Below are 72,089 nucleotides of genomic sequence, written 5' to 3'. Positions count from 1 at the left end.
ACAAAGTTTCAAATGTAACAGTGTTTCCTTTTTAAAGCAATTTATACTGGTAATTGACCTGAACATACCGAAAATGTGTCTGACGGAGAGCTGTGAATCTAACTTGATGGTTAGTTGAACTGAATAGAAATTAAGAGCGGGCTGGCATGGTTGAGAGCTTTACTTTATGCACAGATTGCACAGATTGGTTTCATACAACCGCTCTCAACCACCAGCTCCAAAAGTATTGGGACACTAACCACGCTTCCATACACAGTTTTTATGTGAGTAAAGTCATACAGTTTAAAAAACAACCATGACAGCTGTTTTTTAACCTTTATTTAACTAGGCAAATCAGATAAGAACAAATTCTTATTTTCAATGACGGCCTACCGGGGAACAGTGGGTTAACTGCCTTGTTCAGGGGCAGAACGACAGATGCTTTACCTTGTCAGCTCAGGATTCAATTTTGTAACCTTTCGGTTACACTCTAACCACTAGGCTACCTACCGCCCCTGTGATGGAAACAGGAAGTTTCAATACAATTGTATAAATGCAGACAGATCACTTTAACATGGTGGAATCTTGTTGTGTGGGTAAAATTAAGTGAGAAATGGCGGTGGAAACGCCTTTATGCGCAAATATTGATATAACAACCATCATATCAAAGTAAACTTGGAGTCACTCGAAGACATGATGTGTGATCCTCCCACTACAGACTCGGGGAACCATGCCGTTCATTAGGCTACAGATTAAATAAATGATGATGAACTTCACAGGGTGGTGAAAGTGCAAGGTGATATTGATGCTCCTATTCAAGGGTCTTATTCTGGTGACATGATGATCGATGCTTGAATGCAGTTTGACAAATACAAATACACATATTCTTATCTATAATAATCTCATCGTGTAGACTAGCCTATCTGCACCGTCTCTGCGATCTGTTGGCTAGAGTGTACATGCCAAGACCAGAGTAGGCACATTTGCTATTTAGCACAACAGTTTTATGACAAAACTATAGGTAGAGTTGAAAATGCGATGGAATTTTAGATTTTTATTCAGTACATGAAAACTTAAGGGAAAAGGTACATTTTCAGGACTACGTCGTCACGTGCTGATTTTTATCTGCGACAAGACAGTTAGGTGGAAACACACCACTGGTGGGAAAAGGCACATGTTTTCTTTACATGTATTTTAGAATATTCATATGAAAATCTCCCGCCAATTGGATGGAAACCTAGCTACAGAAATTTGGGGATTTTGGATTTGGACTTTGGATTTGAAATGATACAACGACTGAGTTTAAATTGCAGACTGTCAGCTTTAATTTGAGGGTATTTTCATCCATGATGGATGAACCATTTAGAAAGCTCATATTTATTTATTTTTACCTTTATTTAACTAGGCAAGTCAGTTAAGAACAAATTCTTATTTTCAATGACGGTTCTAAGGGGGAACAGTGGGTTAACTGCCTTGTTCAGGGGCAGAACTACAGATTTGTACCTTGTCAGCTCGGGATTCGAAACTTGTGAACAGGGTGCTCCATGGTGGCGGTGGTGTTAAGCTACAGACAACGACCGTAAGCTACGGACAACGAACACAATTGCATTTTATTGATGGCAATTTGTTTGCACAGAGATACTGTGACAAGATCTTGAAGCTCATTGTCGTGCCATTCATCCGCCGCCATCAACTCGTGTTTCAGCAATATAATGCATGGCCCCATGTTGCAAGGATCTGTACACAATTCCTGGAAGCTGAAAATGTCCCAGTTCTTCTATGGCCTGTATACTCACCAGACATGTCACCCATTGAGCATGTTTGGGTATGCTCTGGATCGACATGTAAGACAGAGTGTTCCAGTTCCCACCAATATCCAGCAACTTCGCACAGCCATTGAAGAGGAGTAGGACACCATTCCACAGGCCACAATCAACAGCTTGATCAACTTTATGCGAAGGAGATGTGTCGCGCTGCATGAGGCAAATGGTGGTCACAACAGATACCGACTGGTTTTCTGATCCACTCCCCTACATTTTTTAAAGGTATCTGTGACCAACAGATGCATATCTGTATTCCAAGTCATATGAAATCCATAGATTAGGGGCTAATGAATTTACACTACATGACCAAAAGGATGTGGACACCTGCTCGTCGATCATCTCATTCCAAAATCATAGGCATTAATATGGAGTTGGTCCCCCCTTTGCTGCTACAATAGCCTCCACTCTTCTGGGAAGGCTTTCCACTAGATGTTGGAACATTGCTGCGGGGACTTGCTTCCATTCATCCACAAGAGCATTAGTGGGGTCGGACACTGATGTTGGGCGATTAGGCTGGGTTCGCAGTCGGTGTTCCAATTCAACCCAAAGCTGTTCGATGGGGTTGAGGTCAGGGTTCTGTGCAGGCCAGTCAAGCTCTTCCAAACCAATCTTTACAAACCATTTCTGTATGGACCTCGCTTTTTGCACGTGGGCATTGTCATGCTGAAACAGCAAAGGGCCTTCCCCAAACTGTTGCCACAAAGTTGGAAGCACAGAATCGTCTAGAATGTCATTGTATTAAGATTTCCCTTCATTGGAACTAAGGGGCCTAGCACGAACCATGAAAAACAGCCCAAGACCATTATTCCTCCTCCACCAAACTTTACAGTTGTCCCTATGCATTGGGGCAGGTAGCGTTCTCCTGGCATCCATGAAACCCAGATTCGTCCGTCAGACTGCCAGATTGTGAAGCGTGATTCGTCACGCCAGAGAACGCGTTTCCACTGCAGAGTCCAAAGACAGCGAGCTTTACACTACTCCAGCCAATGCGTGGCATTGCACATGGTGATCTAAGGCTTGTGTGCGGCTGTTCGGCCATGGAAACCCATTTCATGAAGCTCCTGAAGAACGGTTATTGTGCTGACGTTGCTTCCAGAGGTTGTTTGGAACTCGGTAGTGAGTGTTGCAACCGAAGACAGACAATTTTTATGTGCTACACGCTTCAGCACTCGCCAGTCATGTTTTGTGAGCTTGTGTGGCGGCCTACTACTTTGCGGCTGAGCCGTTGTTGCTCCTAGACGTTTCCACTTCACAATATCAGCACTTACAGTTGACGGGGGCACCTCTAGCAGGGCAGAAATTTGACAAACTGACTTGTTGGAAAGGTGGCATCCTATGACGGTGCCCTCTTGAAAGTCACTGAGCTCTTCAGTAAGGCTAATGTTTGTCTTTGGAGATTGCATGGCTGTGTGCTCAATTTTATACACCTGTCTGCAACGGGTGTGGCTGAAATAGCCAAATCCACAAATTTGAAAGGTTGTCCACATATTTTTGTGTATATGTAGTATATCTACACAGTATAAAACACAATAAGCATGAGTGATCTACAACAGAAAATAGCCTAGTAGCACCACAGAAAAAAACGAATCGCTAATAATCATGCTAAATTGTAATGCCTTCCGGATGGCAATGTTAATGCTAGCGCTAACGCTAGCGAGAGTATGCAAGCTAGCATACAGACACCATTTGGCTCCAAACAACAAGACACCAAATATGGTGATGAGTGGAAGTGTAACGGATGTGAAATGGCTAGCTAGTTAGCGGGTACGCGCTAGTAGCGCTTCAATCAGTTACGTCACTTGCTCTGAAACCTAGATGTAGTGTTGCCCCTTGCTCTGCAAGGGCCGCGGCTTTTGTGGAGCGATGGGTAACGACGCTTCGTGGGTGACTGTTGTTGATGTGTGCAGAGGGTCCCTGGTTCGCGCACGTGTCGGGGCAAGGGGACGGTTTAAAGTTATACTGTTACAGAAGCCTAGTTGCCAGCAGTTGGAGAAGTTAGAGCGAGATGGATTTTGGAACAGACTTTGCACATTTTCTAATCAATGAAACATTTGACTTTTCCCAAATCTTGAATCTGTTATGAACAGAGTGGACACATTTTGGGGTAGACTTGAACCTTTGCCAAAGTTTATAAAAAATTGCATTGTTTAGAAGGAGTACAAGTAGGTGTTCCCTAACGGAATAAAAAGACAATACGTATAGACTAAGAGTGAAACACTTACTTATGGGTGATTTTCCAACAATACAGAGTTAAAGATAATATAGAAATAAAACATAGAAATAGTTGACACGAGGATTAAATACACAGTGAAAAATGAATAGAAATAACAAGTAAAAATAACACGGCTATACATAGGGAGTAGAAAATAACATGGCTATATATAGGGAGTCAATGTGCAGGGGTACGAGGTAATTGAGGTAACTATGTACTGTATATATAGGTAGGGATAAAGTGACTAGGCAAACATAATTGTCACACCCTGGCCTTAGTTATCTTTGTTTTCATTATTATTTTAGTTAGGTCAGGGTGTGACATGGGGAAGTTTGTGTGTTTTTGTATTGTCTAGGGCACAGGTGTCAAACTCATTCCACGGGGGGCCGAGTGTCTGCGGGTTTTCGCTCCTCCCTTGTACTTGATTGATGAATTAACATCACTAATTAGTTAGGAACTCCCCACACCTGGTTGTCTAGGGCTTTATTGAAAGGAAAAACCAAAAACCTGCAGACACTAGGCCCTCCGTGGAATGAGTTTGACACCCCTGGTCTAGGGTGTTGTATGGTTTAGGGGGTTTAGTAGAGTAGATGGTTTAGTGTTCAGTGTAGGTGTCTAGGAAAGTCTATGGTTGCCTGAATTGGGTCTCAATTAGAGACAGCTGGTTATTGTTGTCTCTGATTGGGAGCCATATTTAAGGCAACCATAGGCTTTAGCTGTTTTGTGGGTAATTGTCTATGTGTAGTGTTTGTGTCAGCACTATCTGCATTTATATAGCTTCACGGTCGTCTGTTTGTTGTTTTGTTTTGTTTTCCTTCTTATTATAAAAAGAAGATGTATTTTTCACGCGCTGCGCCTTGGTCCTCTCTCTCTCCCTTTGACGATCGTGACAGAATTACCCACCAAACCCGGATCAAGCAGCGTGACAAGCGGCAACAGGATCAAGGCATCAAGGATTCATGGACATGGGAGGAGATATTAGATGGAAAGGGACCTTGGGCACAACCGGGAGAATATCGCCTCCCTCGTGAAGAGCTGGAGGCAGCGAAAGCCGAGAGGAGGCGATATGAGGAGGCAGCACGGAGGCAAGGCTGGAAGCCCGCGAGTACTACCCAAAAATTTCTTGGGGGGGGCTAAGAGGTAGTGGGCCGAGGGCAGGTAGGAGACCTGCGCCCACTTCCCAGGCTAACCGTGGAGAGCGGGAGTACGGGCAGACACCGTGTTACGCAATAGAGCGCACGGTGTCTCCTGTACGTGTTCATAGCCCGGTGCGGGTTATTCCACCTCCCCGCACTGGTAGGGCTAGATTGGGCATTGAGCCAGGTGCCATGATGCCGGCTCAACGCGTCTGGTCTCCAGTGCGTCTCCTCGGGCCGGCATACATGGCACCAGCCTTACGCATGGTGTCCCCGGTTCGCCTACATAGCCCGGTGCGGGTTATTCCACCTCCCCGCACTGGTCGGGCGACGGGGAGCATTCAACCAGGTAAGGTTGGGCAGGCTCGGTGTTCAAGGGAACCAGTACGCCTGCACGGTCCGGTATTTCCTGTTCCTTCTCCCCGCACTAGCCTGAAGGTGCGTGTCCTTAGCCCGGTGACTCCAGTTCCGGCACCACGCACCAGGCCTACAGTGCGCCTCATCCGGCCAGAGCCATCCGTCTCCCCAGCGCCATCTGAGCCATCCGTCTCCCCAGCGCCATCTGAGCCATCCGTCTCCCCAGCGCCATCTGAGCCATCCGTCTCCCCAGCGCCATCTGAGCCATCCGTCTCCCCAGCGCCATCTGAGCCATCCGTCTCCCCAGCGCCATCTGAGCCATCCGTCTGCCCAGTGCCGTCTGAGCCATCCGTCTGTCCCGAGCCATTAGAGCCGCCCGTCTGTCCCGAGCCGTCAGAGCCGTTAGTCAGTCAGGAGCCGCTAGAGCCATTCGTCAGTCAGGATCTGCCAGAGCCGCCAACCAGACAGGATCTGCCAGAGCCGCCAACCAGACAGGATCTGCCAGAGCCGCCAACCAGACAGGATCCGCCAGAGCCGCCAACCAGACAGGATCCGCCAGAGCCGCCAACCAGACAGGATCCGCCAGAGCCGTCAGCCAGCCATGAGCAGCCAGATCCGTCAGCCAGCCATGAGCAGCCAGATCCGTCAGCCAGCCATGAGCAGCCAGATCCGTCAGCCAGCCATGAGCAGCCAGATCCGTCAGCCAGCCATGAGCAGCCAGATCCGTCAGCCAGCCATGAGCAGCCAGATCCGTCAGCCAGCCATGAGCAGCCAGATCCGTCAGCCAGCCATGAGCCGTCCAGCCAGGATCCGCCAGAGCCGTCCAGCCAGGATCCGCCAGAGCCGTCCAGCCAGGATCCGCCAGAGCCGTCCAGCCAGGATCCGCCAGAGCCGTCCAGCCAGGATCCGCCAGAGCCAGCCAGCCAGGATCCGCCAGCCAGCCAGGATCCGCCAGAGCCAGCCAGCCAGGATCCGCCATTCAGTCCGGTGCTGCCCTTCAGTCCGGTGCTGCCCTTCAGTCCGGTGCTGTCCCTCAGTCCGGAGCTGCCGTCCCTCAGTCCGGAGCTGCCCCTTATCCTGGTGCTGCCCCTTATCCTGGTGCTGCCCCTTATCCTGGTGCTGCCCCTTATCCTGGTGCTGCCCCTTATCCTGGTGCTGCCCCTTAGTCCGGTACTGCCCCTTAGTACAGTGCTGCCCCTTAGTACAGTGCTGCCACTTAGTCCGGTGCTGCCCCTTATTCCAGTGGGGTTAAGAAAGCGGGTAGTGACTATGGTGGGGTGGGGACCACGACCAGTGCCAGAGGTGGGCGTCTGTCCACGACCGTGGACAGACGCCCACCCAGACCCTCCCCTAGACTTTATGCTGGTGCGCCCGGAGTTCGCACCTTAAGGGGGGGGTTATGTCACACCCTGGCCTTAGTTATCTTTGTTTTCATTATTATTTTAGTTAGGTCAGGGTGTGACATGGGGAAGTTTGTGTGTTTTTGTATTGTCTAGGGTGTTGTATGGTTTAGGGGGTTTAGTAGAGTAGATGGTTTAGTGTTCAGTGTAGGTGTCTAGGAAAGTCTATGGTTGCCTGAATTGGGTCTCAATTAGAGACAGCTGGTTATTGTTGTCTCTGATTGGGAGCCATATTTAAGGCAACCATAGGCTTTAGCTGTTTTGTGGGTAATTGTCTATGTGTAGTGTTTGTGTCAGCACTATCTGCATTTATATAGCTTCACGGTCGTCTGTTTGTTGTTTTGTTTCGTTTTCCTTCTTATTATAAAAAGAAGATGTATTTTTCACGCGCTGCGCCTTGGTCCTCTCTCTCTCCCTTTGACGATCGTGACAATAATAGATAATAGACGGTAGCAGCAGCAAAAAAGGGTCAATGTATATAGTCCGGGTAGCCATTTGATTAGCTACTTAGCAATCTTGTTTAGAAATCTTATGGCTTAGGGGTAGAAGCTGTTCAGGGTCCTGTTGGGTGCAGACTTGGTGCATTTGTACCGCTTGCTGTGCGGTATCAGATGGAACAGTCTGGCTGGGTGGCTGCAGTCTTTGACAATATTTAGTGTCTTCCACTGACACCACCTGATATAGAGGTCCTGGATGGCAGGAAGCTCAGCCCAGCGATGTACTGGGCCATACGCATTGATCTCTGTAGCGGCTTGTGGTCAGATGCCAAGCAGTTGCCTTAGCAAGCTGTGATGCAGACAGTCAAGATGATTGCAATGGTGCAGCTGTAGAACTTTTTAAGGATCTGAGGCCCCAATTGTCTCAAGGCTTAAAAATCCTTCTTTAACCTGTCTCCTCCCATTCATCTAAACTGATTGGAGTGGATTTAACAGGTGACATCAATAAGGGATCATAGCATTCACCTGGATTCACCTGGTCAGTTTATGTCATGGAAAGAGCATTTTTTTTGAACACTCAGTGTATATGTGTGTGTGTCTATGTCTGTGTGGGTATGGACATGAGTGAGTGCATGTGTGCTAAGGTGTGGTGAATCAGAGCAGGTGGTCAGTCCAGTTCAAGTGTTCAGCAGTCTGATGGCTTGTAGATAGAAACTGTCTCTGAGCCTGTTGATATCAGACCTCATGCTCCGATACGTCTAACCGACGGTAAGGGAGAGAACAACTCGTGGCTGGGGTGTGTGGGGTCCTTGATGATGCTGCGTGCTTTCCCAGGCACCCTTTCGAGTAGATGTTCTGTATGGCCTTCACATAATCTCATCATTATATACAGTATCTCTGAGAAGTGTAAATTAGTTAGTAGGCGAATGGAGGAGTGCCTCCTCAATAGCCTTCTCCCACCAAGGAAGCACAAGAGTATCCTACCTGAGTCCTTCGTGGAAGAGTTTTGAGATACGCCACACCCCCTTTGAATCAGCTGTTGTTTACTCAGAGGAGAAAAGCATACACATATTTAAAAACATTATGCTACTTATCCTTTTATATATAAATGTCTTTTTACAACTTTACACATTTAATTTGGGATTCCACCCCTGTAAATGTAATTTGCATGAGTTAGTCTCATTTCATACATTTATTTCCACATTTCCTCTCCTCCCCTCCCCGGTTACCTTTGACCTTTTTCAATAGGAGGCGAGGAGAGAACGGAAGATGAAGTTGAGCATACCAATTGAGAATCTCCCATTTAAAGGGCAGCAGCCATACTAACAGTGTTCCCCAACCCCTCTCTGTTTTTTAACTGGTCGTTCAGAACAGCACCGATTCTGTGTAATTGAAGTTTAAACACTGTTTTTTCATACTGAACGCAGCTCAGGCTGAAGTGCATTGGCAGGTCACTGAAACAGTTACTTGCTGCCTTTTCCACATGCCAGGACAAAACGGCTCTGTTTTAATGCAGTCAGACATTTTTTTTATACTGCATCTGTCAGAGGCCTGGGCTTTTGGGATAGGTGGTACATCTCTCGTTTCTGGATTGCTGGATCATCAGATGCCTTGAGATGAATCCACCTGCAGTCTCGGAGGTAAGCCGCCTGTCACTAAAACCTGCCTGTCACTAAACGTATTATTATGTACGTAAATCCGTGTCACTCCATTTAGCATTATACAGTACGTTATGTTGGCCTAAACTTGTCCACACTTAGCTACCTTTTGTCATTTCATAATTTTGGGCTCATAACCAATGACGATACTAGCAAAGAGGATTTAAATAACTTACTGTGAAAACTCTGTGATACTAGCACATTTCACGGGTAAGACTTTTTTTGATTGTTGATTTATTGATAATGGCAGCCTTCAATTGGAACATTATTTTCCAGCTCTCCAGGTAGCTGGCTAAAAGGTGTGCATTTTTACTATGTGACTTTTTGCATGTGTGTGTGTGCTCACAGACTGTTCTCTCTCCCTAGTACCAGCGGTGAGGCGTCCATGGAGAGTCCATCCTCTACCAACAAGGAGCCCACCTCCAGCTCTGCTGGTTAGTACAGCTGTCACACACATCATTCTCTAACACATACACACCCTCTCTGCATCTTGTATCTATCTCATAGTCTCTTTCATGGCCTCTCCCAAACACACACATTCTCTTTCACGGTCTGTCTAATGTATTATTCCTCTGTTTTTCTGTTCCTGTCTCTTTCTCTACCTCCTGCTACTCATTCTCTTTCCTTCTGTCTCTTTTTCTCCTCTGACATCAGTAGTAGCATGCAGCTCAAAGTAGTAGCATGCATCAGGCCGCCCCATGCCAATGTTTTAGGAGGCTCAGGCCAGCAATCTAAATGCCTGATCAAGGGAGCGTTATCCATGGTTTTTAGACAGTACTTTTAATTTTCCAACTTAATAACAATGTAATTATTATTTTTTATTCCCAGCGATATATCAATAGTTTCGTCAAGAGATGACCCCAATCCCATTGGATGACAGCCCCCCATCCCATTTACACCCCCCTATAGATCTCTCCCTGTAGATCCCTACTCTGTTTATCATATATCCTGATGCCTAGTCAACTTACCCCTATACATATCTAACCCTCCCACTCCAGTATCCCTGCACATTGTAAATATGGGTATTGTCACTGACCCTGCAACTGACCCTGTCACACCCTGGCCTTTGTTATATTGATTTTCTTTATTAGTTTAGTTAGGTCAGGGTGTGACATGGGGGATGTTTGTGTGTTTTGTCTAGTTTAGGGTGTGTGTATTGTTTAGGGGGTTTTGTAGTATGTATGGGGTTGTGTTCAGTGTAGGTGTTTAGGAAAGTCTATGGTTGCCTGATTTGGTTCTCAATCAGAGACAGCTGTTTATTGTTGTCTCTGATTGGGAGCCATATTTAAGGCAGCCATAGGCTTTAGGTGTTTGTGGGTAATTATCTATGTTTAACGTTTGTAGCTTGTGTATGCACTAACGTTTGTAGCTTCACTGTTGTTTTGTTTTGTAAAAGTGTTTGTTTTCGTGTTTCGTCATCTCTATTAAAAGAAGATGTACTCATATCCCGCTGCGCCTTGGTCCGCTTATTTTAACGATCGTGACAGAATTACCCACCAACCCAGGACCAAGCAGCGTGTGAAACAGCAACAGGACCCACCTACACAGGATTTATGGCAATGGGAGCAGGATCTGGGCTACACTACGTGGGAGGAGATCGACAGGTGGGCGATCGACCCAGGGCGAATGCCGGAGCCCGCCTGGGATTCTCTGGCGCAGTGCCAGGAGGGATACCGGCGAATGGAGGCAGCACGACGACGCAGTAGGAAGCCTGTGAGTCAGCCCAAAACATTTCTTGGGGGGGGGGGGGCTAAAAGGGAGTGTGGCGAAGTCAGGTAGGAGACCTGCGCCTACTCCCTGTACTTACCGTGGAGAGCGAGAGTACGGGCAGACACCGTGTTACGCAGTAGAGAGCATGGTGTCTCCTGTACATGTGCATAGCCCGGTGCGGTACATACCAGCTCCTCGTATCGGCCGGGCTAGATTGAGTATTGAGCCAGGTGCCATGAAGCCGGCTCAACGCGTCTGGTCTCCAGTGCGTCTCCTCGGGCCGGCTTACATGGCACCAGCCTTACGCATGGTGTCCCCGGTTCGCCTACATAGCCCGGTGCGGGTTATTCCACCTCCCCGCACTGGTCGGGCGATGGGGAGCATACAACCAGGTAAGGTTGGGCAGGCTCAGTGCTCAAGGGAGCCAGTACGCCTGCACGGTCCGGTATTTCCGGCGCCACCTCCTCGTCCCAGCCCAGTACCACTAGTGTCTACACCACGCATCAGGCTTCCTGTGCGTCTCCAGAGCCCTGTTCCTCCTCCACGCACTAGCCCTGTGGTGCGTGTCGCCAGCCTATTACCACCAGTGCCTACACCACGCACCAAGCCTCCTGTGCGTCTCCAGAGTTCTGTGTATCCTGTTGCTGCTCCCCGCACTAGCCTTGAGATGCGTGTCCTCAGCCCGGTACCACCAGTTCCGGCACCACGCACTAGGCCTAATGTGCGTCTCCAGGGTCCAGTATGCCCTGTTCCTTCTCCCCGCACTAGCCTTGAGATGCGTGTCCTCAGCCCGGTACCTCCAGTTCCGGTACCACGCACCAGGCCTACTGTGCGCCTCAGCCGGCCAGAGTCTGCCGTCTGCCCAGTGCCGCCTGCACTGTCCGTCTGCCCAGAGCCGTCAGAGCTGCCCGTCTGTCCCGAGCCGTCAGAGCTGCCCGTCTGTCCCGAGCCGTCAGATCTGCCCGTCTGTCCCGAGCCGTCAGAGCTGCCCGTCTGTCCCGAGCCGCTAGAGCCGTCCGCCAGACAGGATCAGCCAGAGCCGTCCGCCAGACAGGATCAGCCAGAGCCGTCCGCCAGACAGGATCAGCCAGAGCCGTCCGCCAGACAGGATCAGCCAGAGCCGTCCGCCAGACAGGATCAGCCAGAGCCGTCCGCCAGACAGGATCAGCCAGAGCCGTCAGCCAGAGCCGTCCGCCAGCCAGGATCAGCCAGAGCCGTCCGCCAGCCAGGATCAGCCAGAGCCGTCAGCCAGAGCCGTCCGCCAGACAGGATCAGCCAGAGCCGTCCGCCAGACAGGATCAGCCAGAGCCGTCAGCCAGAGCCGTCCGCCAGCCAGGATCAGCCAGAGCCGTCCGCCAGCCAGGATCAGCCAGAGCCGTCCGCCAGCCAGGATCAGCCAGAGCCGTCCGCCAGCCATGACCAGCCAGAGCCGTCCGCCAGCCATGACCAGCCAGAGCCGTCCGCCAGCCATGACCAGCCAGAGCCGTCCGCCAGCTATGACCAGCCAGAGCCGTCAGCCAGCCATGACCAGCCAGAGCCGTCAGCCTGCCATGACCCGCCAGAGCCGTCAGCCAGCCATGACCCGCCAGAGCCGTCAGCCAGCCATGACCCGCCAGAGCCGTCAGCCAGCCATGACCCGCCAGAGCCGTCAGCCAGCCATGACCCGCCAGAGCCGCCAGCCAGCCAGGACCCGCCAGAGCCGCCAGCCAGCCAGGACCCGCCAGAGCCGCCAGCCAGCCAGGACCCGCCAGAGCCGCCAGCCAGCCAGGACCCGCCAGAGCCGCCAGCCAGCCAGGACCCGCCAGAGCCGCCAGCCAGCCAGGACCCGCCAGAGCCGCCAGCCAGCCAGGACCCGCCAGAGCCGCCAGCCAGCCAGGATCCGCCAGAGCCGCCAGCCAGCCAGGATCCGCCAGAGCCGTCCGCCAGACAGGATCAGCCAGAGCCGTCAGCCAGAGCCGTCCGCCAGCCAGGATCAGCCAGAGCCGTCCGCCAGCCAGGATCAGCCAGAGCCGTCAGCCAGCCAGGATCAGCCAGAGCCGTCCGCCAGCCAGGATCAGCCAGAGCCGTCCGCCAGCCATGACCAGCCAGAGCCGTCCGCCAGCCATGACCAGCCAGAGCCGTCAGCCAGCCATGACCAGCCAGAGCCGTCAGCCAGCCATGACCCGCCAGAGCCGTCAGCCTGCCATGACCCGCCAGAGCCGTCAGCCAGCCATGACCCGCCAGAGCCGTCAGCCAGCCATGACCCGCCAGAGCCGTCAGCCAGCCATGACCCGCCAGCCAGCCAGGACCCGCCAGAGCCGCCAGCCAGCCAGGACCCGCCAGAGCCGCCAGCCAGCCAGGACCCGCCAGAGCCGCCAGCCAGCCAGGATCCGCCAGAGCCGCCAGCCAGCCAGGATCCGCCAGAGCCGCCAGCCAGCCAGGATCCGCCAGAGCCGCCAGCCAGCCAGGATCCGCCAGAGCCGCCAGCCAGCCAGGATCCGCCAGAGCCGCCAGCCAGCCAGCCAGGATCCGCCAGAGCCGCCAGCCAGCCAGCCAGGATCCGCCAGCCAGCCAGGATCCGCCAGAGCCAGTCAGCCAGTCATGAGCTGCCCCTCAGTCCGGAGCTGCCCCTCAGTCCGGAGCTGCCCCTCAGTCCGGAGCTGCCCCTCCGTCCGGAGCTGCCCCTCCGTCCGGAGCTGCCCCTCCGTCCGGAGCTGCCCCTCAGTCCGGAGCTGCCCCTCAGTCCGGAGCTGCCCCTCAGTCCGGAGCTGCCCCTCCGTTCAGTGGCGCCCTATGGGATGGTAATCAGTCCGGGACTCGCCGTTCCAGAGGCGCCACCAAAGCGGGTAGTGACTATGGTGGAGGGGGGTCCACGTCCCGCACCCGAGCCGCCACCATAGGAAGGCCCACCCGGACCCTCTCCTTCTGTGTCAGGTTTTGCGGCCGGAGTCCGCACCTTTGGGAGGGGGGGGTACTGTCACACCCTGGCCTTTGTTATATTGATTTTCTTTATTAGTTTAGTTAGGTCAGGGTGTGACATGGGGGATGTTTGTGTGTTTTGTCTAGTTTAGGGTGTGTGTATTGTTTAGGGGGTTTTGTAGTATGTATGGGTTTGTGTTCAGTGTAGGTGTTTAGGAAAGTCTATGGTTGCCTGATTTGGTTCTCAATCAGAGACAGCTGTTTATTGTTGTCTCTGATTGGGAGCCATATTTAAGCCAGCCATAGGCTTTAGGTGTTTGTGGGTAATTATCTATGTTTAACGTTTGTAGCTTGTGTATGCACTAACGTTTGTAGCTTCACGGTTGTTTTGTTTTGTAAAAGTGTTCGTTTTCGTGTTTCGTCATCTCTATTAAAAGAAGATGTACTCATATCCCGCTGCGCCTTGGTCCGCTTATTATGACGATCGTGACAGACCCTGTATATAGCTTACTTACTTTCTCGTGTGTTTTTGTTCTACTTTACTTTTTAATATTATTTTTATAGTACTTCTGATATTGATCACTGCATTGTTGGGATTGCGCAAGAAAGGCATTTCACTGTACATGTGAACGTGATGATAAAAACCTGCTTATCTTTCTGAATTTTGTTAATGCTACAATCCTTACATTTTTCATACACAGTAAACTTTGTATATCACATTTTTTTTTGTGCTGAATAATTTCAAATGGCCTATTCAGTCTTATCAGCACGCACAGTTGTGATTGCTCTCAGGTACGGTATACATCCTGTTCAAATATAACCCAAACACAACTATTGACTTATTAGGTCAGAGCCACAGTACGTCATTTGTGTCACTTGTTGTATCCTACTATGGATTCTGTCCTATCACTCGAGGCAGAAATGGCTCTTGATTGTCGTGTAACTAGTATACACATCATGCATTGATTTATTCACTTTGTTCTAAGTATTTTGTATGTGTGAAATCTAGATGTAGGATACTGTACATCCTACAATTATCATATCAGGTATCATATCATACTAAAGCAGTCAAACTTAATATATTATAAATGGGCCAAAGCATACTGGTGCAATCAAGACGTTGGATACTATACGTCCTACAATTTGTATTATATTGTACGACAGCTATTCCATCAATAGCCTAATGTAATGTAACCTAACGTAAGGTAGCATATCATACTAAATGGAGTGGCACGGATTTACGTACAGAATAATATGTTTAGTGACAGATACTACTGCACTGTTGGAGCTAGGAACAATAAGCATTTCGCTACACCCGCAATAACATCGGCTAAATATGTGTACAATCAAATTTGATTTGATAGGCGGGTTTTAGGGACAGGAGGCGCGACTCCAGAGCTGCAGCTAGATACTAGGATAGGATGTAGTATAGGATGCATTCAGGGCATTCAGGGTTGGCGCCCCCCCTTGGGTTGTGCCGTGGCGGAGATCTTTGTGGGCTTTACTCGGCCTTGTCTCAGGATGGTAAGTTGGTGGTTGAAGATATCCCTCTAGTGGTGTGGGGGCTGTGCTTTGGCAAAGTGGGTGGGGTTATATCCTGCCTGTTTGGCCCTATCCGGGGGTATCATCGGATGGGGCCACAGTGTCTCCTGACCCCTCCTTTCTCAGCCTCCAGTATTTATGCTGCAGTAGTTTGTGTCGGGGGGCTAGGGATAAGACTTCTCCTGTCTTATCCGGTGTCCTGTGTGAATTTAAGTATGCTCTCTCTAATTCTCTCTTTCTCTCTTTCTTCTTGTTCTCATGTTGTCTTTCGGGTCTCGTCTCTTTCTGTGCTGTGTGCACCTTCCCATTTACACCAGAGATCTGTATGTAATGACGAGATGATCATCCTAATATAATATCATCCTAGGACCATGCCTCAGGACTACCTGGCATGATGACTCCTTGTTGTCCCCAGTCCACCTGGCCGTGCTGCTGCTCCAGTTTCAACTGTTCTGCCTGCGGCTATGGAACCCTGACCTGTTCACCGGACGTGCTACCTCTCCCGGACCTGCTGTTTTCAACTCTCTAGAGACAGCAGGAGCGGTAGAGATACTCTTAATGATCGGCTATGAAAAGCCAACTGACATTTACTCCTGAAGTGCTGACTTGTTGCACCCGCGACAACTACTGTGATTATTATTATTTGACCATGCTGGTCATTTATGAACATCTTGGCCATGTTCTGTTATAATCTCCACACGGCACAGCCAGAGGAGGACTGGCCACCCCTCATAGCCTGGTTCCTCTCTAGGTTTCTTCCTAGGTTTTGGCCTTTCTAGGGAGTTTTTCCTAGCCACCGTGCTTCTACACCTGCATTGCTTGCTGTTTGGTGTTTTAGGCTGGGTTTCTGTACAGCACTTTGAGATATCAGCTGATGTAAGAAGGGCTTTATAAATACATTTGATTTGATGATTTCAGGAAGATCCTGTGACACCTATGGGGTCTTTGTTCGTGCAGGGTTCTAGAGTGAGGGGGAATACTGTAGTGCTTAATACATGAGAGTAAAGTAGAAATGTAATGCAGACATGGTCTGCAGATTTTTCTACTATTCTCTAATTAAATGTACACTGAGATGTAGTAACTTTTCAAAAATAAGTCATACCAGTACCCGTCCTCGCAGGTACACGGATGTCAGAAAGAATATCGTATGATGTGACGTCATTACGTTTTAACAATGTTTTTGCAAAGATGGCGGTGGTTGAGTGAATGGGACGAAACAACCCTTTTAGTTTGAAAAATAGATTTATTCTGAGGTATTTCAGTTTCTTTTCCGACAATCTGATTTAAATAGTTTATTTTCTGAAATTCCTTAATAAATAGATTCTTATTAAACGAAGAACTAGAATGGTAATATGACACAGAGCAAAAAGAAGAAACGGGCGAATCGCAGTCTCCTGCTGGCGAAAAAAATTATTATCAAGGATGGAGGAACGGTGAGTTTCCACCCAAATGACAGTATTTGCCATCGTATTTCTTGAGATTAACTAGCAGCATGTGGTATGTCTACAATATGTCACATTTCGCGAGCTAGCTAGATCCTGCTTGCTAGCGTCCGGGAAGTTCATCATATGCCTCTTCATAGTCCTCTCAAAAACAACATAGCTAACGTTAGCTAGTTGGCTGGCTAGCACCAGATGTGTGGCACTAGCTAGCTAAGTTAGCTAGCATATCAGTATCTTTGACAGTAATTTAGCTAGATGCCATCTGAGATGGACAAGTATTAGCTAGCTGACTAGCTAGTGAAGTAACTTTAAACACTATTGTTAAAAAGGTGTCTAGGCTAATAGAGTTCCATAACTATGGGCAAGCTTTCTAGCTAGCTGTTTGTTTAGTTAGATGATGATAGTTATTCAGTAATATGGTAGCTAGCTAAATTCCTACTTACTGAAATCAACAACAACTAAAGTGAAATTTGCGAAGACTGCAACACCGCTACTGGCTCTAGTGTCAATTATGAATTCTGTGTAAGCAGGAAGATGCCCCACTGTGTATTATGGTGACTTATTGCTGAGTTGACCTTTTAATATATCTTCTTTGAAAGTAAGACAGTTGAGTATTACTTGTTTCTTGTTGACATACTTACATAGTTATTCCACTCTGTTCACCAGGCACAAGGTTTCGGAGCTCCCAGCGTGTACCATGCTGTAATTGTCATCTTTTTGGAATTTTTTGCCTGGGGCCTGCTTACAGCACCCACTTTGGTGGTATGTTGTCTTGTTTATGACCTATTATTTAATACAGTATGATTTGTTGGCTGCTGATGAAACTATGTTGAAGACCTTCTCCAATTAACAGTCTCCACTCTCTGTCCCTGTCCCCTTCCAATCCAGGTCCTACATGAGACGTTCCCGAAGCATACGTTTCTGATGAATGGCTTGATCCAGGGGGTAAAGGTATGGTGTTTGAACATGTGCTATTATTTTGAACAATTATCTTTCAAATCTGTTACAAATTTTGTGGGTGATGTCTTGTTGTATTACAGGGCCTGCTGTCTTTCCTGAGTGCTCCGCTGATTGGTGCCCTGTCTGATGTGTGGGGCCGGAAGTCTTTTCTCCTGCTCACCGTTTTCTTCACCTGCGCTCCCATTCCACTGATGAAGATAAGCCCGTGGTACGATGGCTCCCAACCAGAGCGAGTTCATAGTTACTGAGATCACCATTTTAAAAGCTGAAACAAGTGTATTATTAACTGAGTGCCATATCCTGCCTCGGGTTTCAGGTGGTACTTTGCAGTTATCTCGGTGTCCGGTGTGTTCGCTGTTACATTCTCTGTGGTCTTTGCCTATGTGGCTGACATCACGCAGGAGCATGAGCGCAGCATGGCCTATGGACTGGTGTGTATCGAACATTACCTACACAGTTTCTTCTAATCTTGTTTACCATAACACCTTTTTTTGATTCAGGGATTTGTGGTTCTGTGCTAAAATAGTACATCATTCAGAACCTATTTGCAGATTTGTCCCACTTAAACAAAGCAGAAATTATGTGCAAAAAAAACTAACTGGAACCACAATTTCATTCAAAGAGTGGTAGTACCAGAGCTTGGCAGTAGTAAACCTTGTCTACTCTTGTTCGTTAGGTGTCGGCCACCTTTGCTGCTAGCTTGGTGACGAGCCCGGCCATTGGCGCCTACTTGGGCCGTGTGTACGGGGACGGCCTGGTGGTGGTGCTGGCCTCGGCCATCGCTATGCTGGACATCTGCTTTATCCTGGTGGCCGTGCCCGAGTCTCTGCCTGAGAAGATGAGGCCAGCGTCCTGGGGGGCTCCCATCTCCTGGGAACAAGCCGACCCCTTTGCTGTGAGTACCTGTTCACCTCTAAAGACTCAAGTCAGTTGGTGTTATTATTTTGTGTAGCCATTATTAGTGTGCTTTCAGAACGCAAAATGATTTGGATTAGGCAGATGAGATGCAGTTACCTTCTCTTCAGAGTGCAGGCTTAGTGTAGGCTAAGCTGTATGGCAAATTACATTTGAATTCAAGAAGTGAAGGGTTAGTCTACCAATATACAAATATATTGGCTTGTTAGGGAAACATTCTCAAACCTCTTGAAAATGTGTGCTTCACTTTGGCACTATGATCAGTGGTAGCAGCTAGAAATTTGGTGGGTCTCAAAGAGACCGAGGCGGAATATGGACATTTTTAATTTCTGTTGCATCATAGTCCTCCTGACTGCTGCTGTTGGGGTCATTTAGAAATCCAAAAGGTTATAGGGGTAACGTGTGTCTGTTTTCAAATGCTGGAAGGGACAATGGTATCAATGTAATTGGTGGCGGGGGGTGGAGGCAGGTATTGTTTATGATTGAAAGAGGGCTGTGCTGCAAGACCTTGCCGCCCCCCCCCCCCCCCTCGCCCCCCCAGACTGACACCCATGGTTCCCCTTGGGGAAACATTATAGCATCTGTTTTTGTGTTGACACTTTCAACTAGCTACTCGTGTTACAAGTGGTCCTCTTCAGTCTTCCCATTTCCCTACAATAGCTCTATCACTAATAATATAATAATAATATATTATAATATAATATAATAATATTTGATCAACACAATTGGATTTACCCAGGATAAGGAACAAACATTCATGGCGCGTTTAGACCAGGATGTGGTCTTTGTCAGCCAAATCTGAACTTCCCCTAAGGCGGGTTGTTTGAAGGGGCCACGGTGGTGTGTGTGTGTGTGTGTGTAAAAGGGGGAGGGAGTTCAACAGGCTGTTAGACAGAGGCCAAATAGGGGAACAATTAACCTTTCATAATCCTCTATATTGCTGTACAACAACAGTTAAAGCTACATGCCACAATGTACAGCAGCTACTCATGGCACAACGAAACAGGTCTGCCTCAGGCAATGTTGAGGGGCGAAGGCTGACGTGTCGCTGAAATACATCAACATCACATGAAAAAGCAATGATGATTGCAGGGTACTTAGTGTCTTCAGAAAGTATTCACACCCCTTGACTTTTTCCATATTTTCTTATTACAGCCTGATTCAATTGAGATTTTGTTTGGTCACTGTCAAAGTAGAATTATGTTTTTCTACATTTTTACAAAAATGTAAAGATGCAATATGTAGAACTTGCTCCACCATTTCCTGGTTGCTAAAATTCGAATAGTTTGTCTAATTTCAGTTTGACAAAACAAGTAGTCATTGTGGAGATAATCATTGTAGATCTACCACTTCTTAGACTTGCTTTCGATACGATTGACAGATTTATATCACAGATTTCTATGTGAATTTGGTCGGGTCGCCCCAAAAATGACATATTGTAGCTTTAAAGCTGAAATGTCTTGAGTCAATAAGTATTCAACTCCTTTTGTTATGGCGAGCCTAAATACGTTCAGGAGTAAAAATGTGCTTAAGTCAAATGATAAGTTGCATGGACTCTGTGTGCAATGATAGTGTTTAACATGACTACCTCATCTCTGTACCCCACACATAGAATTATCTGTAAGGTCCCTCAGTCGAGCAGTGAATTTCAAATACAGATTCAACCACAAAGACCAGGGGGAGTTTCAAGTGCCTCGCAAAGAAGAGCACCTATTGGTAGATGGGTAAAAAAATGAAAAGCAGACATTTATTATCCTTTTGAGCATGGTGAAGTTGTTAAACTTTGGATGGTGTATCAATTAGAGGTCGACCGATTCATTGGAATGGCCGATTAATTAGGGCCGATTTCAAGTTTTCATAACAATCGGAAATCGGTATTTCTGGACTCCGATTTGGCCGATTTTTAAAATGTATTTATTATTATTATAATTTTAAAAATAATTTACACCTTTATTTAACTAGGCAAGTCAGTTAAGAACACATTCTTATTTTCAATGACGGCCTAGGAACGTTGGGTTAACTGCCTTGTTCAGGGGCATAATGACAGATTTTTACCTTGTCAGCTCTGGGATTCAATCTTGCAACCTTACAGTTAACTAGTCCAACGCTCTAACCACCTGATTTACATTGCACTCCACGAGGAAACTGCCTGTTAAACGAATGCCGTAAGAAGCCAAGGTAAGTTGCTAGCTAGCATTAAACTTATCTTATAAAAAACAATCAATCAATCATAATCACTAGTTAACTACACATGGTTGATGATATTACTAGTTTATCTAGCGTGTCCTGCGTTGCATATAATCGATGCGAAAAAGGACAGTCGTTGCTCCAATGTGTACCTAACCATAAACATCAATGCCTTTCTTAAAATCAATACACAAGTATATATTTTTAAACCTGCATATTTAGTTAATATTGCCTGCTAACATGACTCGTTGCGAACTGTGAAGACTATTTCTTCCTAACAAATTTAACAAAAGCGCATTTGCGAAAAAGCACAATCGTTGCACGACTGTACCTAACCATAAACATCAATGCATTTCTTAAAATCAATACACAGAAGTATATATTTTTTAAACCTGCATATTTAGATAAAAGAAATCCAGGTTAGCAGGCAATATTAACCAGGTGAAATTGTGTCACTTCTCTTGCGTTCATTGCACGCAGAGTCAGTGTATATGCAACAGTTTGGGCCGCCTAATTTGCCAGAATTTTACGTAATTATGACATAACATTGAAGGTTGTGCAATGTAACAGGAATATTTAGACTTATGGATGCCACCCGTTAGATTAAATACGGAACGGTTCCGTATTTCACTGAAAGAATAAACGTCTTGTTTTCGAGATGATAGTTTCCGGATTCTACCATATTAATGACCTAAGGCTCGTATTTCTGTGTGTTATTATGTTATAATTAAGTCTATGATTTGATAGAGCAGTCTGACTGAGCGGTGGTAAGCACCAGCAGGCTCGTAAGCATTAATTCAAACAGCACTTTCGTGCGTTTTGCCAGCAACTCTTTGCTGTGCTTCAAGCATTGAGCTGTTTATGCCTATCAACTCCTGAGATTAGGCTGGTGTAACCGATGTGAAATGGCTAGCTAGTTAGCGGAGTGCGCGCTAATAGCGTTTCAAACGTCACTCGCTCTGAGACTTGGAGTGGTTGTTCCCCTTGCTCTGCATGGGTAACGCTGCTTCGAGGGTGGCTGTTGTTGATGTGTTCCTGGTTCGAGCCCAGGTAGGGGTGAGGAGAGGGACGGAAGCTATACTGTTACACTGGCAATAATAAAGTGCCTATAAGAACATCCAATAGTCAAAGGTATATGAAATAGAAATCGTATAGAGAGAAATAGTCCTATAATTCCTATAGCAACTACAACCTAAAACTTCTTACCTGAGAATATTGAAGACTCATGTTAAAAGGAACCACCAGCTTTCATATGTTCTGAGCAAGGAACTTAAACGTTAGCTTTTTTACATGGCACATATTTCACTTTGACTTTCTTCTCCAACACTTTGTTTTTGCATTATTTAAACCAAATTGAACATGTTTTATTATTTATTTGAGGCTAAATTGATTTTATTGATGTATTATATTAAGTTAAAATAAGTGTTCATTCAGTATTGTTGTAATTGTCATTATTACAAATACATATATTTTTTTAAATCGTCCGATTAATCGGTATCGGCATTGAAAAATCGTAATCGGTCAACCTCTAGTATCAATACACCCAGTCACTTCAAAGATACAGGCGTCAGGGATTTCACCATGAGGCCAATGGTGACTTAAAAAAACACTTAGAGTTTCATGGTGAATCAACAACATTGTAGTTACTCTACAATACTAACGTAATTGACAGAATGAAAAGGAAGCCTGTACAGAATATGCATCCTGTTTTCGACAATGCACAGAAGTAATACTGGGAATAAATGTGGCAAAGAAATCTACTTTTTGTCCTGAATAGAAAGTGTTATGTTTGGGGGAAAATACAACTCATTACTGAGTACAACTCTCCATATTTGCAAGCATAGTGGTGGCTGCATCATGTTATAGGTATGCTTGTAAACGTTACGGACTGGGGAGTTTTTCAGGTTATAAAATAAATGGAATTGAGCTAAGCACAGGTAAAATCCTAGAGGAAAACCTGGTTCAGTCTGCTTTCCACCAGACACTGGAAGATGAATTCACCTTTTCAGCAGGACAATAACTTAAAACACAAGGCCAAATCTACACTGGGGTTGCTTACCAAGAAGACAGTGAATGTTCCTGGGTAGCCGAGTTAAAGTTATGACTTAAATCTGCTTGAAAATCTATGGCAAGACCTTAAAATGGTTGTCTAGCAATGATCAACAACCAATTTGACAGAGCTTGAAGAATTTTTAAAAGAATAATGGGCAAATGTTGCTCAATCCAGGTGTGGAAAGCTCTTAAAGACTTACTCAGAAAGACTGTAATTGCTGCCAAAGGTACTCCTACAAAGTATTGACTTAGGGGTGTAAATCATTATGTAAATGAGATATTTCTGTATTTCATTTTCCAAAAATTTGCTACAAATTCGAAACATGTTTTGACTTTGTCATTGTGGGGTATTGCATCAATTTATTCAATTTTGAATTCAGGCTGTAACACAACAAAATGTGGAATAAGTTGAGGGGTATGTATAGTTTCTGAAGGCGCTGCGAAGATAATATCAAGATTGTGTTAATAAATGTAAGTGTGTTATGATGATCGATCCAGGGAACCTAGTCACTGATATTGTAGCATAACAATACAGTATGGGATGTTTGTAGGTCAGGGGTTCCCAACCTTTGTTCCTCAGTGCCACCTTTTTCACAAATAAAAAAGGGGGGAGGCTTTTTTAAAATATTTATTGTTTATTAAGGTGGCCTATATTATTAAATAAAACACCAGCTTGACATTGTTTAATTACCTTAGAAAAGTGTTGTTTTGAAGCTAATTTCCTGCAATTGTACGTATTTTAATAAGACTCATGTGGTAGCCTATTTAATTATGATAATAATGGATAAGGAAAATATTGGTTTATTATAATGTATATCAACCCTCAATGTAATTATACATAATATAATTTTTTCCGGAAAGTGATTCGATCAGTTGATGGCAACAGTCACGCATTGTATAAGATTACTTCCCGAGCATTTTAGAAGGTCGTAGCTCAGCTTATGAATGTCATAGAGACAAACCAACGATATTCCCACGTGCACCAGAATTGCGTCTTACTCTTGCATTTCACCACTTGTTTCTATCCTAAAGCATCGTGGATTTATGCGTAGTTTTAGATCTGTATAAACAATTGTAGAAAAAGTATTTCCCCCCCCAAATCAAGGAAGGTCCCGCAAACCGCCACGAAACGTTGGCGCCCCATATGGGGGGTGTGTGGGAACCCCTGTTGTAGGTAGTTATGTGTTGGTGTAATTCTAGATCTCCTGACTCTCCGAAGCAGACCACAGCTGTTTTGTAACTCTACTTCTCTAGTTTACTCTCTTGGGTTGTGACCAAGTTCTCACAATAGGCCTTCTTTCCGCCATGAGGAGTGGTTGGGTCTTCTTGCACATCATATCGTTAACACTTGTTATCACCTACCGTCCTAACCCTTTTTCTTTCTGTCTCCAGTCTCTAAGGAAAGTGGGCCAGGATTCCACTGTGCTGCTCATCTGTATAACAGTGTTCCTGTCCTATCTCCCCGAGGCTGGCCAGTACTCCAGCTTCTTCCTCTACTTACGACAGGTCGGCTATGTATACTGTCAAATATATAAACAGACGTGTGAGATGCGCGTCAGATGTCAGCCCATCCCCCTATTTCCATTATCAATGTAGCTGAGGTCAAGTCCCCTTCATAGTCAGAATATAATTTGGTAGACTTGTCGAGGGGGTTTGACTATGTAGCTCATTCAAAGTATACAACCAAGTTATCATATTTTGCTTGGACCCCTGTTCTTTGCTGCTCACAGCTAGGCCTGTATATAGCTAAATCATTTTCTTTCCTTGATGATAGGCATACTCATTTTGTCTCACGGGCAGTACGATCAGATTTTCGCTCTCCCTTTTTTCAGATTATGGGATTTTCACCTGAAAATGTTGCAGCTTTCATAGCTGTTCTAGGACTGCTTTCAATCATTGCACAGGTTCGTTGTCATTAACTATCATTACATTATATTTGTGTATATATCTCTCACACACACACACACAAAAGTATGTGGACACCCCTTCAAATTAGTAGATTCGGCTATTTCAGCCACAACAGGTGTATAGAATCGAGCACACAGCCATGCAATCGCCGTAGACAAACATTGGCAGTAGAATGGCCTTACTGAAGAACTCAGTGACATTCAATGTGGCACCGTCATACAAGTCAGTTCGTCAAATTTCTGCCCTGCTAGAGCTGCTGTTATTGTGAAGTGGTACCGTCGCGGAGCAACAACGGCTCAGCCGCGAAGTGGTAGGCCTCACAAGCTCACAGAACAGTACCACCGAGTGCTGTAGCACGTAAACATATTCTTTCCTCGATTGCAACACTCACTACCGAGTTCCAAACTGCCTCTGGAAGCAACGTCAGCACAAGAACTGTTCTTCGGGGGCTTCATGAAATAGGTTTCCATGGCCGAGCAGCCGCACACAAGCCTAAGATCACCATGCGCAATGCCAAGCTTCCAACTTTGTGGCTACAGTTTGGTGAAGGCCCTTTGCTGTTTCAGCATGACAATGCCCCCCGTGCACAAACTGAGGTCCATACAGATATGGTTTGTTGAGATTGGTGTGGAAGAACTTGACTGGCTTGTACAGAGCCCTGACCTCAACTCCATCGAACACCTTTGGGATGAATTGGAACGCCGACTGCGAAGCCAGGCCTAATCGCCCAACATCATTGCCCGACCTCACTAATGATCTTGTGGCTGAGTGGAAGTAAGTCCCCGCAGCAATGTTCCAACATCTAGTTGAAAGCCTTCCCAGAAGAGTGGAGGCTGTTATCATATATTAATACCCATGATTTTGGAATGAGATGTTAGACAAGCAGGTGTCCACATACTTTTGGTCATGTAGTATATATCTATATAGTTATTCCATTCTCTGCCATGTTATAACGACCTTTGGTTTGGCCATATAACAAGAACTTTTATTATAGGCACTATGAACATTCCAATAAAGTGTTTCTAATTATGTCCTTTTTTGTTCCCTTTGTAAGACTGTAGTATTGAGTTTACTCATGCGTTCCATCGGGAATAAGAACACCATCTTGCTCGGCCTTGGGTTCCAGATACTGCAGCTCGCCTGGTATGGGTTTGGCTCCGAGCCATGGTAAGCTTTTTCAAGGCGACTCACACCATTGAACGCATCTGATCATTCAGTTCAGTGATAGTCACTTTAAAGTGACTATCTTTCTGTTTTCTCTCATCTCTACAGGATGATGTGGGCAGCAGGGGCTGTAGCAGCCATGTCAAGTATCACTTTCCCAGCAATCAGTGCGTTGGTTTCCCGCACCGCTGAGCCAGACCAACAAGGTTTGTACTTAGTTATAACTTTATTTTGCAACTTTCTTTGATTTGTCTTTTGGCCGGGGCATAAATGCAAATGAGAAATCGTTCTGTTAAAGGGGCAGTTAATCAAAATGACTTATTTTTTTCCCTTACCTTGAAACCAGTTAATGCTTAGCCATAGACCGCTTTTCAAGGTAAGGAAATAAATATGTACTTTTGCAGAACTATCCCTTTAACTTACCTTGTGAATTAAAAGTTTAATAAAATCCAACTAATATGAAATTCATTTTGGCGCTCATCCCACAGGGGTGGGCCAGGGGATGGTGACGGGGATCCGGGGTCTGTGTAACGGCCTGGGGCCGGCACTCTACGGCTTCATCTTCTACATCTTCCACGTGGAGCTGGATGCGCCCCCAGACGGCAGCCAGGACACTCCGGTCCACACTCAACCCCACCTTCAGCACCTCCCACAGGTTAGCCCCCAGCCCCAACCTTTTCTCCTCCTCCTAGTTTGATACGCAGCCTGAACCCGACGAGGCTTGAATTTGGGTGGAGTTCAACAGCCAGCATAGCTCCTCAAAAGTGACCAAGCAGTTCAACAAGGCTCTATTGCTGTCTTTAAAGTGGCTATCATTATTTAGGCACTATGCAATCTTAGAGGTTTGTGGCCACTATTTAACATTAACTAGTTACCAAGTATTTACGTGACTGTTTTTGAATATGCTTTGTACAACCTTGATTTGTTAAGCATTTTCCTAATTTAGTCAAATTCTCTTGTACCTTTTATTCCCGCCTCCTCTCCTCAGACGTCCATCATTCCTGGCCCACCATTTCTCTTCGGAGCATGCTCAGTGCTGCTAGCACTCTTGGTGGCCCTCTTCATACCAGAGCACCCCCATCTGGGCCCCCGGCCTGGCAGCTGGAAGAAGCACAGCTCGCCCCACGGGCACCCCCACAGCCCGCAGCCGCCCGGGGAGGCCAAAGAGCCCCTACTGCAGGACACAAATGTGTAACACAGACCTGGCTACTCGGGCCTGACTCCCCCCTCTTCAAAACCACACAAAGCAAGATAGCTCATGTGTAGTAAACAATCAAAAAGCTATATTAAGAGTTACAACTATATATGTATACATAGGAGTATGTTTTTTTAAAGAAAGTTCTATCCAAAGGCACTATTTGCAATGGCTTATATTTATTCATTTTTGTTTTCCCTCAAACTTTTACTTTTTCTTCAACTGTTTGGATGATATTGGACAGGGCAAAGCTCAACTCAGGGACATACCTGTTGGGCTGTTTCTGAACACAGTGTGTTCCACAATCAGAAGAGGGAGTCTCTGCACAATAAAAACAACCTAGAAAGAAAAAGAAGCATCAAAAAGACTGGTTAGTCCTCTAGAGCTGGGCCTTCAGCTTTACTGAACTGTGTGTGAGAAAATGACAATGCGGGGCTGAATCGGAAATCCACTTGAAATTTCCCCAGATCTCTGCATAAAAAAGCCTTAATCCACAAACTAACCACGGAATGTGAAGACGCGATGGACTTGGAATGGTACAGCTGAATTTTTAAAGCACCTTTGTTTTGACGCTTATATCGAACTGCTGCCTATATGAATTCCTACTACCACTTCTTCAGACTGACTGGTGCCTCAATTGGGGTGGGATACTTTTTGGCGGGACCACAAGGAGATATCGTATCAACCCCTGCTTTCTCTTTGACATCACAGAATGTGACAGATTGGCTTGATATTTTGTCTTTTATTCTCATTTGTTCATGTACACGGCCAAGTCCCTGACATGTATGGATCGTACAGTTACAGAAAATGATCATACAAGAAGGGTTTGCCTTTAAAAAAATATCTAATTTACACGAAGGACATCCTATGTCAGACAACGCGTTGCATAGTTACGGAATCCGTAGATCCATCTCGTGGCCTTCTTAAAAAAAACTTTTCACTTGTACAAACAAAATATGTTCTCGTTTTAACTTGCTTATTGACCAAATACCAAAAGTACATATTGAATCATGAAAGTTTGCTCTAGCTATTTATGAGTTGGTGTTCTGTAAAACAGCAATTTCTTGAAATACTGTATGCAGTCTTTTTCTTTTCCATGTATTGTCATTGTTTTGCTGCCTTTTATTTTCAATATTACATTTGTTGACTGACCTTGTAAATATACAGTAAGTATACAACCATGCATTTCAATAAAGTGGAATATTTTGATGGATGGTGGATTTATGGTTGGGAAACTTAGGTAAAGGGATCATTGAGCTAAAGCCAAACATGAGATACCAGTATGATGAATCTCGTAGTCAATCCATTTTAGGGTTCCACCCACAGCCTTTTATTGTACACTATCTGATAGGGTACACACTTATCGATATAGTTTTGCATGCTTTGCTGTGTTGGGCAGCAGGCTGTAATTAACATGTGTGATGGACAGTTATTTCACCAAGAAAAAGTTCAACGTCGAACTATATTTCTAGTTTGTCTTCAAATGGTTCTATAAGCTTGATTTGGCAATGCAACTATTTGAGGAGATCCACAAGATGCAACTTCTGTTTAAAGATGACAAACCAACAGATTTAATTGCAGTTGATCAGAGGCTTGACCACTGACATTTTCGGAAAACAGAACTTCAATATACAGAGAATTAAAAAATATATATATACACACACAATGATTTATTTCATACACCCATAGGTACAGTTTTTACACAGCAAAACACTTCAATGAGCTGGTGATGAGCACGTTAACCATTGAAAAGGGTAACTTCTCAAATGGTTGCACAATGTAAACAAATGGCAGCTTTTCTTGGGAAACACTATTAAGAATGTTTTCACACTGGCTCAAGTGTCATTTGGACCAGGGCTTGAGTATTTTAAACAATTTATTTAACCAGGAAGGGCTCATTGAGATTTGAAATCTCATTTTCAAGAGATTCCTGGCCAAGATAGGCAGCACCAAAGTCATTACACAATTACAGACAGACATGAACAACTACAGGTAATCTAGTAAAAAAAAAAAAAATTCACACGAGAATAACAAAATCATAAAACAGCAAATAAAAAATATTGACAGGTATAGGAATCAGCCTCAAAATCCTTCAATGTTTTTAAAAATACCAATCGGAACAAATTCTTCCAGTTTAAAAGTATTTCGTAAGGCATTCCAAGCTGATGGCGCAGAGTACATAAAAGCCCTTTTGCCAAATTCCGTTCGGACATTTGGAACAGTTAGCAGGATAAAGTCCTGCGAACGAAGAGAGTACCCACAACATTTCCGAACAATAAAAATGTCAAAATAAAATCGTAGTGTACCCCAAATGGCTTTGTAAATAAAAGTATACCAGTGACTGAGCCTGCGATGAACTAGAGAAGGCCAGCCAACCCTGGTATATAAAGTGCAGTGGTGCGTAACGGTTTTGCAATTTAAAATAAATCTCAATGCTCCATGGTAAAGGGTGTCAATTGATCTCAAACACTGAGCGGAAGCATTCATATATAAAATATCACCAGTCTAGTATAGGCATAAATGTAGCTGATACTAGCCCCCTTCTGGCTTCAAATGAAAAACAGGCCTTATTCCTAAAATAAAATACCAACTTCAGCTTCAATGTTTTTGTAAGTTGTTGAATATACAAATTGAAAGAAAGGCCGTCATCAATTAAAATTCCAAGATATTTATATGAGGTTACAGCTTCAATCTCATTGCCCTGACGGGTAGTAATAAGTGAAAGGTTCTATTTCTTGCTTTAGAAAACACAATTGGTTTAGTTTTGTCAGCATTACGGATAAGCTTCAATTGACACAAGGTACAGTTGAAGCCGGAAGTTTACATACACCTTAGCCAAATACATTTAAACTGTTTTTCACAATTCCTGACATTTAATCCTAGTACAAATTCCCTGTCTTAGGTCAGTTAGGATCACCACTTTATTTTAAGAATGTGAAATGTCAGAATAATAGTAGAGAGAAGGATTTATTTCAGCTTTTATTTCTTTCATCACAATACCAGTAGGTCAGAAGTTTACAAACACTCAATTAGTATTTGGTAGCATTGCCTTTAAATTTTTTAACGTGGGTCAAACGTTTCGGGTAGCCTTCCTCAAGCTTCCCACAATAAGTTGGGTGAATTTTGGCCCATTCCTCCTGACAGAGCTGGTGTAACTGAGTCAGGTTTGTAGGCCTCCTTGCTCACTCATGCTTTTTCAGTTCTGCCCACAAATTTAATAGGATTGAGGTCAGGGCTTTGTGATGGCCACTCCAATACCTTGACTTTGTTGTCCTTAAGCCATTTGATGTTGCTTCAATATTCCACATAGTTTTCTCTCCTCGTGATGCCATCTATTTTGTGAAGTGCACCAGTCCCTCCTGCAGCAAAGCACCCCCACTACATGATGCTGCCACCCCCGTGCTTCACGGTTGGGATGGTGTTCTTCGAATTGCAAGCCTCCCCCTTTTTCCTCTAAACATAACGATGGTCATTATGGCCAAACAGTTCTATTTTTGTTTCATCAGACCAGAGGACATTTCTTCAAAAGGTACGATATTTGTCCCCATGTGCAGTTGCAAACCGAAGTCTGGCTTTTATATGGCGGTTTTCTTCTTTCTTCCGGGTTTCTTCCTTATTGAGCGGCCTTTCAGGTTATGTCGATATATGACTCGTTTTATTGTGGATATAGATACTTTCGTACCCGTTTCCTCCAGCATCTTCACAAGGTCCTTTGCTGTTGTTCTGGGATTGATTTGCACTTTTCGCACCAAAGTACGTTCATCTCTAGGAGACAGAACACTTCTCCTTCCTGAGCGGTATGACGGCTGCGTGGTCCCATGGTGTTTATACTTGTGTACTATTGTTTGTACAGATGAACGTGGTACCTTCAGGTATTTGGAAATTGCTCCCAATGATGAAACAGACTTGTGGAGGTCTACAATTTTTTTTCTGAGGTCTTGGCTGATTTCTTTTGATTTTCCCATGAAGCAAAGAGGCACTGAGTTTGAAGGTAGGCCTTGAAATAAATCCACGGGTACAACTCCAATTAACTCAGATGATGTCAATTAGCCTATCAGAAGCTTCTAAAGCCATGACATCATTTTCTGAAAGTTTTTTAAAGTCACAGTCAACTTAGTGTATGTAAACTTCTGACCCACTGGAATTGTGATACAGTGAATTATAAGTGAAATAATCTGTCTGTAAAGAATTGTTGGAAAAATGACTTGTGTCACGCACAAGGAGGATGCCCTAACCGACTTACCAAAACGATAGTTTGTTAACAAGAAATTTGTGGAGTGGTTGAAAAACTAGTTTTAATGACTCCAACCTAAGTGTATGTAAACGTCCGACTTCAACTGTACCGTATAAAAAGCAGTTTGCAAGTTCTGGATAGCTTTTGTCAACGATGAGGCACAACAATAAATAACAGTATCATCAGCATTTTGAATGCTTAGCAGGACAGGAAAATGGTCCAATTTACACACTTATCAAGAGAACATCCTTGGTCATCCCTACTCCCTGATCTGGCGGATTCACTAAGCACAAATGCTTCATTTGTAAATTATGTTGGGGTGTTGAAGCGCCCCTGGCTAACCGTAAATTTAAAAAACAAGAAAATTGTGCCGTCTGGTTTGCTCAATATAAGGAATTTGAAATGATTTTTACTTATGCAAATAAGGTATTTCTTCTTTTAATATATTTTCAAAAATGTCTAACATGTTTTCGCTTTGTCATTATGGGGTATTGTGTGTAGATTGCTGAGGATTTTAAAAAAACTACTAGCATGCTAGCGGATACCATAGACATCCAGTCATTGCCCTAATGCTTGTTAGCAATTGCGCTAACGCTAGTTTGCAACTTCCTTCAAGCTGCACGCAGACATAAAAATGGTATTTAAGTTTAGCTGACTCTGGGGAAGTAGATAAAGGTCTTCATTGCCAAAATCCTGAAGTATCCCTTTAAGCCTATTGGCTTTTGAACCTATGGGTATTCAATATTCCATAAAATGATAAAGGATAAACATCACTCACCTACCTACACCGGCCCTTTGATCTGGTTGCTTCTGCATGTCTGGTTTAGTTTTCTTAATTCTAGTCTCCCAAAGGGACTTGATAGAGATGACGGTGCCACTGCCACCCCGGTCATGGTGACCCTGATCAAATGCAGCTCCCAAAACAGCCTTAACTCAAAACAGGACTGGAGTCCGTCTGCCTGTTCACTGCTTCCTCAATTAGACAGATAGAGCTTGACAAGGACAGAGGCAGGAACATATCTGCTTAGATTTGTTCACCGCAGAAGGAAACGCATTGGTCCTCATAATGATAATTGACAACATGATTAGCCTTTTTTCAATTTGGACCTCAATTCTTATTCCTTATCAAGCCAAACTGCAAGTACTAAATAACTTTCACATAATTGACAAAAAGGATTAAATACATCTCACCCCAAATAGACTGTAAAGTTCATGGAAGCACCAACAGTCAATGTATAAGTTCAAAACAGATGGGAGCACAGCTGTAGTAGTCAGGTAACAAACGGTCAAATCCTGTTGCCGGGCGGTCGCAGCCAAATTAAATAGTACCTACTAAATTGGACTAATTTGCATGAAGTAAACCCATGTGCTAAATACCTTATACATGTCCTCAGTGTATGTTATTGTATTGATGGAATAGCTTCTTTGCTTTGAAAATCTTGTAACAGAGTAGCAATAGAGCTCATACCTTGTCAGTAGTGTTCCTAGATGAAATGTGACTCCGGAGGTTTCATTTTAGTCAGGGGTAGAACACTGAAAATAGTGGTGGTGGTCACAAGCTAAACTTGCCACATGGACTACAGTCCCCCTGACAACACATACCTTCCGAAGACAGTAGGAAGAATTGTGTGAAATAGGGGTGGAAAACATTCCAATGGTTCCAATGTCCTCTGTTCACTGGGATGGGAAATTAGAAGCATTTTAGGACCAGCTCTATTCATTCCAAGTTCTGGAGACAAAAACATTGAGCAATGGTCAATGGAAAGATGGTTACTCAGTTAACTACATATTTTAAATGAACTGTAGGGCTATATAATACAGACCTTATATTTCACCATTAAAAGAATTCCCATGGGAAAAATGACTGGGAATTTCCAACATGAACCTGTATCTCTCCCATACTTCCAGGTGACGACAATTATTTAGCTCCTATAGACTGAAGGCTTTATTTTGCCAAACTAGTGAGTGTCAGAATTCTTGGGGAACATAACCCACAACACTCAGCAAAGCCAATAAATCTTTACACCTCAAATTTATTAAAACTTGTTTTCAGGATCCACACAATATCAGAAACGGTGATTAAGTCAGACAGGCATTTCTCACACACCTTCAAATAGTACAATCTCCCTAAAATACAGAGACCACAGTACGCATTCCCAAAATCCTACACTAAGGTTGTGTTCGAATACTCATACTAACCGCACTATTTGTGACGTAAATTGAGTAGGTAGTATACGGTATGTTAGTATGGGTATTCGAACACAGCTTAAGTGTTCACTTCCACCCATAACTTAATATTTTCCTTTAAAAAAAAAACATCAAACAGCAAGAAAAGCACCAACTTCGTAACACAAATTGATCAAACTAACAATTGGGGAACCATTGGAGTGTTTTGTCCAGTAGCTGCTGACATTATCATACAGTGCCTTCAGAAAGTACTCATACCCCCTTGACTTTTTTCACATTTTGTTGTGAATTTAAAATTGATTAAAATTTAGATTTGTTATCACTGGCCTACACACAATACACACCCATAATGTCAAAGTTTTTTTTACAAATTAAAATTGAAAAGCTGAAATATCTTGAGTCAATAAGTATTCAACCCCCTTTTTTTATGGCAAGCCTAAATAAGTTCAGGAGTAAAAATGTACTGAACAAGTCACATAATAAGGTACATGGACTCATTGTGTGCAAAAATCACATTTAACATGATTTTTGAATGACTACCTCACAATTATCTGTATGTGTGGGGTACAGAGGTAAGGTCCCTCAGTCGAGCAGTGAATTTAAAATCGTTTCAACCAAAACACCTGGGAGTTTTTCCAATGCCTCACAAAGGGCACCCATTGGTGGATGGGTAAAAACAAAAAGGCAGACATTGAATATCCCTTTGAACATGAGGTTATTCATTACACTTTTGATAGTGTATCAATACACGCAGTCACTACAAAGATACAGGTGTCCTTCCTAACGCAGTTGCCGGAGAGGAAGGAAACCACTCAGGGATTTCACCATGAGGCCAGTTAGAGTTTAATGGCTGTGATAGGATAAAACTGAAGATGGATCAACATTGTAGTTACTCCACAATAATAACCTAATTGACAGAGTGAAAAGGAAGCCTGTCCCTAATAAATCATTTTCAAAACATGCCTCCTGTTTGCAACAAGGCACTAAAGTAATACTGCAAAAGATGTGGCAAAGTAATTAACTTTTTGTCCTGAATACAAAGTGTTATGTTTGGGGCAAATCCAATGCAACACATTACTGAGTACCACTCTCCATATTTTCAAGCATAGTGGTGGCCGCATCATGTTACGCTTGTAATTGTTAAGGACTGAGAAGTTTTTCAGGATAAAAAGAAAATGGTATGGCGCTCAGCACAGGCAAAATCCTAGAGGAAAACATGGTTCAGTCTGCTTTCCACCAGACACAGGATAATAACCTAAAACACAAGGCCAAAGTTGCTTACCATGTTGCTTACCATGAAGACAGTAAATGTTCCAGAGTGGCCAAGTTAGTTTCGACTTAAATCTACTTGAAAATATATGGCAAGACCTGAAAATGGTTGTCTAGCTTCGATCAACAACCAATTTGAGTTTGGAGAATTTTGACCAGTATAATGGGCAAATGTTGCACAATGCTGGTGTGGAAAGCTCTTAGAGACTTACCCAGAAAGATTAACAGCTGAAATTCCTGCCAAAAGGTTGCTACAAAGTATTGACTCAATGGTGTGAATACTTACGTAAATGAGATCTGTATTTCATTTTCAAAACATTCTAAAAACCTGTTTTCACTTTGTCATTGTAGGGTATTGCATCGATTTAATCAAGTTTGAATTCAGGCTGTAACACAACAAAATGTGGAATAAGTAAAGGGGTATGAATACTTTCTGAAGGCACTGTAGCTGATATGAACACTAACAAGCGCATGTTGTGCAATGACGCTTTTCATAGGGAATCACTAAACCGCACATTCTCTTGAAAATAGCTTTCTAGCATTGATGAGGGAATGTGTGGGGCTGTAAGAAAACAAAAAAAAAGGTGCAAAGACATTTTTACAGGGTTATACAGTATTTCAGAAATACAACAGGTTTACTAAAAAGGTTTGTTTTCCAACATTCTGCTCTACAGGAGAAAGCGCTACTGTTCATACCCATCCTATGTCAGTAAGGCAACCAGAAGAGGCCAAACACAAAGATAAAAACAGCCAGCAACTAGAGGTTAGTTTCACAACGCCGAGTAGTAGGGAACTTGTGGTGTCCGTGGCGTGTGCAGCCATCCATGTTCGGAGGAAGAAAGGTTTGGAAGGCCAAGGGGGCAGGAGCAGTATGGTGACCAGTAACACCCAGTCAAAGTGACTACCCAAAGAGTCAGAGTACAGTAGACCAACTTCACATCATCATGGGGGCTGGTTTTGCATTGCTGGGCTTGCGTCCAGAGGACGCAGGCCAGGGTACTGCAGGCTCATTTCAGATCCAGGACCATAGAGGCCGGGTTCTCCAAGTAGTCCCTCCACAGGTTGGAAAACCGCGCCATGGTGGCCCCGTCGATGATCCGGTGGTCTGCCGACCAGCTGACATTCATGACGTGAGCTTTCACCACCTCGTCCCTCAAGTTAAACCTTGGCAGGACCTGGAAGGGGCATAAACATGTCAGGAGATGATTATTCATAAAGCAATCCAGACATCCATAACTATCAAATAAATATAAATGTAACAAGTCCAGACAATGTCATGAGGCTCAGTCAGGCGTCTGTATCGTGTTGACACCTCCCAGTCAGCTGGCCACATGCCCACTGAGCTGAGAACTAGCACCAACACTCAGCTCCCATTATCAGCTGAGGTCCGTACCCCTGCGCTACTCATCATAGCCAGCATTGACAACATAACTGATAATGGTAAAGTAATATACATTTTCACAAACCTGGATCTTTCCAAGAGCGCCAATCGCCACCTCAGGAGGCAGAATTACTGGCTTTGCATAAGTGCCTCCAATCTGATTCAATGGAAAACACAAATACATGACATGTAAAGACTGAACAAATGGCTTAAGCAAGCATAGGTCCCAAATAATGCAGCCGCTAGCTGTCAATTACTATTCAAGTTAGCATTAGATGGCTACTAAAATAGCATTAGATGGCTACTAAAATAGCATTAGATGGCTACTAAAAAATGCCAACACGGCTTTTAATTATGAAAACGTCAACATTATCAAATCACACAAGGTTTAAAAAATATATAAATCTGTTTGACTTATCAGTATCACTTTAAGCTCATCCTCCCAGCCATTAGTTTCCCCTCCCCTCCCCAGCTCACCGAGCCGATGTTGGAGAGGGTGAAGGTGCCTCCTGTGAGGTCGGCCGTGCCCAGCTGGCCCGTGGCGCCCAGGGTCTGCATGCGGTTGAGCTCCACTGCGATCTCAAACACACTCAGCAATTGCACATTCTTCACATTGGGCACCAGCAGGCCCTGGCTCGTGTCCATGGCCAGACCAATATTGTGGGATGCCTGGTGGTGGAGGAGGAGACAAATCAGCACATCTCAGAACCAGCTCGAGTTCTCAATCACTTTGAAGAAAGGATGAGAGAAATGTCATGTCTGTGTTCATGTTAATTAGTCATTCTAGTTCTACGGCCAGCATTCTGCTCGCTGTGAGCAAGTATCCCATCTATTTGAATATACACTACATGACCAAATGTATGTGGACACCTGTTCGTCAATCATCTCATTCCAAAACCATGGGCATTAATATAGAGAGTTGGTCCCCCCTTTGCTGCTATAACAGCCACTCTTCTGGGAAGACTTTCCACTAGGATGTTGGAACATTGCTGCGGGGACTTGCTTCCATTCAGCCACAAAAGCATTAGTGAGGCCGGGCACTGATGTTGGGCGATTAGGCCTGGCTTCGCAGTTGGTGTTCCAATTCATCCCAAAGGTGTTCGATTGGGTTGAGGTCAGGGCTCTGTGCAGGCTAGTCAAAGTCTTCCACACCGATCACGACAAACCATTTTGTATGGACCTCGCTTTGTGCACGAGTGTATTATCATTCTGAAACAGGGAAGGGCCTTCCCAAAAATGTTGCCACAAAGTTGGAAGCACAGAATCGTCTAGAATGTGATTGTATGCTGTAGCGTTAAGATTTCCCTTCACTGGAACTAAGGGGCCTAATATGTTCCCGTGTCAACCTCTAACTTACACAAAGACAACAAACCTGAGTATCTCTTTATTCATTTGGGCATGGTTATGAAATTCAAGATGTAGGATGGGACATAAACCTAAACTTTAAATTAGTAATTTCTCTGAACAGGGGGGAACAACCAAATTCACTGAGAATACATTAGATAGGATGAAGAAACAATACTCAGAGCCGCAGCTCTTGACTACTTGTTTAACATAGAACTGATACTGTAAACTTGTTGTCGGGGTGGTCTGTGGATGGCTTTATACCATTTCTTTGGATCCCTCATGTCCTACTCATTGTAAAAATAAATAATAAAGTTTGGTCCAAATCGGATGTTAGGTACTATAATTTATTGAATATTATGAAACCTATTAAAAAAAAAAAAAATTTTTTTTTTTTAAATGGCCAACTTGGGTGCAATCAATTAGCTTACATTTCACAGATTTAAATTATATTTCAACAAAATAATGTTGCGGGAATTCTAATCTTATCCGTTTCTAACTACAGGAACAATTTCAGAACAAATCAGGTTGTGGGTGTCATGGCTTGTTGAAATGACATGGAACGACCCAGCTGTAACCACACTGGGGCTGTGACAGCCAAGCGATGAAACCTCACAAGTGTTTGGCGTAGCCCAATATCTCCTACAGTCAACCCTTTAAATAACACCCAAGACGTTGCCAGACCCCTGGTGGAGTTAGCGCATACACCGCTAGATAAACACACTGAATCTCTGAAGGGCTAACAGTCACATGTACAGGGTAGCAGGTGTGATTGCAGAGTACAGTGAAAGTCATAAGCTCCGACATGCAGGTCTAAGTGAAATAAAATGACAATGCTAATAAAAAAAACGATAGAACTATATACACATAACTGTAGCAGTGATTAATACATGTCTATTAGGGTGGAGGCAGAGTATAGACTTGAGGCGGTGGGGGGACCATGTGAAATAAAAACAAAAATAATAAAATGAGGGAAAAAAACAAAGTAGAAATCTGCAATGTTTTATCGGAGCTTGAGGCGAGGCGCCCTCTTAAGCTTGCTGCTACATGCCAGGGAGATTGATTGTGGAGGCTGCTTAGAGAGCGCCCTGCCACAAGATGGATTAGCAAAACAGACAAAAAGTTGGTCCGATATCCCGGGTCTGTTCAATGTACGTGCGTAAAGCTGGCACCGGACACAGGGCATGTAAACTATGTTGCTCATCAGAAACAAATGGAGGCGAACAATAGAAAATAGCTACAAAAAATAAGGACCTGTAGGACATAGCCATTACTTTCGGGGCGAAGACTGCATTTGGACGCGACGTCACCTCAGAATCGCCTTGGACAAACTAAGTACCGGAAGGGTGTATGGATAACTTGGAGGTCCCCAACATCCCCACAAGAAAGGAGATGTCACAGGAGAGAATCTTCAGATCCAGACTCAGTGATTCAAAAGAAGGCCTCTCACAGAGCATCCAAAACCAAATCCCAAGCGGGCGCAATAGGTTGAGAATCCGTAATCTAATTCCTATGAATGAAAAGTGTTGAGCTGGGGAAAGACAGCTCATTTTGGGGTTCATTTGAACCAGAGACCGTGTGTTGGATAATAACATGGTTGTGTCCAACCCTGCTTGTTCCCTCGACTCTGCTTCCAACCACCAATCGCCTACGGGCCCATAACCTGTATCACTAGACACCTCATTAGGGACTAGTGAACTACAGACAGAAAGCAGCAATGAATCCCAGTAATGCACAACCTATGGGAGGGGTGCCCCCTTGTGGAATCATCATAGGGTTTGGTTTCAATACTTCAAAATCAAATGGTAGGTCCAGGTAGTCACAAAAATAGATGGGGGTTGGTTTAAATGGTGATTTTAATGAATGGAGTGAATTTGGAGCGGCAGTTTAAGAGAGCGGTTGGAAAGGACGTGGAGCGCTGGGATTTTTGACCGCTCAACTCCACTCATATACTCTGCTCCCACCCTGGGGAGATTCAGATGCCCCTCTGGTACCACTCGTTCAAGGTAGAGGTCGACCGATTATGATTTTTCAACGCCGATACCGATTATTGGAGGACCAAAAAAGCCGATACCGATTAATTGGTCAATTTTTTAAAATGTATTTGTAATAATGACAATTACAACAATACTGAATGAACACTTATTTTAACTTAATATAATACATCAATAAAATCAATTTAGCCTCAAGTAAATAATGAAACGTGTTCAATTTGGTTTAAATAATGCAAAAACAAAGTGTTGGAGAAGGAAGTCAAAGTGCAATATGTGCCATGTAAGAAAGCTAACATTTCAGTTCCTTGCTCAGAACATGAGAACATATGAAAGCTGGTGGTTCCTTTTAACATGAGTCTTCAATATTCCCAGGTAAGAAGTTTTAGGTTGTAGTTATTATAGGAGTTATAGGACTATTTCCCTCTATACCATTTGTATTTCATTAACCTTCGACTATTAGATGTTCTTATAGGCACTTTAGTATTGCCAGTGTAACAGTATGGCTTCCGTCCCTCTCCTCGCTCCTCCCTGGGCTCGAACCAGCAACACAACGACAACAGCCACCATCGAAGCAGCGTTACCCATGCAGAGCAAGGGGAACAACTACTAGAAGGCTCAGAGCGAGTGACGTTTGAAACGCTATTAGCACGCGCTAACTAGCTAGCCATTTCACTTCGGTTACACCAGCCTCATCTCGGGAGTTGATAGGCTTGAAGTCATAAACAGCGCAATGCTTGACGCACAACGAAGAGCTGCTGGCAAAACCCACGAAAGTGCTGTTTGAATGAATGTTTACGCGCCTGCTTCTGCCTACCACCGCTCAGTCAGATACTTAGATACTTGTATGCTCAGTCAGATTATATGCAACGCAGGACACGCTAGATAATATCTAGTAATATCATCAACCATGTGTAGTTAACTAGTGATTATGATTGATTGTTTTTTACAAGATAAGTTTAATGCTAGCTAGCAACTTACCTTGGCTTACTGCATTCGCGTAACAGGCACAATTTTTTTTTATTTAAAAATAATAACCAAACAACGCAATATACGGAGCAAAATCAAGCAAGCTGAAGAAATAAGTTTTGTCCACTCCTTGTGGAGTGCAACGAGAGAGAGGCAGGTCGTTATTGCGTTGGACTAGTTAACTGTAAGGTTGCAAGATTGGATCCCCCGAGCTGACAAGGAGAAAATCTGTCAGCCCCTGGACGAGGCAGTTAACCCACCGTTCCTAGGCCGTCCTTGAAAATAAGAATGTGTTCTTAACTGACTTGCCTAGTTAAATAAAGGCATAAAAAAAAATCAAAAAAATACTAATAATTGTTAAAAAAATACCGATTTCCGATTGTTATGAAAACGTGAAATCGGCCCTAATTAATCGGCCATTCCGATAAATCGGTCGACCTCTAGTTCAAGGGGTACCAGAGGGGCATTAAACATGGAAAGCTAACAATACACGTTATGCTTCTGTGAGATCGCATGACGCCCAGCCCCCTTTTGGACACAGAACGCTCCTGAAATGGCTGACGTAGTACCCAGTTTGCTGTAACAAAACGTAGGGTACAGTCGTACCAGTAATGTTTTTGTGGAGCGGCGCACTAGTCGCCCAGATCCGTGCTAAAGCCCTCCTAACCCAAACTAGCTGCTCGAAGGGCTGCTTTCTCAGAGGAGCATACAGTGTGCCCACCGAGAGGGAATTCCTTATCCAAAACAGATTAAATACGGCCTCAAGGGCACACCTTCTTGAGGACAAAGTAACAAGGCTGATGCGCATCGCAAGCTGCTCCAAGGAGTTGTAGTTTTGACTTCCCAACCGCAGCGGCTCACTTTGAGCAGGCCAAGGTCCGCCGCAAACACAAGTAAATTAGAGGCAAATTGTGTTCGTCACGCCCGGTCTAAGCAGCTCTGCTTCCGCCCTAGGCAAGATCAACATATGCCACCCGTGTCTTGGATAGTATAAAGATTTGGAATGGATTGACAGACTAGAGTAGAGTAATGATGTGTATCTGGTGCATTTCAGTTGAGCTTACTCAGTAGCACTTGGCAACAATGTTTTTTCCCCAACTATTCACATCAGAGTTACACAATGTTGCAATCACTCGGCAGCCAACTGTCTATAGTAGGAAACAGAGTTGGTGTCAATAAGCCACATATATCACACGATACAATTCACGACCTCATAGTTCAAATTACAATAAACATAATCCAGAAGAACTGTAAAAAGGGATATCATTTGAGTTTTGGAAACAAGTGCTTTCATAAAATGCACGTGCCTCGTTTCACAGGAGCATTGTAAAAAATAAGCCTTAACTCAATGAACCAGCCTTAACGAATTTCGTTTACTTACATATAGAGTTTGATTGTCCAACAACAGTTTTATAATTTATTCATTTTGTGACCACCTAATGTCCTCTTTCCACTGCTGTGGTGCTGAATCGCAGCGGGAATGGTGAGTGGGGCGGGCCTGCCCGGTCATGCCTAGAAGGAATCCAGCTTTTGTCAAATTAAGATCAAGTTCAATTTTAGCTAACAACCCTTTTCCTAAGCTTAACCTAATTCTCCTAAACTGCTTACAAAAAGTCAAATCTGACATTCAATTTGACAAATGCTGGATCCCTTCTAGCCATGACCGGCTGGCCCTGGTGTTCGTAGACAGCCATGTTTTGTTATTTATTACTCCTAATTAAAATGTTCATGCCTAGGCTAAATTAAATTAGAGTCCGGAAAACAGCTGTGTTTCGTTCTATATTCATTTAAAATGTTCATACAAATAGCCTATTGGACAGGTCGCTCGCAAATGATATAAATATACTTCGGCATTGTGTTTTCTTACTGTGTAGGTGACTTGTTCAAGGCAAAATGTTTCTTTTTTTAAATGATACTTCATTATGATTTATAGCAGGGATGAAGACTCAACGGTTAATATTTTGCTTTTCAATAAAAATCTTTCATTTTGGTGTAAGAACATTGTTCTACTTTTACCTCAACTTTACAGGCTAATTTCTATTCTGAATCATGTAGTAACCAAAACATTTTTGATTCTTCAAAGTAGCCACCCTTTCCCTTGATGACAGCTTTGCACACTCTTGGCATTCTCTCAACCGGCTTCATGAGGTACTCGTCGAGTAGCCTCCCGTAACTGGTGATGGAGCGCACAAGAACCGTGTTGATTGTGGGCAGCCACTCTGACCAAAGACTCAATCCATCTCCGCATCCCACAACTCAAACTAGAGGTTGACGGGGGAGTGAAAATTAATTCCAGTCCTGTCTTGTCAAAAATGTTCCCTGTATGTCCTGATCCCGCAACAGTTCCATAACCCCGGAATTTTACTGTCCCGTGCTAATTTTTATGTGCAGAAATCAGAAATAACTTCCTCCGTTAGCTGCTCGTCTGTCCCCTGTTCTGCGTACAGAATCGCTTTAGTGGAAACCAAGACTGCTCTCAGGGCAGGCCTGGTTGTAGCTACATAGTGCCTTCAGAAAGTATTCACACCCCTCGACTTTTTCCACATTTTGTTGTGTTACAGCCTGATTTAAAAATGGATTCAATTCAGATTTGTCGTCATTGGCCTACACACAATACCCCATAACGTCAAAGTGGAATTATATATTTTTTCAAAATGTTTCAAAATTAAAAATGTTGAAATGTTTAAGTCATTAAGTATTCAACCCCTTTTATGACAAGTGGAAATAAGTTCAGGAGTAAACGTGTGCTTAACAAGTCACATAAGTTGCATGGATACACTATGTGCAATAATAGTGTTTAATGTGATTTTTAAAATGACTACACCATCGCTGTACCCCACACATATAATTATCTTTAATCTACTGGTAGATGAAAATAAATACATTTAAAAAATAAACTACATTTAATATCCGTTTAAGCATAGTGAAGTTATTAATTACACTTTGGATGGTGTATCAATACACCCAGTCACTACAAAGATACAGGCGTCCTTCCTAACTCAGTTGCCAGAAAGGAAGGAAACTGTTCAGGGATTTCACCATGAGGCCAATGGTGACTTCAAAAACAGTTAGGAGTTTAATGGCTGTGATAACCACATTGAGACTTTCTACTTACCCAGATGGAAAGGGGATACCTAATGCATTCAACCGAAACGTGTCTTCCACATTTAACCCAACCTCTGAATCAGAGGAGGTGCGGGGTGGGTGCCTTAAATCAACGTCATCAGCGACTGGGAGCAGGTCTTGTGGGGGTTAACTGCTTGCTCAAGGGCAGAACGGACAATTTCTTTCCCACCTTGCCGGCTCGGGGATTCGAACAAGCAACCTTTCAGTCGAATTAACTTATGACGTGCAACTGTGTATTTCTCCTCTTGCATCTGAGGAAATGACCATAATTTTTTTTATTGGTTTTTAATAAGCAAATTATATTAGGCCTCACTCCAGAACTTCACTCCCTTTCCTGTTCCTGTGTCAACCTCTAACTTACACAAAGACAACAAACCTGAGTATCTCTTTATTCATTTGGGCATGGTTATGAACCCAAATCCAGCTTAGCCGTCGTCATCTAGGTCGCATTTTTAGCAATCTTAACGCATTGCTATAGCCAGGCCAAACAATCCGAAGAATACAATTTTTTTTTGTGATTAGGAAACTATAAGAATCATACAAACTCCAACACACAACGTCCAGGGGTGAGCACGCTCTACCACAAAGGGACAGTTTAGTTGGCTCAAAGTAAGACAGACAGTCTCGTGTTCCAATTGTTTGTTTTAGTAGCGTGAATCGTTCCTGTCCACACCGAGATGAAGAGCGGAATAATGGAAGGAATTAATTCTAGCCTCACACTTATCACCTGTGGAAGGCGGGGCTTCCAGTGAGGAAAGGATTTCATTGGCCTTGTCAGGAGTGATTTTAGATTTTCAACCGAAGTTGTGAGAGTGCGACTCCCCATAGTATGTTGTACCAAAGTTGACTGACTGAAAGGGAAGCAATGTCTCCCCAAAACCATCCCCCCTTCCTGCAGCCTTACCTTGTAGGTGATGTTCTGAACAGCCTCGTCCACCGAGGCGTTGAGGATAGGGAAATGGAGAAGGCCCAGCGAAGCAGCCTGCTCAAACAGAGAAGATTATGATTATCTTCAAATAACATTTTATTTGTCACATGCGCTGAATACAACAGGTATTTACCGTGTAATGTTTACTTACAAGCCCTTAACCAACAATGCAGTTAGAGTGAAGACAATATTTATTAAATAAACTAAAGTAAAAATAATAATAACACAAAATACCAATAACGAGGCTATATACAGGGGGTACCGGTACGTAGTCAGTGTGCAGGGGAACAGGTTAATCGAGATAATTTGTACATGTAGGTAGGGGTAAAGTCACTATGCATTGATAAACAGCGAGTAGCAGCAGTGTAAAAACGAAGGGGGGTGTCAACGCAAATAACCAAGGCCTTACCGTGTAAGGGTAGCCATTTGATTAATTGTTCAGCAGTCTTACGGCTTGGGGTAGAAGCTGTTAAGGAGTCTTTTGGACCTAGATTTGGAACTCCGGTACTGCTTGCCGAGAACAGTCTATGACTTGGGTGACTAGAGTCTTAGACAATGTTTTGCTCTCGATGGTGCTCTCGATGGTGCAGCTGTAGAACTTTGAGGATCTGGGGACCCATGCCAAATCTTTTCAGTCTCCTGAGGGGGAAAAGGCGTTGTCGTGCCCGGACCATGATAGTTTGTTGGTGATGGGGACATCAAGGAACTTGAAACTCTCAACCTGCTCCACTACAACCCCATCGATGTGAATGGGGGCGTGCTCGGCCCTCCTTTTCCTGTTGTCCACGATCAGCTCCTTTGTCTTGAGCACGTTGAAGGAGTTGTTGTCCTGGCACCACACTGCCAGGTCTCTGACCTCCTCCCTATAGGCGGTCTCATCGTTGTTGGTGATCAGGCCTACCACTGTTGTGACGACAGCAAATGTAATGTTGGTGTTGGAGCCGTGCTTGGCCACGCAGTCGTGGTTGAACAGGGAGTACACGAGGGGCCAACGTGTTGAGGATCAGCGTAGCAGATGTGTTGTTGCCTACCCTTACCACCTGGGGACGGCCCATCAGGAAGTCCAGGATCCAGTTGCAGAAGGAGGTGTTTAGTCCCAGGATCCTTAGCTTAGTGATGAGCCTTGAGGGTACTATGGTGTTGAACGCTGAGCTGTAGTCAACGAACAGCATTCTCACATAAGGTTACTTTTGTCCAGGTGGGGAAGGGCAGTGTGGAGTGCGATTGAGATTGCGTCATCTGTGGATCTGTTGGGGCGGTATGCAAACTGGAGTGGGTCTAGGGTTTCCGGGATGATGGCGCTGATGTAAGCCATGACCAGCATTTCAAAGCACTTCCTGGCTACCGGCGTGAGTGCTAAGGGGCGTTAAGTCAGTTACCTTCGCTTTCTTGGGCACAGGGACTATGGTGTGATCCAAACTGCAGCAAGCAGGCTATTTACCCAAATCCTCTGGCATAGTACTTCAGGTATGACGTGCAATGATTCTTTCATGATACCCCTGTAATAATGAAGTTTCTGTGCAGGGCATTATAACACTTCAGTCACTTTACACAAGCTGCTACCTCTGTCATAACAAGAGTACATGATCTGGCATGAGCTTATAACACTGACATTTCAACATCATAGCGAATACATCTTATTAGGTGTTACCCCATGCATTTAGGCAATAGCGTCACTTTGACACTAGACATGTCACCTCACAACTTCATATTACATCATGTCAGGAGTCAAAGGTCACCTTGATGAAGAAGGGCATGTAGCTGAGCTTGACCCCGCGACCCTCTGACAGGCCCTTCAGCTCCTTGCGCAGCTGCACCAGCCTCGTCAAATCCACTTCATCTTTATAACCAAAATGGGGGATCTTCAGAGCTGCAGTCATGGTCTTCACCATTGCTTTGTGGAAACCTGGTCGTTCAGAAGAACACATTGGAAAAAAAGGGATATGTTTTGATGAAGCCAGTACTATATTGCTAAGTTAACACCTGTCCGGTCAGGTCACTTTAGACTGTTGCAAACAAAGCCAGAAGGAAGTTGTTTGGGCCCTGGACTGAACCTAGATTGAGAATTTAAATACAGTGACTAGCTTTTTGAAACCCGTTCAAAACATCACTGCTACTCTAATTATAATAGACTATATTTAACCTGTCTAGCTAATACTATGAGTTATTCTCTGAATCAGAAATGTATCCCAGAAAGCAAACATTTATTGGAACCATTAACCATCTCTGTAAAGCTCACTCTACCTTTCAGAGGCTCAGTGCTATCCTTGCCCGTGAAGACGGGCCTGGAGACGACAGGGAGCGGTACACTTGGTGGGGGCTTCATCTTGGGCATGGAGGCCGAGGAGGGGGCGGACGCTGCGGGAGGGGGTGGCTGGATCTCATGGAATGGGGTCAGGGGTAAGATGGCCCCTGTCTGTTTGGCCAGGAAGTTGAGGATGTCCTCTTTGAGGATCCGTCCGTCTCTCCCGGTACCGACCACTTCACTCAGCTTGATCTAAGGAGGAATGGAAAGTAGGCGGCAAAGAGGTAAATAGACTGAATCATCACAAAAGCCTGGACACCCTGTAGTTGGCCATTCCAGGTTTAAAGGGGTGGTGCTAAATCTTGTGCAGTAGTGCCATCTTGCAGTGAATGCATGCTTGCATGTGTATGTGTCTGTCTTTTAATAACAACTCACATTATTCTCCATGGCTAAACGACGGACTGCAGGGGTGGCCTGGGTCTTGTGTCCCTTGATTTCCTGGTGTGTGTGCTCATCGTTTGACATCGCCGGGGTCTCCACAACATCCTCCTCATGGGCCACCTCTGAAAGATCGACCAAAGTCACTATCCCCACCTTCCAACAGAAGCCAACGTTGTTTTTGAACTTAGATATTTTGGTGTGTCCCAAAATGTTTTTATTTATTATTATAAACGTGACCCAGGTAATACGAACAGGCTTCAAGTTTCAGTTCTATTGTTCTAAACATTTGATACATAAAAAGTTGGGAGATTCCCATTACGCCATTGTTGGTGCTTTGGCGGCATACCTACCCGGACCGGGCTCTGTCTCGATATCCACCAGGGGTGTGCCCACTAAGGCTGTGGCATCAACCTCATAGTAGAGCTTTTTAATGACACCGTCATAACGACTTGTGATGGTGACAGACGCCTTGTCACTCTGTACCTCACAGATGCTGTCAAACTGGGAGACTTTGTCTCCTTCCTTCACATACCTATGGGAACAGAAAGACAACCTTAACATCTTTCTCTTGGAGTAGCTATGCTTAGTAATCATTGAACTTGTGTGGCCTCTAGTGGCAACTCTTTTAACAAAACGTAATTCATATACAGCTTTGCATGTTGCTGTACTATATTTTGAAAACATACCATTCCTTCACCGTCACCTCCATGATGCCCTCGCCAATATCTGAGAGTTTGAATGGCAGAATTGGTCCTGATGTGACTAAAGAAAGCAAATGATCATTAAAAATGAAACATCCATTCTTTAACCTATAACTTCCACATAGCCTTTCGTGCATTTAAGATTGTTTAGTTTACTGTCTGTACGGAGTAGCATCTTCCTTATTCCACATCCCTGTGCGCCGATTCCGAAGCCTACTTACCATAACTGGTGTGGAAAAACCTAGAGCTGCACAGCTGAGGGATGAAGACAGTGTGGGGATGACGGGTGTAGTCTGGTCGGCCAGTTTGGACCCTGGAGCAGCAACGCTTGTACCGATGTGCCAAGAGCTGCGAGGATAAACGAGAAATAGATCCATGTCATGATCAGTCATTAGATGGGGTCGCGTTTCAGGACTAGGCTTTGTTAATGGATACTTCTATACCGTTTCAGCATCTAAAGATATAGCTAGCATGACTTCGTAGCTTTCAACAGTTGACTAGCTGCAGAGCAAGTTTAGTTTAACAATCTAATGTTACACACACACACAGTACCAGTCAAAAGTTGACACCTTTTCATTCAAGGGTTTTTCTTTATTTTTACTACTTTCTACATTGTAGAATAATAGTTAGGACATCAAAACTATGAAATAACACATATGGAATCATGTAGTAACCAAAAAGAAGTGTTAAACAAATCTAAATATATTTTATATTTGTGATTCTTCAAAGTAGCCACCCTTTGCCTTGATGACAGCTTTGCACACTCTTGGCATTCTCTCAACCAGCTTCATGAGGTAGTCACCTGGAATGCATTTCAATTATAGCAGGTGTGCTTTGTTAAAAGTTAATTTGTGGAATTCTTGTGACAAGGTAGGGGTGGTATACAGAAGATAGCCCTATTTGGTAAAATACCAAGTCCATATTATGGCAAGAACAGCTCAAATAAGCAAAGAGAAACGACAGTCCATCATTACTTTAAGACATGAAGGTCAGTCAATGTGGAAAATGTCAAGAACTTTGAGAGTTTCTTCAAGCGCAGTCGCAAAAACCATCAAGCGCTATGATGAAACTGGCTCTCATGAGGATTGCCACAGGAAAGGAAGACCCAGAGTTACTACTGCTGCAGAGGATAAGTTCATTAGAGTTACCAGCCTCAGATTGCAGCCCAAATAAATGCTTCAGAGTTCAAGTAACAGACACATCTCAACATCAACTGTTCAGAGGAGATTGCTTGAATCAGGCCTTCATGGTCGAATTGCGGCAAAGAAACCACTACTAAAGGACACCAATAATAAGAAGAGACTTGCTTGGGCCAAGAAACATGAGCAATGGACATTAGACTGGTGGACATTTGTCCTTTGGTCTGATAAGTTGAAATGTGAGATTTTTGGTTCCAACCGCCATGTCTTTGTGAGACACAGAGTAGGTGAACGGATGATCTCCGCATATGTGGTTCCCACCATGAAGCATGGAGGTGGTATGATTGTGCTTTGCTGATGACACTGTCGTTGATTTATTTAGAATTCAAGGCACACTTGACCAGCATGGCTACCACAGCATTCTGCAGTGATACGCCATCCCATCTGGTTTGCGCTTAGTGGACTATCATGTTATTCAACAGGACAATGAGCCAACACACCTCCAGGCTGTGTAAAGGCTATTTGACCAAGAAGGAGAGTAATGGAGTGCTGCATCACCCGACCTCAACCCAATTGGGATGGTTTGGGATGAGTTGGACCGCAGAGTGAAGGAAAAGCAGGCAACAAGTGCTCAGCATATGTGGGAACTCCTTCAAGACTGTTGGAAAAGCATTCCAGGTGAAGCTGGTTGAGCGAATGCCAAGAATGTGCAAAGCTGTCATCAAGGCAGAGGGTGGCTATTTGAAGAACCTCAAATATAAAATATATTTTGATTTGTTTAACATGTTTTTGGTTACTACATGATTCCATGTGTGTCATTTCATAGTTTTGATGTCTTCACTATTATTCTACAATGTAGAAAATACTAAAAATAAAGAAAAACCCTTGAATGAGTAGGTGTGTCCAAACTTTTGCCTGGTTCTGTATGTATGAATGAATGAATGTAGATACACACACTTTCCACCATAATGTCTCTTGGATCACCAAGATTAGGATCTGTATTTATCTATTTCATAATTATTGATCAGATATTATGCATTTTACCACAATTTCCACAACAGTTTTCAAAGTCCCCAAAATGTAAAACAAATTAAGATAAAAACTTTTTTTTACATTTCTCACCTAATAAAAAGGCCTGATAAAAAAATATTTAAATTCAAATGTATTTAGTAATTTCTCTCATTACACATTTCCTAAATCTTGTATTTGTTGTAATTATTTGTGTATACATGTTATTTTCATGTACACATATTTGGATAAAGCCCAAAAAGCACACTATCAGATTAATCCAAAACATTTTATTTTTCCTAATATATCCTAAATATTGGTGCATTACGGTAATGAAAAGCATGTTTCAATAATGTGTGTTTACAGTTTTCCAATGGCAAACTATGACTGAGCTCTATTAGAAATTCAGTAACCCAATACATGAAACTGTCATTTGTTAATGCCAAATGACTTGCATAAAACAACCCTTATTTTACCATAAGTACTGTAATTACGTGCATGCATTTTAAAAAGTGGATTTTTTTTTACAGGTAACATTGGTTTATTAGACGTGTGGTTCTAAGATATTTTGGATGTATTACTAAATTGAATGGGATTCTATGCGCAAATGGCATTACATGATATGCATATAAACTACCTAAATATGTCAGATATGGACCAAAAGCTTTCTTGGGATATCAAACAGTAAAGCTAAAACAGGTACATTTAAAAAAAAGTGGGATATCCTCTTTTACGTGGCGGATGCTCTTTGCTGAAAAACAAACTCCAGATTGTCACTTAGTAAATTAAATGGGGTTTAGAAACCCATATTTCATGACAGCCCTGCTTAATCAAATACCTGATTTATACAAAATAATCTACACAAAAATGTGAAAGCAGTGGTCTTAGTAATTAATTAAAGTCACCAGCACAGCACACCCATTGAATATACATTAGAATTATCTTATTATCATTGCCTTATTTAAGGATCTCATTACCGAAACTGACATAAAAATGTGGTAATGATTAGGGCTGTTGCGGTGAACGTATTACCGCCACATCGGAGGTCATTAGTCATGAAGGCAGTCAAATTCCACATGACCGTTTAGTCACGGTAATTAGGCTTTTCCAAGCTCTGATGCTGCTGCTGGTCATTAGTAGCCTACCAAACCTGCCAACTGCCTGGTACTCAGCACTCCATTGTCCCTCTAATCACACACTTCATGTGAGCCCATGAGCTCATGTTGTGCAACATTTCTATAGGCTATGCAATTGCGGGAGAAAACAGAGTGATGGCTGCTAATAAAAAGAGGAGGATCCCATCAGCTTTCTATAGGCTAGGCCTACTATATTTATTTCTCAACTTTCCTAATATTAAGCACATTGCTTATATTTACAACAGGAGCATAGCCTACCTGGCTGGCATGAAAATAACACATATATTATTTAGTATTTGTAAAGACAAGAAATCAAGAATAGTCTGATGGGTGACAATATTAGCCTATCACTTGTGAATTATATACTATCACTTGAATGATGCCCAGCATAAGAAACAATACCTTTTTTGTTGTTGTCTTTTTCGAATCAGTTGCACACCTCATGTAGCCCAGCCCATAGAAACCTTATTAAAACATATTGGCCTATCACAACTAAAGTGGCCAAATAACTTCTTAAAATGAAGCACATTAATTCGCTTTACAAGGGGTGTAGAGCCTAACGGGCACATATAAGCAACGAGTAAGTTTCAAGTTTGGGGAAGATCATTTATCATAAAAATGCACCTTTATAATAAAAGCATTACGTGGATAATTGCATTTGAGGTCACTTTTGATAAATGGTGTTTTCCGCTAATGGAACATTTGCGCTTATAGCCTACTACCATGTGCGCATTGCTGCTCTTATAATGTGAAGAAATAGCCTAATAGTTTATCAACATTTTAAACTAAACGTTCTGATCTGTTGCATCAGCCACATTGAATCAAAAAAGTTTTTTTGATGCTAGTGGTTGTATTAATTTGGGATCGCTCATCCCACAACTGTCCCAGACTATGTTTGGAATATTTATTTCACAGAATAGGTTGACTTTTGTACTATGGGGGATAATAGATTGACATAGGCTAGTGCTTTTGCTGTTTGTTAGGCCTACATAGTAACTGATGAAAAGTAAATGTGGAGAGTTCTTCCAATATGCACCTCGGAATTGTAAAGGACGCACGCAGTTGCGTCCCCGATGTGTCTGTCTTCACTTGTAGCCTGTGAGATAGACCCGATCACGTGACTGAGAGCCGAGCCGTGTGAGTGAGACATGGTTTGGATTGCGCAGCACACTCGGGGAGAAAGGCACAACGCAGCACTCCGGGCCGCAAACGGCATGGTCTTTTTTAGGGTGCATTACAGCCACAAAGGGGATGCCGCCGTGAAATTTGAGGCATTATCAAATGCTTGTCAAATTGTGAATGAGAGACTAATGAAGTGTGTACAGCCTGCGCCAAAAAGAAAAGCAGAGCTCATGCCTTTCTAGCGTCTTTTTTCAAATCATCATTGGAGTCACATCATGCAGCCTTACAATGTATTAAAAATCAAAACATATAGCCCAATGTTTGTAGAACAACTAAAGTTACATTAATAAAAATTGAATTATATTATGATGAAATGTTGTGATGTTTTTGTTCGTTTTGGACTTCAGTCAGGGTTTTTCAGTTCGGGCACACACATTTTTTTCCTCGAGACCAGCTGAAGTTCGGGAGACAAAGTCTACGCCCCTTCATCCGTGATTGGTCAACAGTAAAAATTCTTAAATAAAAAGTCTGTTGTCATTCAACGAGAGACTACTTGTTTTCATGCACATTTTTTCATTGAGAAATACTGCAAACATCTTAGTTAGATGTAAAATGGTACGACTAAGATCTTGGCAAAAACATCCAAATTAATTACAGATTTCTTGAGTTATCTTGGATTCATTCTGACTATTTTGTGGAAGTGTATACTGGCTACGGCATCTCAAAATGGACAAACAGTACTATTGCAGCTTTTTTGTTGTTTTTCAAGTGAAGGTCTTAATGGAGTATGCGAGCACATTTGTTCATTAGCCGCCCGCCGAACTGAAGCATGCTGACGCCTTAAGGACTGCTCCTTTAGATGATGCATCATGGGTGAATAAAAAAAATAAAAAAATAAAACGAGTTACTACAACAACTTGAAAGTGTTACAGTAACGAGAAACATGTCCACGAAGTGATTTTACTAATAAATATTATGTAAACTTCAACTAGTATACAATTTGTATGATTTACTCACCAATTACAGCAACAGAGTGTTTTATTCAAATAAATTAGGTTTTTCTAAAGTAAAATTGTATAAAATGACTCAAGAATTTAATCCGGATGCATTTCGTTAATGAGAATTTGGGTAGATAATGTATAAAAATTCAGGCAAAAATGTAAAATGTATTTAAAATGAGACACTGTGCTATAAACTAAGCATTGTAGTCTTCAGAATGATACTTAAAGGTGCATTATGGTTTTCTTACACAATTTTCTACTGCCATGGTTTCATGAGAATCACCCAGCCATTTGTGGCAAAGTTGTTTAGCTATTTAACTTATTTAAAGTGGAAACTTTTGTTGCAAAGTAGGGCTGGGCGATATGGCCAAAATATCATTTGGTATTTTTCACATTTTTGACGGTATTTTATGTTTTTGATTAATAAAAGTTCTAAATTTTCTTTATGAGTAGTGCGTGACCGTAGGGTGGCAAAACACATTCTAAATGATTTCAATGGGTCTTTCTCAATTCTGATTATTTTATACTGTTCAATTGAACTTCAACCTAAAATAATTTCCTGCATTTCCATAAATTTTTGCATTTCCTGCACTCATTTGAGATCATTTCCACACTGCCACGATATGGCCAAAAATACTAGGCCTTACTTTTAACCAAATGTTGCAATTGCGATTAAGATCAAAACACTTGTGTGAACTTTTGGAATCATGGAAATAGAATGTTTATTATAATTCTATAGTTAGAATACAAATAATAGTGGGCACTTTGAATACAGTGTTGTTTGACATGACAACGAATGAAAATGCCATGGACGAGTTATTGTGAGAGGATAGGAACCAAAGTGATGTTCTGTGTTTCCTAGGGGACCCTATAATCTTTGGCTACATTATATCTTTATTCATATACCCAACATATTCATGCTTCGTCTATTCCTCCAAAATGAAATCTACAATCGGCTTCCTCTTTCGCAATGAAGCCTCCTTCACTCATGCTGCCAAACATACCCTTGTAAAACTGACTATCCGACCAGTCCTTAACTTCGGCGATGTCATTTACAAAATAGCCTCCAACACTGTACTCAGCAAATTGGATGTAGTCTATCACAGTGCCATCCATTTTGTCACCAAAGCCCCATATACTACCCACCACTGCGACCTGTATGCTCTCGTTGGCTGGCCCTCGCTTCATATTCGTCGCCAAACCCACTGGCTCCAGGTCATCTATAAGTCTTTGCTCGCGCTCCAGCAGGTATATTTCACTGGTCCACCCCAAAGCCAACCCCTCCTTTGGCCGCCTTTCCTTCCAGTTCTCTGTTGCCAATGACTGGAATGAATTGCAAAAATCACTGAAGCTGGAGACTCATATCTCCCTCACTAACTTTAAGCACCATCTGTCAGAGCAGCTCACAGATAACTAGCCCATCTGTAAATAGCCCACCCAACTACCTCATTCCCTTGTTTTTTTTTCTCCTTTGCACCCCAGTATCTTAACTTGCACATTCATCTTCTGCACATCAATCAGCAATTATTTCGCCACTATGGCCTATTTATTGCCTTACCTCCCTAATCTTACTACATTTGCACACACTGTATTGTATATAGACTTTTCTATTGTGTCATTGACTGTACGTTTGTTTATCCCATGTGTAACTCTGTGTTGTTGTTTGTGTCACACTGCTTTGCTTTATATTGACCAGGTCACTGTTGTAAATGAGAACTTGTTCTCAACTGGCCTACCGGGTTAAATAAAGGTGAAATAAATAAAATAAATAAATATAAATTTAGAAGATACTGTTGCAAACAACATGCTGATTTAGGCCTCCACCAGCACTGGTATCAGGCTGTATTAGCTAGCAACGTTTGCTCTGACTCAGTACTTTTATTAACTAGTTAGCTAGCCAGCTAACTAGCGATTAGCATTAGTGCCTAACATGATTTAGCTTAACTTGCTAAGAAAATACAAAGTAGCTGTTTACAGATGTAAGAAACACAAACTAATAATGTTGTAATTATAGAACGCTTGTGGATTTATATTAAGATCAAATTGGAAACAACATTGTTGTCATCAACATTGTTGCATTAACCATGTAGACTGAACGAAAGTGTCTCGTGGTCAAGCAACAACAAATGCGCTCCTTAAGTGACAGGGGGGTGGGACTTGGTCTAAGTGGAACGCACAAAATGAGTATCAGCCATTGAAAAGTGTAAATTTACTCAATTGTAGCTGGTCCCATCAGATAACATGGCACACGTTAGCCCTATGCTAACCTCAACAGGTCGTACCGATTATAACTTCTTCAGCCTATGAAAGATTTTAGACTTTATATCCACCAACCAATAGCATTTCTTAAAATTAGGGATGCACGAAATAGTAAAAAAAAATTATAATAAAAAAACAATAAGAATAAATTGGTGAACATAACGGAATCGGCTGATATTAGCGTAAAATGGCAACATCGGTATCGGCCGGAGTCTATTTTAACGGCGATGTTAAATACCGATGTCAAAGATACCGTGCATACCTATATAACGTAGGTACATGACGTAATAACTCCACGTAAAATGTTGTGCTACAAGTGCAACACAGCATTCCTAACCTAGCCACACAATGTCTGCTGTGTGGATCGAGCAGTGATTTGAAAGAGTAAGAACTTCAGCGACACAACTCAAAGGTGAAATCCATTAAAGCCAAGATAGTGGAATTCATTGCCCTTGACAATCAACCGTTCTCTGTCGTAGGTGATGTTGGCTTTCGCCGACTGGTCGAGCACCGGTACACACTACCAAATGCGCTATTTTTCAGATGTTGCCTTACCGGAGTTACACAGTAATAGCGTCACTGCTATTAGCTTCACGACATACATACTATGGAACACCGTTTGCATCTTTGTGTGTCAAAAAAGATACAGTAGCACTATCAAAGCTGTACAAAACAAGTCTTCAAACACGCAAACACTGGCCACGAACGATGTGTTTACAATACCGCGTTTGTAATAAAGCATAATTTGTTCAACCGCAACTTCTGGGGTAGCTAGCTTTAGCTTGGTACCTAGCTAGCACCAATAAAACCAGCCTGAAAACAATGACCAGCAGAAGCTGCAGTTATTTTCATTATTCTTATCAATGATTTAGGAATCCTTGTGAGTAAGTATTAGCTAGGTTGCCACTTGTTTGCCTATTGAAATTGAACTTCAGTTCATGAAAATAAATAGCTAGCCAGCTACTTAACCCTGTTGCTCAAAGCTAACGTTATAAGCAGCCAGCTAGCTTCATCTGGCTAGTGATGCTCGACTAGACCGGGTTATGTGTTGTGAAGCTAGCCACAATAAGGATTAGGCAAAATAGTGGAATTTGCAGTTTTTCTCCAAAATAAAAGTGGAATTGACAGTGATGCAAATTAATACTAATAGTAGAATTATGCCATACCTTTATTTTGAAGGCTATATGCAAAGTCCACTATTGTGGCTAATCCTTAGTGGCTATCTTCACATAGATAGTTCTTATTTGATTAATGATGGTCAGACCTGTCTCATAAATTAGGGTTATTTTAGATGATGACACCTAGCTATATAGTTAGCTGGCTAACTATAGCTACTGAAACAGATTATGTTGTGTTATTTGACATGTTAAATAGTGTTATTTGACACATCTTTTTTTACACGCAAAGACCCAAACGGCGTTCCATAGAAATCCTGGTTGAGAATGACACGACTGAACAAATGAACAACGAAACAGCACAGCAAGTAAAATAAATTGGTTTTGATTATGTTTTACTGGTAATGGGGACATAAGTAAATGGCAACAAAACTTTTTGGTCAGTGTGGTGTGTGTGTAACCTTTATTTAACTAGGCAAGTCATTTAAGAAATTCTTATTTACAATGACGGCATACCCCGGCCAAATCCGGACGACGCTGGGCCAATTGTGCGCCGCCCTATGGGACTCCCAATCACTGCCGGATGTGATACAGCCTGGATTCAAACCAGGGACTGTAGTGATGCCTCTTGCACTGAGATGCAGTGCCTTAGACCGCTGCGTCCATGTGTGTGTGTTAACTATACTAGAATGCAGCTAAAAATTTAAATATCGGTTAATGGTATCGTTTTTTAAGCAAGGAAAATATCGGATATCGGGAAAAAAACGTCATATCAGTGCATCACTACTTAAAATAGGTCAACACTGGCCACTAGAAGGATATTTTGAACCTACAAATTCAAGGTTAACTTGTTTTGTTGGTCTGTAACAAAATGTGAGTCAACATTGCACTGATGCATCCTTGACTAGGCAACTAGCTACTACTGTTAAACATTTTCACTTCTTCATATACATGACAAAATCCCACGTTATCAGTTTCACACACACATCTATGTGCTTTTATGGGGAAAATAAGGTCCTTACATGTAAGTTCATCGTAAAAAAAAAAAGCTAAGAGCCTTATGGAAATAGCAGTCTTGTACTGTGGGCCATCATCGCTTCTCAGTGGCAGACACTGCTAAAGCGGTTGACTAGCAATTGATGGTGCACTTTAACCATGGGTTCGAGCCAACTTGGCAGCAAGCTTTTTTTTTAAATGACAGGGGATAAAAAAATCTGTTCACTGCCCGTCCTTAATGCTCGATTCAAAACGCATGTGACGAACTGGATGATTATAATAACGCATAGCATTAGCAGCTCTAGTCGGCTGGCCCTCGCTACATATTCGTCGCCAGACCCACTGGCTCCAGGTCATCTACAAGTCTATGCTAGGTAAAGCTCCACCTTATCTCAGCTCACTGGTCACGGTAACAACACCCACCCGTAGCACGCGCTCCAGCAGGTATATCTCACTGGTCATCCCCAAAGCCAACACCTCTTTTGGCCGCCTTTCCTTCCAGTTCTCTGCTGCCAGTGACTGGAACGAATTGCAAAAATCGCTGAAGTTGGAGACTTACATTTCCCTCACTAACTTTAAACATCAGCTATCTGAGCAGCTAACCGATCGCTGCAGCTGTACATAGTTCATCTGTAAATAGCCCACCCAATCTACCTACCTCATCCCCATATTGTTTTTATTTACTTTGCTGCTCTTTTGCACACCATCATCTGCTCATCTATCACTCGTGTTAATCTGCTAAATTGTAATTACTTTGCTACTATTGCCATACCTCATGCCACTTGCACACACTGTATACATACTTTCTTTTTTTCTATTGTGTTATTGACTGTACGCTTGTTTATTCCATGTAACTCTGTGTTGTTTCTGTCCCACTGCTTTGCTTTATCTTGGCCAGGTCGCAGTTGTAAATGAGAACTTGTTCTCAACTAGCTTACCTGGTTAAATAAAAGGTGAAATAAAAATATCAATGAGAAAGAATCTCTCAAATGACAAAGATAAACTGCTACAGTAAGTGTTGCACAAATCCATACGCAGTGTATGCCTCCAGTTGACGAACTACACTTCCTCCCCAGCTAAGTTCACACACAGGTGTTCGGAGAACGCTAAATAGCCAATTAGCACAGGTGGCCGCCTGTCTTCCGTAAACAAACGTTGTAATATAACATAAAGATGGCCGTGTGGAAACCCTATCACAAACCCCAAAACTATAAAAAGTGTGTCGTAATTTAACCTTTGATTTTAGAAATGTATTTGTCGCTGATATGAAAAATACGTAACTTGATTCCAAAACCATACCGCAAGCGATGCGTTTAACGTTCAGAACGAGCGTAGAAAATCTTAACAAAATATTACAGTACTATCGTCAGGCGCTAAAGGTAACGTTAGTTACAGTGGTCTATGAATGGGTTAGGGATGACATTGTATTGGCATTCAAGTTCAATTCTTTCAGACACACACAGCGTCAACAGTTTGAGTCAAATAAATAGTTGACTATCTGCGTAGTAGTAGTAACCAACAGATAGCAATTGTTCATAACTACAAAACAATTAGGAAAAATTGTCAATTTCAATCTCACTTCACTGTAACATAGACTAAAATTAGCTTGTTTGCTAGTCAGGCTAGCAGCTGCATGGGAAACGTCTCTAGATTGATGTACAGTAGCAGTATTTCTAAATGTATGATCCTTGTGCATCATCAACTATCTCGCAAAGCTTTCACGTCGGTATACACATTTGGAAAAACCTTAACAAACCTACCAAGCGTCTCATAAATGTGAATGAGCCTCTGGTAACTGCCGCCATCTTTGTTTCTCTTCGTCCGGATCCAACGCACGCCCCTTTCAATGGCCAATCAGAGATCAGTCACAATAGAGATTTTGCTGCGTTCATGGACCAGTCGGAACTAGGAAACACGTGCCATGTTCAACCAGTTAGCAAGTCAGAATATCCGAGTTTCTTAGTTTCAACGGGGTTGTGAACGCGGCATAAATCCACTATATGAGTCAGACATACTTTTGAGGAGATGGGAACAAGTACCCCAGACTGAGAATAAATAATATTTCCTGTCGGGTGGGAAAGGTGTCACATTGTTCCAGGTCAGACAGGTAAAAGGGTAGAAGTGGATGCTGAGTTCGAATCAAGCAGCACGTTGAACAAAGTTGGTGAAGATGCATGTCCTGAATGGACAACAGTAGTGTCGAAAACTGGAACAAAAGGGAAATTGTCTGAAATTGGAGTGGAGGAAACGTCTTTGAATGATAATGAATCGCTTCTTGTTGAGTAAGAATGCATGTGTGGGAAACCCATTTGAGGTGTCAAATGGTGATGTACACGCTGAGAAAAGTGGAGTGTGTCAGTGACCAGGAGGGAAACTCGTATTAACGTGTGTACTTTGACCATGCGTCGTCAATGGACCGCGCGATGCATTCTGGACGTTTCAGGGACATGAGCTCTCCTTCAAGGGGTGAATGAGAGTCAATTGGGCGCTAGCTCAAAAACCCAAATTAGCATGAATTTCGTCAACATTACAAATCTTTTCCGAGATAAGTAATTGGTTATCTGTTATATAGTATAGCTGGGGAATCGTGACTACGTACTTTCGAGGGAAATATGCAGGTTTCTCGACTCATACCCTGAGATTTCGTGACGATTAGTTTAGCAACCGCGTGACGCAGCATAACAACGGGAACGCGATTGGTCGACAATCTGCTGTGTGAGGCGTTACACGATCTTCAATTCATTGCCTAATGGTATTCCGATATCCTCCTTTCTCTGGTTTTTATGTGTAGGGTGACCACATCTCCCGGATTGTGCAGGACAGTCTTGCGTTTTTGCACTTTGTCCCGCAACCAAACAATCAAGTCCCGCATTTTATCAACAAATTCAAACACCACTAATACCAAATAATATATATTTTTTTATGTGTTCCGTATTTCAGTCAGACATTCCAACATGTCTCTTGGAATCATGTTGCGCTTATGAAAATATATAAGGATGTGGTAGCCTAAGCCTACTGGTGACAAAGCCGCTGGGAGTAGTTTGGGGGTGGGGGTGCTGTAAATTTTTTCGCCAAAGGGGGCTCTCCATGCTCATTAGTTTCTCATTTAACATACACTACATGACCGAAAGAATGTGGACACCTGCTCGTCAAACATCTCATTACAAAATCATGGACATAGAGCTGGCAGCAAGCTTATAGGTCTGCTGTTAGAACCAGTAAATCCCACTTTACCAATCTTGGGTAGCGGAATTACTTTGGCTTCCCTCCAGGCCTGAGGACAAAGACTTTCCTCTAGGCTCAGATTAAATATATGACAGATAGGAGTGGCTTTAGAGTCAGCTACCATCCTCAGTAGCTCTCCATCTAAGTTGTCAATGGCAGGAGGTTTGTCATTATTGATCGATAACAATAATTTTTCCACCTGTCCCACATGAACTTTACAAAATTCAAACTTGCAATGCTTTTCTTTCATTATTTGTTTTTTTTATGCATGAATACGATGGCTCACTGTTCGTTGTTGGCATTTCCTGCCTAAGTTTGCCCACTGCCAGTGAAGTAATCATTAAAATAATAAGGCAGCATCAAATGGTTTTGTGATGAATAAGCCATCTGATTTGATGGAAGATGGAGTTAAATTTGTCTTTCTGCCCATAATTTAATTTAAAGTACTCCCAATGTTTTTTTCCATCTTTATATCATTGATCTTGTCTTCATAATACAATTTCTTCTTTTTGTTGAGTTTATTCACATAATTTCTCAATTCGCAGTAAGTCAGCCAGTCAGATATGTAACCAGACTTATTAGCCACTCCTTTTGCCCCATCTTTCAACCATACCGTTTTTCAATTCCTCATCAATCCATGGAGCCTTAACAGTTCAAACAGTCAGTTTCTTTACAGGTGCATGTTTATCAATAATTCTAAGAAGCAATTTCATAAATTCATCAAGTGCGGCATCTCAATGCTCCTTATTAATCACATCAGGCCAACAAATATTTTTAACATCATCCACATGAGTCACAGCAAAATCTTTTGTATGATCACTTATACACTATTTTAGGCCCAGCTGTTGGAACTTTGGCTTTCCTGGATATAACAAACTATAATGTGATCACTGCATCCAATGGGTACGGATACAGCTTTAGAGCAAAGTTCTACAGTATTAGTAAAAATGTGATCGATACATGTGCATGATCTTGTTCCTGTAGTGTTTGTAAACACCCTGGTAGGTTGATTAATAACCTGAACCAGATTTCAGGCACTGGTTACAGTAAGAAGCTTCCTCTTGAGCGGACAGCTTGATGAAAACCAGTCAATATTCAGGTCCCCAAGAAAGTAGACCTCTTTTTACATCACATACACTATCAAGCATTTCAAACATATTATTTAGATACTGACTGTTAGCACTTGGTGGCCTATAGCAACACCCCAAAAGAAAAGGCTTTAGATGAGCCAAGTGAACCTGCAACCACAACACTTCAATAACACATGACATAAGATCCTCTCTAAGCATTACAGAGATATGGCTATATACAGCAACACCTCTCCCGTAAGCATTTCTGTCTCCTATAGATGTTATATCCTTGTATTGCTATTGCTGTATCATCAAATGAATTATCTAGGTGAGTCTCAGAAATGGCTACTATATGAATGTTATCTGATGTTAGCAAGTTATTCATTTCATGAACTTTATTTCTAAGGCTACACATATGAATATGTGAAATTTTCAGCCCTTTCCTGGGTAGCTTATCAGAGATAGACATAATATAGAAAAGAGCAAATAAAGCTAGATAAAACAAATCTACATTCAGCAGTCCATTAATCAATTGGTGTGTGTGTGTGTTCTGCGGGGTTGAAGCAACAAGCCCATAGGCTTAGCTCGCTCATCCCTTCCAGTCTTCTGGGAGGAAGGGTGGAAAATGAGCCTGTCATAGCAGATGTAAGCAATGTCCTCACACGCTCTGGCAGCTTTCATGGCTGGGATAAGTTATTTCCTCTTCTGGCGCACAGCTTCTGGATAGTCCTCGTTGAGGAAGATATATACGTTTCTCTCAAGTTATTGGCTCGTTCCAGAACATCTACCATGTCCTTCAACATCAGGAACTTGACCACTATCGGCCTAGGCTTGTCATCTGGGCCGGTGGTGGGTTTTCCAGTCCTGTGGGCACTCTCCACCTAAATCATCCATCTTCAATTTCTCAGAGATAATTTCGCTCACTTTGTCCTCAGACTCTGTCCAGGTCTCATGTGGAGATTCTGCATGGAGGAATTGTCAGGCTGAAACAGTAAAGGACCTTCCTCAAACTCTTGCCACAAAGTTGGAAGCACAGAATCGTCTAGAATGTCATTGAATGCTGTAGCGTTAAGATTTCCCTTCACTGCAATTAAGGGGCTAGAACCATGAAAAACAGCTCCAGACCATTATTCCTCCTCCACCAAACATGTCAGTATGCACTGGGTCAGGTAGTGTTCTCCTGGAATCCGCCAAACCAAGATTCGTCCATCGGACTGCCAGATGGTGAAGTGTGATTCGTCACTCCAGGGAGTCCCATGGCGGCGAGCTTTACACTATTCCAGCCGACGCTTGGCATTGCGCATGGTGATCTTAGGCTTGTGTACGGCTGCTCGGCAATGGAAACCCATTTCATGAAGCTCCCAACAAACATTTCTTGTGCTGAAGTTGCTTCCAGAGGCAGTTTGGAACTCTGTAGTGAGTGTTGCAACCGAGGACAGACCATTTTTTACGTGCTACGTGCTTCAGCACTCAGCGGTCTAGTTCTGTGAGCTTGTGTGGCCTATCACATCCTGGCTGAGCCGTTGTTGCTCTTAGAAGTTTCCTCTTCACAATAACAGCACAGTTGACCGGGGCAGCTCTAGTAGGGCAGAAATTTGACAAACTGACTTGTTGGAAAGCTGGCATCCTATGACGGTGCCACGTTGAAAGTCACTGAGCTCTTCATTAAGGCCATTCTACAGCCAATGTTTGTCTGTGGAGATTACATGGCTGTGTGCTCGATTTTATACACCTGTCAGCAACGGGTGTGGCTGAAATAGCAGAATCCACTAATTTGAAAGGTTGTCCACATACGTTTGTATATATAGTGTATTTGCTTCTACTTCATTTAAAAGTCCCTTCCAGTGGAGGCTGGTGAGGGGAGAACGGCTCATAATAATGGCCGCAACAGAGCAAATGGAATGGCATCAAACACCTGGAAAATATGTGTTTGATGTATTTAATACCGTTACACTGATTCCGCTCCAGCCATTACCAGAAGCCCATCCTCCCCAATTAAGGTGCCACCAACCTCCTGTGTTTAATACACATATAACTGAATTTGTCCAAATACCCTTTCTCCCCTAAAATGGGGGGGACTATGTACAAAATGTGCTGTAATTTCTAAACGGTCCACATGGAAATCATGTGTTTGATGTACAGTACCAGTCAAAAGTTTGGACAGACCTACTCATTCAAGGGTTTTATAGTAAAAATAAAGAAAAACCCTGGAATGAGTAGGAGTGTCCAAACTTTTATATATACATATTAGCTAAACAGGTGGGGCTCAAAACAGCCCCACCTGCCCTGAATGATGGGTTGCAACTGTCCAAAACATTGATTCAGCTTTGATCTAAACTTTACTAAAGGAGCACCATTGTAAGAAGTAGCGGAGGTGCTACGACACCCCTGCAGTCTATGCACCTAATGAGCAATTGAAGTGCACCCAGCCTACTCCTTTGCCTGTGCAAAATTTGGCGATGCAGAAACGAGAGAGCACAACATCTGGGAATATTTGGCCTAGGAACATTTTCTGGTTGGTCTCAGGGAATGTAAAACAGTTAGGAAGGGAGAACTGGAGGTTGGTGGCACCTTAATTGGGGAGAACAGGCTTGTGGTAATGACTGGAACGGAATCAGTGAAATGGTATCAAATACAGTACCAGTCAAAAGTTTGGACACACCTACTCATTCCAGGGTTTTTCTGTATTTTGCTATTTTCTACACTGTAGAATAATAGTGAAGACATCAAAACTATGAAATAACACATATGGAATCATGTAGTAACCAAAAAAGTGTTAAACAAATCTAAATATATTTGAGATTCTTCAAAGTAGCCACCTTTTGCCTTGATGACAGCTTTGCACACTCTTGGCAGTCTCTCAACCAGCTTCATGAGGTATTCACCTGGAATGCTTTTAAATTAGCAGGTGTGCCTTGTTAAAAGTCAATTTGTGGAATTTCTTTCCTTCTTAATGCGTTTGAGCCAATCAGTTGTGTTGTGACAAGGTAGGGGTAGTATACAGAAGATAGCCCTATTTCGTAAAAGACCATGTCTTGTGGCAAGAACAGTTTGAATAAGCAAAGAGAAACGACAGTCCATCATTACTTTAAGACATGAAGGTCAGTTAGTTCGGAGCATTTCAAGATCTTTGAAAGTTTCTTCAAGTGCAGTCGCAAAAACCATCAAGCGCTATGATGAAACTGGCTCTCATGAGGACCGCTACAGGAAAGGAAGACCCAGAGTTACCTCTGCTGCAGTGGATAAGTTCATTAGAGTTACCATCCTCAGAAATTGGAGCCCAATATAAATGCTTCATAGAGTTCAAGTAACAGACACATCTCAACATCAACTGTTCAGAGGAGACTGCTTGAATCAGGCCTTCATGGTCGAATTGCGGCAAAGAAACCACTACTAAAGGACACCAATAATAAGAAGAGACTTGCTTGGGCCAAGAAACACGACTAATGGACATTAGACTGGTGTAAATCTGTTTTTTGGTCTGATGAGTCCAAATTTGAGATTTTTGGTTCCAAGCTCTGTGTCTTTGTGAGATGCAGAGTAGGTGAACGGATGATCTTCCCATGTGTTGTTCCCACCGTGAAGCATGGAGGAGGAGGTGTGATGGTACTTTGCTGGTGACACTGTCAGTGATTTATTTATAATTCAAGGCACACTTAACCAGCATGGCTACCACAGCATTCTGCAGCGATACGCCATCCCATCTGGTTTGCGCTACGTGGGACTATCATTTGTTTTTCAACAGGACAATGACCCAACACACCTCCAGGCTGTATACGGGCTACTTGACCAAGAAGGAGAGTGATGGAGTGCTGCATCAGATGACCTGGCCTCCACAATCACCCGACCTCAACCCAATTGAGATGGTTTGGGACGAGTTGGACCGCAGAGTGAAGGTAAAGCAGCCAACAAGTGCTCAGCATGTGGGAACTCCTTCAAGACTGGAAAAGCATTCCAGGTGAAGCTGGTTGAGAGAATGCCAAGAGTGTGCAAAGCTGTCATAAAGGGTGGTTACTTTGAAGAATCTAATCTAAGTCAAATGTTTGTTTCATACTTTTTTGGATACTACATTGTACATTAATTATACTGTCATAGCCTAAATGAAAAACTCATAATACTTTTATTAACCTTTTGACCCACATTTTAATCGCATAGACAAGTAGGGGAAATCCAGAATATAAAAAGTGTCACTTAAACACAAGCCACATGCAGGAACCAATGGGATGCTCGAGGAGGTTGCTGATTCATGAATGCCCACATGCAGGAACATCCAAATTGAGGGCCGCAATCACACACTATTGGAGAGGTCCGGACATTCGGAATTCAATCAGGGTCTCAACTTACTGTGAGAATGCTGTTCATAGATTACAGCTCAGCGTTCAATACCATAGTCCCCTCCAAGCTCATCACCAAGCTAGGGACCCTGGGACTGAACCCCTCCCTCTCCATCTAGTAGGGCTGAGCGTTTAGTGCTTTTTGAGGTTGGTTCGGTTTTGGTTCGATTATTAAAAAATAATCACAGTTTTTCGATTATTTTTTAAAACATTAAATGCACTATGCATTATGTGGGTTGAATGCTGTAACAACACCGAATAAAACAATTAATAAAAGTCCCATGATGGTAGTGGCTGCCCATTACTGCTTATCACTTATTATTTATTTATCATTTATTTACATTACTTTACTTTAATAAAATATTTGTTTTATTTGATGACTTTATTATTTCCTTCCAAGTCATCACCTTATCTCATCAGTCCTGTGTCATGCCAACAGTAAAACATCCTGAGACCATTCATGTGTGGGGTTGCTTCTCAGCCAAGGGAGTGGGCTCACTCACAATTTTGCCTAAGAACACAGCCATGAATAAAGAATGGTACCAACACATCCTCCGAGAGCAACTTCTCCCAACCATCCAGGAACAGTTTGGTGATGAACAATGCCTTTTCCAGCATGATGGGTCACATTGCCATAAGCCAAAAGTGATAACTAAGTGGCTCGGGGAACAAAACATTGATATTTTGGGTCCATGGCCAGGAAACTCCCCAGACCTTAATCCCATTGAGAATTTGTGGTCAATCCTCAAGAGGTGGGTGGACAAACAAAAACCCACAAATTCTGACAAACTCCAAGCATTGATTATGCAAGAATGGGCTGCCATCAGTCAGGATGTGAACCAGAAGTTAATTGACAGCATGCCAGGGTGGATTGCAGAGGTCTTGAAAAAGAAGGGTCAACACAGCAAATATTGACTCTTTGCATCAACTTCATGTAATTGTCAATAAAAGCCTTTGACACTTATGAAATGCTTGTAATTATACTTCAGTATTCCATAGTAACATCTGACAAAAATATCTAAAGACACTGAAGCAGCAAACTTTGTGAAAATTTATATTTGTGTGATTCTCAAAACTTTTGGCCACGAGTGTAGTAATCATTGCCGAATTACCGACCAGGCACACAGGGCCCGTGCCCAGGTGCCCTGACCTCCAGGGGGCCCCCATTCATTTCATTAATCACTCTCACTCAGATATCATATTAACATGGCATAAATCATGGCAAAATGTGTAAAATTGCAGGAAGTTAGCTTTAAAATGTAAAACGTCTCTCCACCCCATGGAAAAATTTGTAGAATTGCAGGAAATTAGCTGTAAAACTGCAATTTTTTCTTTCCGACCCATAGCAAAATGTGTATAATTGCAAAAAATGTACTGTATTCTCCCTTGCATGACACACCCTTACAATCCCCCCCATCCGGGCCTCACTAAAACTTAGACCCTGGCTACGGCTCTGGCTGCAGCCCAATAAGGCGACCAGAGTATGGGCAAGTGGGTGTGTCGAAAAGAAAGTAGTGGGCGTGAGGGAAGGAGTGGGTGTGTCAAAAGGAAAGGAGTAACCACGCAACTACCCTCCCATTAGAATTTGTAATTCTGTTTTGAAGCCAGATTATGAGTCGGAGTCATAGTTCACTGTTAGTTTTACTCAGATAGTTGTACATTTTCAGCTATAAAACGTACAATTGTTTAATTTTGATTAAATGTACTGATGATGGATGTACTGTTGCTTGTATGCGTTGTATGTGTGGGCTTACTGTGTCTGTCACCCTGATATTGGCTACTAGGTAGCTATCTTCCCACGCCGTTGCGGGACAGTAGTGCTTGGCAAGTGGTTGCGGGACAGTAGTGCTTGGCAAGTGGTTGCGGGACAGTAGTGCTTGGCAAGTGGTTGCGGGAGAGTAGTGCTTGGCAAGTGGTTGCGGGAGAGTAGTGCTTGGCAAGTGGTTGCGGGAGAGTAGTGCTTGACAAGTGGGAGCGAAGGACACCGGTGTTGTTGCCGTTCATACCCTCCACATTGAGTAGACTGTATGTATCTAAAGAATAAAAAAAATAAAATGTGACATCCAAATTGGTTTTCAATATTAGTTATTTCTTGTGTAGGCTGCTATCCCACTTGAAATACAATTCTGTGAGGGAAAAAAATTGCCACGTTAGCTACTGCCTGTGACACCGTGATACAGCTGCCCAGTGGGAAGCACCTCAGGTTGGCAGGCACCTTGATACAACACCTGTGCACTGGTCAACATGTTAGCTACTGCCGGCGACATCCTGATGCAGCTGCCCTGTGGGAAGCATCTCAGGTCAGCAAGCAGCTGTATATTGTATAGACAATACTGGTGCTGGTGCACTAGTCATTTGCACTGGCAAATGGTGGCAACAAATCTGCTGAATTAACTGATTCGCTTTCCATACACCCACTCCTATCGACACACTGACTCCGGTCGCCATATTGGGCTGCAGCTACCCATACTTGCACCACAGATAAAACAGTGCCCTCTGTAATTATTGGGACAGTGAAGCATTTGTTCTTCTCTTGGCTCTATACGCCACAAGTTTGGATTTTAAATTAAACATTTACTTTGAAGTTAAAGTGCATACTGTCAGTTTTAATTTTAGGGTATTTTCATCCACATCGGGTGAACCGTTTAAAAAGTACAGCACTTTTTGTACATAGTGTTAACATTACAATAACGGGAGGTTAGCATCTGGGGGAGGGGGGGGGGCGTTATGATATTTTTTGAGAGGAAGTCCATTGATGGGAAGTGGGAGAAGATAGAGCTAGATGATACTTGGCCAACATTCTTCTAATTTTGTTATTGATGAAACATTCGATCTCAAAACAGTTTTCCGTTCCCAAAACTGTAATGTTACTAACATAGTGCACTAAGATTTGTAGATTTTACCCTTTCTAAAAGTTTCAATTTTTGTTTTTTGTTTAGAAGGGCAAGGGCAAACTGCGTTATTGCACACAAGCGCTTCATAGAGTAGGCGTTCCTAACGGAAATATGCAAATACATGCTAGAACGCTAGCTCGTGTTGGCCCTGCCCACCTCCTTGCTTTTTCTGCCCACTCTGCTTAATTTGCTCCCATTGGAAATGACATATTGTGGTCTATCTTGGGTTAGTTATCAAAATCTTTGCTTGCACTGAGTGGCGAATCAAGTTCATTTGACTGGAGTTATTGGACTAGTGGTCCACTAGTATATTCAGACTGGGCTACTAGTCCGTAAATCCAGTCAAAATAACCAACTTGATTTGCTACTTACCTTGGCTGTTGATTCACTTAGAACGTTTGGTTACGCTTTATTTGACAATAAATGAATAACACATTCCCTACATAACATAGTCACACACAGTACAACAACCGCACGTTGATAATTCCGATATGTCTCTTGCGATGATCTCATTTGGTGCCACTTTTTTCTGGGACTCCATAAAAACACGCCACTTCATTACAAATTACTTTTCACTAACCCTTTCCCTAACCTTAACCTATAGTTCCTAACTTGATACGTTAATTATCCTAACCTGCGACGAAAAAGTCGTAGCTGTATGGAATTGGCTTGTTTTTCGGGAATCTCCTTTTTTCCCCAGCCATGGCTAGAAGGGATCCAGCTTTTGTCAAATTACGGTCAAAAGTGTATTATTTTTTAGCATTTTTGCTAATCCAAACTCTTTTCCTAACCTTAACGTAGCAGGTTATGAGGATTAGGTTAAGGCTAGGAAAAGGGTTAGCTAAAATGCAAGAACAAAACAACAACTTTTTGACCTTAATTTGACTAAAACTGGAATCCTTCTAGCCATGACCCTTTCCCCCCCACTACCAAGTTTGAACAGGGAGAGTGGGGTTCATTGCGTTGCTTGCTGATCACGAGTGCGCATGTGCTAACTATCAACAGACTCAAGAGTAGCAGCTCTGTGGTAGCAGCCTATGCTGAGCAATATATTCCATGGACATTTTTGAATAACATGTGAACATCCCAGTTCAAATATAACCCGTTTTTGGGACCATTGTGGATGTAACTTTTTTCTCAGTGATAAGAAATTGCGTTAATTGATTAGGCCTAAGTACTACCGCACTGCGCAGTGACTGTTGGGGGAAGTTCGCGGTTGGACTTGCTGTATTGTCTGCCCCAGACACCGCCGAGTGTCTTCTACAAGCGCTGTCCAAGGCTACTTCAGAGCAGACCATCCACATTGGCGTGTTTTCGCATCATTAAAGACCGCAATAATACATTTCTTATAGCGGTGAAGTCATTGAAAAGTATAAATAGTTGTCTTATTTTTTCAAAAATGGCCGCAGCAGTGGAAATGGACGGAAGTATAATGGAGGGTGTGAGTATTTCACACGATTAAAATACACTTTCTACTACATATTTTATAAAAATGGTTTGACAGGAAACTTAGGATATGTATTTACTGTGTACATTGTCATGTTTTGTCCTCTTTCAGGGCGGGCAAATTTTGAGAGTAACCGCCGCACTGAGTTGCATCAACGGCGCATCCATCAGAATACACAAAATCCGCGCAGGTAGAAGTACACCAGGATTAAGGTAATTCATTTCATAAATATTTGCCATAATATTATAGAGAGTATGTATAACAACAAAAGCCACATGTCATTACTAATAAATGTAAGCTTCACTCTAGTCGCAGTCTATAGCCCTGGGGCGAACCCCGGCGACCCCAGACAGAAGTTTAGTGAATCAGAAAACAAAGCAAAGTTGGTCTAAAGGACCTTTCTTTTCAAAGTAGATGTAGCATTAACGTACGTCTCCGATAAACAATTGATAACGGTTTTACAGCCTTTATTTGTAACTGTCTAATTTGTTTTATATTGAACGGCAGATGCCCTCGTTACATTTTTCATGTGATCCTTTGTTGGTTAATGCGCTAGCACATGGCTGTTCACTTATTCCTATCAACAACCGAACTAGCCTACTCAACTTTTCCTTCATCGCCTATGTTATTCTGCACAGATAATATCAAAGCCTACTTATTTTTTATAGTGAAATAAGACGTTTGTTCCTTTCATTGTTAACCCGCCACCCCCCTTCCCCTTTTCACAAGACCACAACATCTGTCAGGGTTGGAGTTGGTGAGAGACATTTGTTGTGGAAATCTAGAGGGTGGCACAGTGGGATCTACTGAAGTCACACTCACCCCTGGGAAAATAAAGGCTGGGAAGCACACCGCAGACCCCCAAACAGCAGGGTAAATCATGTCAGGCTGCTTCTCCGTTCTTCCAAACTACACATTCAAATAGAGAATGGGACAGACAGTTTGTTGTGTTAAAACCTTGTAGTTACTATCAACCTGACATATTTTATAGCCGTAGAAACACTATCCAAAACAATATCTAGAAGTGTCTATAGAATTCAATACTTAATTTCACCAAACAAATAGGAAGAAACGTACTGCATTAGTCTCCATCTAACTCGTACTTCTGTGTCGCTCTGCGCCAGGAGTGTTGGGCTGCTGCTGCAGGTCTCTCTACCCTGTGCCCTGTATGCTGACGGACCCTCGGAGCTCTGTCTGAAGGGGGGCACCAACGCAGACATGGCCCCGCAGATTGACTACACCATAAAGGTATGGTTAACCTAACCTGTGTTTGTAGAGGTGCCAGTGGTTGTAATGGGGGCTTGTGTTCCTGGGAAATCATGAATTGGACTTCTCTCAAGTTATATACCCAGTCTATAGATAAACCCGCAGATGACCGCTTGGTATATGACTGTCACTCGACATCCTCTTATTTGCCATTCTCCTATTGTTGTTAAATGCCATTGGAAATACTTTAATACAAACAAATGTCTTCCAGGTATTCAAGCCCATCGTGGAGAAGTTTGGAGTACATTTTGACTGTGATTTGAGAATGAGGTTCGTATCCCTTCCC

General features: G+C 43.1%; 3 protein-coding genes and 1 non-coding gene across 4 annotated transcripts in view; 2 read left to right on the top strand and 2 right to left on the bottom strand.

The window, feature by feature from the left end:
- Positions 1-16,330: 16,330 nt before the first annotated feature.
- Positions 16,331-28,188, top strand: LOC120054665 (hippocampus abundant transcript 1 protein). The gene is made up of 12 exons (XM_039002193.1): positions 16,331-16,585; positions 17,261-17,356; positions 17,483-17,545; positions 17,635-17,762; positions 17,871-17,985; positions 18,231-18,449; positions 24,101-24,214; positions 24,541-24,612; positions 25,671-25,783; positions 25,889-25,986; positions 26,269-26,435; positions 26,769-28,188. The coding sequence occupies exons 1-12, from the start codon at positions 16,505-16,507 to the stop codon at positions 26,973-26,975; spliced, it is 1,473 nt and encodes a 490-aa protein (XP_038858121.1). The 5' UTR covers positions 16,331-16,504; the 3' UTR covers positions 26,976-28,188.
- A 7,057-nt stretch (positions 28,189-35,245) lies between these two features.
- LOC120054664 (lipoamide acyltransferase component of branched-chain alpha-keto acid dehydrogenase complex, mitochondrial-like) lies at positions 35,246-59,836 on the bottom strand. The gene is made up of 11 exons (XM_039002192.1): positions 59,328-59,836; positions 48,013-48,139; positions 47,777-47,852; positions 47,441-47,622; positions 47,085-47,212; positions 46,649-46,901; positions 46,144-46,310; positions 44,381-44,458; positions 36,524-36,715; positions 36,132-36,203; positions 35,246-35,840 (listed from the first exon to the last, which is right to left on the bottom strand). Exons 1-11 carry the CDS (start codon positions 59,370-59,372, stop codon positions 35,673-35,675), a joined length of 1,488 nt encoding a protein of 495 aa, XP_038858120.1. The 5' UTR covers positions 59,373-59,836; the 3' UTR covers positions 35,246-35,672.
- LOC120055227 lies at positions 35,944-36,082 on the bottom strand. The gene has a single exon (XR_005477680.1). It is a non-coding gene; the product is annotated as a small nucleolar RNA SNORD94 (small nucleolar RNA).
- A 10,227-nt stretch (positions 59,837-70,063) lies between the features above and the next one.
- LOC120054663 (RNA 3'-terminal phosphate cyclase-like) overlaps positions 70,064-72,089 on the top strand; it is a 5,173-nt gene continuing 3,147 nt past the window's right edge. Inside the window, exons 1-5 of the mRNA XM_039002191.1 lie at positions 70,064-70,531; positions 70,649-70,749; positions 71,267-71,410; positions 71,662-71,785; positions 72,015-72,073. Of these exons, the coding sequence (XP_038858119.1) occupies positions 70,490-70,531; positions 70,649-70,749; positions 71,267-71,410; positions 71,662-71,785; positions 72,015-72,073 (470 nt within the window). The 5' untranslated portion in view covers positions 70,064-70,489. The remainder of the gene's footprint in view (positions 70,532-70,648; positions 70,750-71,266; positions 71,411-71,661; positions 71,786-72,014; positions 72,074-72,089) is intronic.

The sequence above is a fragment of the Salvelinus namaycush genome, chromosome 10 (genome assembly GCF_016432855.1).
Source record: "Salvelinus namaycush isolate Seneca chromosome 10, SaNama_1.0, whole genome shotgun sequence".
NCBI lineage: Eukaryota > Metazoa > Chordata > Actinopteri > Salmoniformes > Salmonidae > Salvelinus > Salvelinus namaycush.
Note: the sequence above shows the minus strand (reverse complement) of the source record. Positions and strands in the feature narration are given on the sequence as shown.

Bases quoted from the DNA above. Each gene is read 5' to 3' on its own strand.
- LOC120054665 (XM_039002193.1), top strand. From the start codon at position 16,505: ATGACACAGAGCAAAAAGAAGAAACGGGCGAATCGCAGTCTCCTGCTG. The intron at 17,357-17,482 runs GTATGTTGTCTT...CTTCCAATCCAG, and splicing joins TTACAGCACCCACTTTGGTG to GTCCTACATGAGACGTTCCC. The intron at 26,436-26,768 runs GTTAGCCCCCAG...TCCTCTCCTCAG, and splicing joins ACCTTCAGCACCTCCCACAG to ACGTCCATCATTCCTGGCCC.
- LOC120054664 (XM_039002192.1), bottom strand. From the start codon at position 59,372: ATGGCGGCAGTTACCAGAGGCTCATTCACATTTATGAGACGCTTG. The intron at 48,140-59,327 runs GTAGGTTTGTTA...TTATCCTCGCAG, and splicing joins TCACATTTATGAGACGCTTG to CTCTTGGCACATCGGTACAA. The intron at 35,841-36,131 runs GTTTGTGAAAAT...TGCCCCTTCCAG, and splicing joins GCGCTCTTGGAAAGATCCAG to GTCCTGCCAAGGTTTAACTT.